The 63,331-nt window shown below is 50.7% G+C and overlaps 2 protein-coding genes across 6 annotated transcripts; both read left to right on the top strand.

The window, feature by feature from the left end:
* The first annotated feature begins 38,441 nt into the window (after nucleotides 1-38,441).
* EPS8L3 (EPS8 signaling adaptor L3) lies at nucleotides 38,442-52,050 on the top strand. Of its 3 annotated transcripts, none has more exons than XM_063624533.1 (19): nucleotides 38,442-38,543; nucleotides 40,586-40,640; nucleotides 40,800-40,864; nucleotides 42,503-42,661; nucleotides 42,953-43,102; nucleotides 43,233-43,288; nucleotides 43,685-43,824; nucleotides 43,917-44,032; nucleotides 44,273-44,387; nucleotides 44,468-44,529; nucleotides 44,776-44,850; nucleotides 45,167-45,315; nucleotides 49,134-49,215; nucleotides 49,612-49,646; nucleotides 50,230-50,338; nucleotides 50,551-50,679; nucleotides 50,984-51,057; nucleotides 51,543-51,675; nucleotides 51,914-52,050. In XM_063624533.1, exons 2-19 carry the CDS (start codon nucleotides 40,610-40,612, stop codon nucleotides 51,923-51,925), a joined length of 1,692 nt encoding a protein of 563 aa, XP_063480603.1. In that variant the 5' UTR covers nucleotides 38,442-38,543; nucleotides 40,586-40,609; the 3' UTR covers nucleotides 51,926-52,050. The 3 variants fall into 3 exon arrangements, with proteins under 3 accessions (XP_063480603.1, XP_063480602.1, XP_063480601.1); XM_063624532.1 differs by having other exon boundaries at nucleotides 50,140-50,338; XM_063624531.1 differs by having other exon boundaries at nucleotides 43,682-43,824; nucleotides 50,140-50,338.
* Nucleotides 52,051-55,041: 2,991 nt separating this feature from the next.
* Nucleotides 55,042-60,107, top strand: GSTM3 (glutathione S-transferase mu 3). Of its 3 annotated transcripts, XM_063624512.1 has the most exons (9): nucleotides 55,042-55,128; nucleotides 55,571-55,842; nucleotides 56,174-56,249; nucleotides 56,589-56,653; nucleotides 58,717-58,798; nucleotides 58,892-58,992; nucleotides 59,332-59,427; nucleotides 59,516-59,626; nucleotides 59,913-60,107. In XM_063624512.1, exons 2-9 carry the CDS (start codon nucleotides 55,795-55,797, stop codon nucleotides 60,009-60,011), a joined length of 678 nt encoding a protein of 225 aa, XP_063480582.1. In that variant the 5' UTR covers nucleotides 55,042-55,128; nucleotides 55,571-55,794; the 3' UTR covers nucleotides 60,012-60,107. The 3 variants fall into 3 exon arrangements, with proteins under 3 accessions (XP_063480582.1, XP_063480583.1, XP_063480584.1); XM_063624513.1 differs by lacking the exon at nucleotides 56,174-56,249; XM_063624514.1 differs by lacking the exons at nucleotides 55,042-55,128; nucleotides 59,516-59,626 and having other exon boundaries at nucleotides 55,687-55,842.
* Nucleotides 60,108-63,331: the final 3,224 nt, after the last annotated feature.

Here is a 63,331-nt window from a genome sequence, read left to right as displayed (position 1 = left end):
GAACAACCGAAGCCCTCAGAACCTCTCCAGGCCCAGCCCCACCTTCTGCCCACCTGTGATATTTATTCCCCTTCAGTGCCCATAACAAAGGCCCCTGGTAAGACCCGCAGCCCTCTGCCCTTTTCTTTATCACTGGCATCACAAGTTCACAGGAAGAGGGTTTTCAAAGCAACAGAGTCAAGATTGCACTGCGGTCAACGTTTTTCAAAAGAAAAGAAACCAAAATGGATCAAAGAACTGCAGGTGCAGCAGATTAAGACCCTGCCTGTGACCTATGCCGGGAAATGGGCCAGGGAAGGGTGTGAATGTCTTGGGGTGGGGGCAGCCCCTTCCACTGATTTACTGCTCTTCCAGCTCTCCAGGGCAAGGCCAGGGGAAGGGGCAGAGAGGTGAAGACCATGGCGGGTGAGAAGACTCAAATGTTTGGGAGCCAAACCATCGGGAGGCATCTTCACTCACCCAAAATGCCCCATGCTATGAAAGGAGGGCCAAGCATACAGGACCAGGGCTCAGTCAGAGGCCCACGGGGAGCACCTGCTTCCCTGGTGGTCAGCTCCTCATCCTTTTCCTTGTTCCGATCCTCTGCCCAGGGAGGCCCTCTGCAATAAATCCGTCCAGTCCCCCTCTCCCCTGGGCTGCCAGAGCTCTCTGTGGCTCTCATCTGCACCCGGAGAAACGGCTCTGAACTGTTCACCCACCTCGGGTTTGCACTGAAATCCAGCCTCCACGCTGGATTGGTAAATTGAGCTTTTCTAAGCAACAATCTGTCTGTTTCTTACAGATTGACCGTAAGCTCCAGGACTAAAGTGCTTCCTAGAGCTTAAAATGAGAAACATGAAGTTCCTATACCTCCTAATAGACAATGATTAAATTTCTCCAGCTGCTTGTAAGAAAGGTACTTGGCCTGGCATGGTGGCTCACACCTGTAATCCCAGCACTTTGGGAAGCTTAGGTGGATAATTTGAGCCCAGGAGTTCAAGGCCAGCCTGGCCAACATGGTGAAATCCCATGTCTACTAAAAATATAAAAATCAGCTGGGTGTGGTGGCACATGCCTGTAATCCCAGCTACTTGGGAGGCTGAGGCAGGAGAATCGCTTGAACCTGGGAGGCGGAGGCACCACTGCACTCCAGCCTGGGCAACAGAATAAGACTAAAATAATTAATTAATTAATTAATTAAAAGGTTATCTAATACATTTAGTATGGGTTATAAAGTTTTTTGTTTTACTGCTCTTATTTTCCTTTTGCTTCATTTTTTTCTGGTTTCTTTTTAATTTACTTTATCTTGTTATGTTGAATGAATTTTTAAACTCTTTTTCTAAGTTGTGAAATGCAACAAATATTTGGAAAAGCATGGGGAATTATAGAATGAACATCTTTGTACCCACCAACCAGCTTTACCAATTCTTTTTTTTTTTTTTTTTCTTGAGACAGGGTCTTGGTCTGTTGCCCAGGCTGGAGTGCAGTGGCACAATCATAGCTCACTGCAGCCTTAAACTCCTGGGTGCAAGCAATCCCTCTACCTCAGCCTCCTGAGTAAACCACACTTGGCTAATTTTTACATTTTTCTGAAAAGGCATGTCTCACCATGTTGCCCAGGCTGGCCTTGAACTCCAGCTCAAGCAATCCTCCTACCTCAGCCTCCCAAAGTGTTGGGACTACAGGTGTGAGCCACTGCACCAGCCCAGCTTTAGCAATTCTTAACATGTTGCCACATTTGCTTCAATTTCTTCTTTTTTTATTGTAGTAAAATATGCTGACATAAAATTGACCATTTTCACCATTGCAATTTCTTTTTGAAACATAATATTGGAAATACAGTTAAAGGGCCCTATAACCTCTGTCTCATTCTCTTCCCTCCTTCCCTTGAGATAATCACTATTCTAAATTTGATTCTCCTATAAAACTGATTAGATGTACATTGTAAAATAACCCATTGTACAGTAAAGAAAGGTATAAAGCACAAAGATAAAATTCTCCTGCTACCCCCAGCATGAAACTCACTCCTCCTGAAGAAACCACTGTCAAAGCTTCCTATAAATCTTTCCAGGTATTATTGTTTTATATTTGTGAATTATATCGACTTGTTTTTTTTCTTAACACAAATGGAATTATGTTATCCATACTGCTCTCCAGCTTGCCTTTTGTTTCCTATTATCAGTGCCCCTTGGACATTTCTCCATATCAATACTACTGAATCTATCTTATTCTTTTGAACAGCTGCATGGAATTCTACTTGATTTAATGTTTCCATGGATGGACATTTAGGTGGTTTCCAGTTACTTTGCTATTTTAAACAAGCGTACACTGAACATTCTTTTTTTTTTTTTTTTTTTTTTTGAGACAGAATCTTGCTCTGTCGCCCAGACTGGAGTGAAGTGGTATGATCTTGGCTCACTGCAACCTCCACCTCCCGAGTTCAAGCAATTCTCCTGCCTCAGCCTCCCAAGTAGCTGGGATTACAGGTGTGTGCCACCACACCCAGCTAATTTTTGTATTTTTCATAGAGATGGTGTTTCACCATGTTGGCAAGGCTAGTCTCGAACTCCTGACCTAAGGTGATCCACCCGCCTCAGCCTCCCAAAGTTCTGGGATTACAGGCATGAGCCACCACACCCGGCCTGAACATTTTTGACAGAGTTTTTGCTCACTTGTGGGAATACTGTGTATCTGTAGAATAAATACCTAGAAGAGGAGTTCCTCGATAAAAAGGTACGGAACATTTGACACCTCAAAAGCTATTACCAAATCTAAAAATGATCAACTTAAACACCTACCGACAATGTCTGAGAGTTCCTGCCTCCCCACATCCTCAAGAACATGTCTTTTCACACCACCACTGGCCTTTTTTTTTTTTTATCTTCTGTGAACTGTCTGCTCCTATGCCTTTCCTCTAGCCTTTCCTGTGTTTATTTTTCACATGTGACTCTTTGATCCATCTGGAATTAATTTGGGATGCAGCATGAGATAGATGTTCTTTTCAATGAACATTTATTCATGTTTCCCACTCTGTAAATGATTGAATTAAGTGCCAAGACAAAGGGAGATGCAGATCTCTCTCCATTCTTAACAGGCCAGAGGCTACCTCATTTTGCCTCCGCACTTAGAACTAGTCCACCCGAGGCTCAAGGTTAAGAAATGGAACATTGGCTGGGTGCGGTGGCTCACGTCTGTAATCCCAGCACTTTGAGAGGCCAAGGTGGGTGGACCACTTGAGGTCAGGAGTTCAAGACAAGCCTGGCCAATGTGGTGAAACCCTATCTCTACTAAAAATGCAAAAATTAGTTAGGCATGATGGCAAGTGCCTGTAATCCCAGCTACTCGGGAGGCTGAGGCAGGAGAATTGCTTGAACCCTGGAGGAAGAGGTTGCAGTGAGCCGACATCACGCCACTGCACACCGGCCTGGGCGACAAAGCAAGACTCTGTCTCAGAAAAAAAGAAAAGAAAAGAAAAAGAAAAAAAGAAAAGAAAAGAAAAGAAAACATTGTCTCTGCCCACCCCATTTTCATAATGGATGGGCTGGACACAGCTGCTCTGCAACATCCAGTCAGTTAGTTGTTCAACAAATATGCAGCAGCAGATCCCATCACTGGGATTTGGTATTTTTTACCCCCTAGGAGAAGTGTATTGCATAGGTGGGGAGTGAGACACATAGAGGTTTGGTGGCCAGAGGAGTGACTGTGGCAGATTGCTAACAGTCTATGAAAATCCATTCTCCTTTCTTCTTCTTCTTTTTTTTTTTTTTTTTGAGGCAGAGTCTTCTTGCTCTGTTGCCCAGGCTGGAGTGCAGTGGCACTACAGCTCACTACAATCTCAACCACCTGGGCTCAAGTGATCCCTCCACCTCAGCCCCCTGAGTTGCTGGGGCCACAGGTGCACCAATGCATCTGGCTAGTTCTTGAAGATATGGGGCCTCGCTATGTTGCTCAGGCTGGTCTCGAACTTCTGGTCTCAAACAATTCTTCCACTTCAGCCTCCCAAAGTGCTGGGATTACAAGCATGAGTCACTGTGCCCAGCCTCTTCTTCCCTTGTAATGCAGTTGAAGCTGTCTAAGTAGGGCCAGCATTTTCCAGCCCTATTGCATTTAGATGACACCATATAACTACACTCTCACAGGTGGAATGTGAGTAAAACTGGCATGTGCCCCTCTGGGCTGTAGTGGTTTATAAATACGGCCACAAATTCTTCGACTCTCTTCCCATCAATAGGTGGGGGTCTATGACACCTCCACTTGAACCTGGGCAGTCTTCTATCAAAGAGTACCATGGGAAGAAATGTGACTTCTGAGGCTTAGGATATAGAAGGTTATGTAGCTTCACCTTGTTCTCTGGGAACACACACTCTTGAGCCCTGAGCCACCATAAAAGAAACCCAACTCCTTTGAGGCCACCATGTTGGAGAGGCCACGTGTTGGTGCTCTGGTGCAGGCTCAGCCAAGCCCAGTCTTCCAGCCACGTGCCAGGTAAGCAAAAATGCCTCCAGACGGTTCAGCCCCCAACCATTTGAGTCTTCCCAGCTGAGGCCCAGACATTGCAGGGCAGAGACAAGCCACCCTCTCTGTGTTCTGTCCAAATTCCCCCAGAATTCCTAGCAGACTCACAGAATCTGTGGAGATAATGAAATGGTTGGTGTTTTACAGCCCTAAATTTGGGGTGGTTTGTTCTTCTGTAATAGACCACCGGAAGGAAGCCAAGACCCAGAAAACCAATTCCCCTTCCTGCTGGCTTCAACCCAAATGTGGCACTGACCCAGCCTCAAGTCCTAGGGATGACAAGCCACTGCGTGGAAGGACCTGAGTCGCTAAATAACCACATGGAGTGCTGCTGCTTGCTAATGTGAAACACTTTGGAAGGTTACATATAAACATCTTTTTTTTTTGAGACAGAGTCTCACTCTGTCACCCAGGCTGGAGTGCAGTAGCATAATCCCAGCTCACTGCAACCTCCGCCTCCTGGATTCAAGTGATTCTCATGTCTCAACCTCCCAAGTAGCTGGGATTACAGGCTCCTGCCACCACACCCGGCTAATTTTTCTATTTTAATATGTTGGCCAGGCTGGTCTCCAACTCTTGACATCAGGTGATCCACCTGCCTTGGCCTCCCAAAGTGTTGGGATTACAGGCGTGAGCCACTGCACCAGCACATACAAACATCTTTATTCCTTAGGCCAAACAAACATAACAAAGATATAGCAGGGACCAAGGCAGACGCAGTCTCTGCTTTCTGTGAGCTTATGCCTGGCTGAGGAGGAAGGTGGAGGGGAGAGGTTGCTACAACAGATCAAACAGTTCAGTTGTTTAATAACAGTTGTAATCAGTTCTAAGCAGAAATATATAAGGAGCTGTAAAAATCATTCACAGAGGCTCTGACCCAAGCTGGGAGAACATGGAAGGTAACCCTGAGGAAGTAATGCTAGCTTGGAGACCAGAAGGGTGAGTAAAAACTAAGTAGGATAGGAGGAAAGGAGAGAGCAAGAATGTTCCGGCATCAGAAAGGGACACAGCATGTACAAAGGCTCTGAGTCAGAAAGGAGATACTGAATTTGAGAAACTGAAACAAAACAAAACAAAACTCAGTGTGGAGCTTGTGGGCTGGGCTGAGGACTCCAAATACAATCCCTAAGAAATGAGGATCCATGGGTCCATGCCAACAGGAGATTGTCGGATCAGATAAGCCTTGGGAGGCTGTGAGGGGAAAAGGCTGGGGTCAGGAGGCTACTGGACACTTTCTCTGGGTTGGGGCTGTGGAGATAGAAGTGCTAACGTTCAAGAGATATTTGGGAGGTGGTTGGTAAAATTTGGAGGGAAAGAGAAACTTGTTAAGAGTCAAGGATGAAACACTAGTGAGCTGATGTCTAGTCTATGAGTAAATTATGATGTCGTGGCCAGAGGAAACCGAGACATGGCCAAATTCAAAGGGAGCTTAGAACATAGAAAAGGGATTAGGTTTGCTAGTAGGTGTCTTTGAGCATGTCATCTTCCACGTCTTTGTCTAGAATGTGAAAATAATCATGGCTCTGTCTATGATACAGGACTCTTTTAAGTATAAGGATGATGGCTGCATTCATTCACCTAAAAAAACTTGTTGAGCAGTGCCTACAATCTACAATAAATAAGATTGGCCAGGCGCGGTGGCTCATGCCTATAATCCCAGCACTTTGGGAGGCCAAGGTGGATGGATCACTTGAGGTCAGGAGATCGAGACCAGCCTGGCCAACATGGCAAAACCCTGTCTCTACTAAAAATATAAAAATTAGCCAGGCATGGTGGCACACGCTTTTAGTCCCAGCTACTCAGGAGGCTGAGGGATGAGAATCGCATGAACCTGGGAGGCAGAGGTTGCAGTGGGCCGAGATCGCGCCACTGCACTCCAACCCAGGTAACAGTGTGAGACACCGTCTCAAAAACAAAACAAAACAAAACAACTATGATAAATAAGGTTAATACATAAAGTATATGTGTATTCATGAAAAGTGCTAAGGAGAAAAAATTAAGTAGTGGTGGCTACAAGGAAGAGTAAATTCTTAGGTAGAATGTTCAAGGTACATACTCACTAGCAGGTTGGATCTAGGTTCTGTGGAAACTGAGTTTTATACAATGAGGGGATGTGAGATGCTCCTTTATAAAAAGAAGATAAAAATATCTAACCTTTGCAAATTTTACAAAGATATGTGACCATCTGAATAGATTTCTAGGGCCTTGGAAGAGGCCCCTGTGAGTGCGGGGCCCCAAAGCACAAAACTGCATATTTCTCCAGGCGCCCACCTTGGCTCAGGAGTAATGGAGCTGCAGGGCAGGGGGTGGGCTGTGAGTATCACAATAAGAACCTGTTTTCAGGCTAGGTGCAGTGGCTCACGCCTGTAATCCCAGCACTTTGGGAGGCCGAGGCAGGTGGATCACGAGGTCAGGAGATCGAGACCATCCTGGCTAACAGGATGAAACCCCATCTCTACTAAAAATACAAAAAAAATTAGCTGGGCATGGTGGCGGGCGCCTGTAGTCCCAGCTCCTCTGGAGGCTGAGGCAGAAGAATGGCGTGAACCCAGGAGGCGGAGCTTGCAGTGAGCCAAGATCACGCCACTGTACTCTAACCTGGGTGACAGCAAGACTCCATCTCAAAAAAAATAAAAAATAAAAAATAAACCTGTTTTCTGTGACTTAGAGCAAATCATGCAACCACTCTGACCCTCAATTTCCTGATCTATAAACAGGGACAACAGTATCACATCTTTACAAGGTTTTAAGGAGTAAATAGTGGTGTGTATGTGCTCAGCTCATAGTAAAAAGTGGTAGCTATGTTTAAAACTTTTAATTGCTACTAAATACAGATGGCAAACTACAGTCTCAATCTCTGGGAGGGACCAGAAAGAACTCATATAAAAAGGGAATTGCAAACTTTGAGAGCAGGCAGGCAGGCCGCAGGCTGCCTGTGAGTGCTGGGCTCAGTGGCGCCAGATGTATACACTGTTTGCGTGGCCTCTGACATGTTGAATGGGTCTGTGGCAATGACCCTCACATGCTCCACTCTGGAACAGAATCTTATGGAGACCAAACATCCAGGAAAGACCCAGCTGTCCCCATAGGCGTGGGTGTTTGCATGGAAACAGCAGAAAGAGCAGAGGCTGTGAACTCGGGAGGACCTGGATCAGAATCCTGCCTCTGCCTCTGCCTCTGCCTCTGCCTCTGCCTCTGCCTCTGCCTCTGCCTCTGCCTCTGCCTCTGCCAGCCTGTGAGCACCTGTGAGCGCAGCCAGTGACTCCCCAGTCTGAGCGGCTATCTCCTCACCTGCAGCCTGGCAAGACAGTCCTAACACTGGTGCACAGGAGGCTGTGAGGATACGATGAGGTGAAGGGCCAGGCACACACAGAGTGAGATAAATCCTCCTTCCTTTCTTCCTCTTCCCCATCAGGCACTCCAGGGTCTGCAGCCAAAAGACCAAGCTGTGACGCCTGGGGCACTCAGTGACTCTGGAAGTTCTCCTCGGGCCCTGGGTGTGTGGCTGCCTTGGCAAATGCTCACTGGCAGATAACAAAGTCAGTTTGACCCACAGCGGGTGCCCATGACGTTCAATGACCTAAAACAATTAAACCCATAATCAGAGAGTGCTTGGACTTGGCTGCTGTGGGTTTGCCTACCCACGAGTCACAATCATCTTGCTGGGCTTATACGTCGGCCGTTGGCCCTCAAAGTCCTGTTGCTAAGAGATTATGAACCAAATGATGTTTCCAAAAAACAACCACTACAGGATGTTCCAGGAGAGAGCCATAATAACAGCCTAAACGGAACGGACCTGCTGTTATTGATAAAACGTTATAGAGTTGAGGATTGGGTAACAGGTAGCCTCGCCATACACATTCTATGTAAATTACTGGTTTGCAAAGGTTTTGAATATAATAAAATGGACTCAGCGATACAACTGTAATGGTTGTAGTCTAATGTCTTCATAATTCCAAAGGTTCTTCAGTCAACCAAGATGCATTTGTTGGTGGTCTATTATTTCGTGCATATTTACGACCATCTCAGCTACATTTAGTTGCAGGCAGTGACTAAGTCCAACATAGCTGTAACCGCCCCCGTTTGGCAGAGTGCCTGTTTGCAATAATTAAGTGATTTAACATAGCCATTCACACCCACCTCCATTATTGCTTTGTTGCTGAGGCAACAGGAACCAGTCAACTAACAGAAGCCAGGTTAGAGTAGGACAGAAGGAAGTCAGCAAACCGGCACTTGCAAAAAAACTGGCTGTTATCTGGCACCTAGAGTTGTTTTGCCCATGGGATTTTCCTGGGAAGATGCAGCCGTTCTGTTCTGTGTCTTCACCAAAGGCTGCTGGGTCACCCTCAGATGATCTCTATCAGGCAGATGAATTGGTGCAAAGTAGCTGTTCCATAATCTGTTATGAAAGGAAATCCTGATCTCTGCTGGCCTCTCTCCAGACCTGGGAGCCTAGTAGTGTGACACCAGCCCCTGACACTCCCTTCCTGCCCCCTGTCCCTGATCTCCTGCCCTCTCAACCCTCGCCACCCACCACTGCTTTCTGTCTGCTCAGGCCCCCTGGCTGCAGCGGACTTAGGGTCTACATTTTATCTCCCTGGGGCAGGTCACAGAGGGAAAGTTTTTGTATTCTTCTCTCCCATTTTATAGGTGAGGGAACCAACGTCCAGGGAGACAAAGCTAAGAGTCAAAGTCACACAGCTAGTAAGTCAGGAGACAGGCTCATGTCTTCTAGCCCCAAATCTCAGGATCTTCACTGCTCACCAGACCCAAGCCTCCCATGATAGTTGCACAGGAAACTGCTGGATGTTGCAATGCCTCCTAGAAAGGGTCAGCGTTTCCATGGGCAGACCCTGGTGACCCTCAGTCACTGCGTGGCACCCAGGGGAGGGGGCAGAGCCACAGGAACTCTACCCTTTTTCCTTCCTCCAAGGGGTAGAGGATCAAGCAGAGCATTTAAGATCCCAGTCTTGGAAATATATTCTGCCACAACCAGAGTGAACTTGGACAAGCTACTTACATTTCTGCAAGGCAGTTTCCTCTGCAGAAAATGAGGGTAATACTGGTACCTATCCACCTGATAAGGCTACCCTGAGGAACACCTGGGATTAAACAGGTAACAGCGGTCAGCAGGATGTGTGGGAAACAATGAACGCTAGCAGCTGCACCCCGACTCTCACAAGATCCGCATTTTCACCACCACCATCATCATCCACTTCTGCTCAGGACCTGAGGTGCAAGTGGGGCGGGAGCCTGTGTCCTGAGGGGCCTCTGGTGACAAGGAGACAGATTTCCCAGGATTCCTGAGATCTTTAATCCTTGGGAAGCTGGGCTGGAAGAAGCAGCTTTATGGGTTCCATGCCCATCTAAACACACGTGCTTCCAGTTGGCTCTCCTGGGCTGGAATTCCCCAGGGCCCCCCCAAGGCCAGCTCCCACCACCGCCCCATGCACCCCTCACCCCATGCTGGACTCCCTTGGCAGGCCTGCGGGGCCTCGAAGGCTGGCTGCCTCCCCTCACCAGTTATCAATTCCAGCCTCAGGGTGCCTCCCAATTCTGTCTGAAAGTTGGTGGAGGGTGCCAGTTCTTGCCACTCTGAGAGTCTTAAAACCCCAGCCCAGAGAACGGCTTCTAAAGGAGGGCTGGGGGAGTAGGAGTGGGGGATGAGGTATGGGAGGGTGGAGATGAAGCTGAGGTGGAGGGGTCATTAATTCAGCAGCTCTGCCACTTGGCACCAGCCCCCAGGGCAGCGGCTCCAGTTGTCCTGTGGGGCCAGGACGCTGTTTCTGCCGAGTCATCCTTTCTTGCCCAGAGGGATCCTGGCCCCAAGCCACATTCCTAGTGGGGTCTGAGTGCTGCAGAGTAGGAAGCTTCCTTTCTCACCAGCCCCCAGCGCTCCAGCCATGCAAACAGGCTGGTCTCTCAGCAGCCTCTGCCGGCAGCAAACATGCTTCTCCAAGTTTGTCTGCATTCCCCCAGCCCCCCAGCCCACCTGGATCCCAAGTTCTGGGAGCTAAAAACACTCCCCAGGGAGGTACAGGAGGCGAGGCTGGACCTAACAGGAGGGGGCCAGAGGGAGATTAAGGAACGATTTTAAATTTCTGCCTTCCTATGAGGAGCCCTCGTGCTGCAGGGGTCCAATAGCCCCACTGAAAAGGGCTGAATCTCAGCCCAAAGGCAGAGGCAGCAACCCCAACCTCTCTGTGTTGTGTGAAATGTCAGCGTCCCCAGACAAGCAAGGTAGCCACACCTGCAGAGCTCATGTATCAGGAACAGGCTAAGAACACCTACTATGTGCTAAGCACTGCTCTGGGCGCTGGCCTTGCAGCAGTGGGCAGGGCAGATGCGGCCCAGTCCCTGGCATTTCTCCCAACCTTTCCAGTCCCACCACCGCTGCCTCCACTCGTGGTCTCCTCCCAGATTGCCCAGGTTCAAATCTTGGCTCCCCACTTCTAGCGACGTGATCTTGAGCAAGTTACTTTACCCCTCTGTGCCTCCATTGCCTCATCTGTAAAATGGGGTGAAGTAATGCCTACCTCATGGGAACGATGAGAGAGGTAAATGAGTTATTTTGTGTAAAATGCTTAGAACAGTTTCTGGCACAAAGCTCAATCCATTCCTGTGTGTTCTGAACTCTGTGCCTGGGTTCAGCCCTCCCTCCTCCTGGAGTGCCCTTCTCCTCTTCTGGAACCCGTAAGTCCAGCCTCTTCACTAGTTTCCAGGTGGGAAGACCAATTAGGGGCAGGCCCACAGTCAGCCCACAGCCTTACTAGGGCCACCAATACTGGCCAAGTGTTTTCCTGTTTGCCAAGGGTTTTAAACAGCCTTGTGAGGTAGATAGGGAAGGGAATTCAGGAAGGGAAAGACGCCCGCCTAAGGTTGCAGAACCAGCGAGTGTTGGATCTGAGAGTGGAACTTGGATCTTCTGACTGGAAGTAGCACTGCCTCTGTCCCACCTGGTGGCGTTGGTCCTAAGAAACCTTCAGACATCCTGGGGCTATCATCAGGGCCTCTGAAGCTAACCCAAGGCTTGGCACCCAGAAAATAGGGCCTTCCTAGCCCTTCGGAGGCCCTGGAGTCAGTTGAGCTTGTCTCAGAGCCAGCTGGGGTCCACAAAGGCCTCAAGACAGGGGGCGCTGGCTAGCAGAGCCCTGAGGAGGGCCCTGCAGGAAGAGCTCAGCGGAAACTCTGAGCAATGCTGGCAGCCACAGGCCCCTGGGCTTCCTGCACCCTCCACACAGGCTGCCCTGTCAACGTCAATGCATTTGTGAAACCCTGCCAGGCAGGCAGTGGGAACTCAAGGGGCCCCAAGGGTTCATAGGCTGTGGTCACCCTGTTCCTTTGCAGCCCAGGAGAAGGTGGCTTTCTAAAGACTGCTGTCCACAGTGTAATGGGATCCAGCTACTGCCGAAGACAGTTACCTGAAGGAGGCCCCACGGTCTCCTTAGGCCTTGGGCCTCCAGATCCCATGGCTTCTCCCTGCAGGTCCATATCTTCTGGGGTCCCCACAGATTCAGGGAACCCCCAGACAGAGCAATAGAGTGGAACTTGTGGTTGAAGGACTTTGGAGTGAAAGACGTGTGGGTTATAAGCCCAATCCACAGCTTTGCTAGCTGTGTGACTTTGGGAAAGTTAGTTAACCTCTCTGTAGAGAGCCTCAGTTTTCTCATCTGTAAAATGGTGACAGAAAGTACCTACCTTGTCATGAAGATTAAATAAAACAATGTAAATGGGAGACCTGGCATACCATAAGCTTCTGATAAATAGGAACTGATATTTTTGTGACCACTGAGTGATAGCAGATATTGGAGGTACAAATACTATTGCATTTCTTCAATTTGTATAATTTCAATTAAAACCATCTAGACCTAATTTACTATACTTGAAAGAAAAACATACCTTCCTCTGGAATCTTCCTCTCCTTTCAAATTGCCCAAGAACCTCCAGGTCTCATGTACTCGAAAAGTGGAGGGGGAGGTGGAGGCTCCAATTTCTGCACCTCGGCCAGGAGAACCAGGACGCTGACCTGTTCCCACTGAGGTGGCACCTGTTGATAACTGCTCCCATGTGATCAGAAGGCTGAGTGTCCTGTGCCAACCAGAGCACCACAGAGGCCATCTTCTGGGGGCTGACTCCAAGGATGGCCGAGGATGGCTGACGGTTTGCTGGGGCTTCTGGGTCCACCCCTTGCGGTCAGAGTCTGAGTCCCTTTTCCTTCCCCAGGATCCACACTGGGGTTGGGGCTCCTTCTTTACAGATCCCAAAACACAAATGGCCTCCTTACTCCTGTGTCTGAAAGTCCCCAGAAAGCTGCTCCCCTCCGCCACCCCCAGACCCACCCTCCATTGTAAACCCCAGTGCTGAGTCACCTGAGGACTACCAAGGTAACTCTTGCACAGAACAGAGGGAAAAAATGGTCTATATGGGGCTTCCTGCCGTATTTTTTTTCTTCTCAGTAACTAGGCAGCAGGGAGAAGCCAAAGTGAAGCGAGCATCCAGCGGTGGAGGCTTTGCCTTTTCTCTTTATGTTCCAGGTGCACCAGAGGTGAGCAGGGGATGGGAGGGTTTCATTTCTGTAGCCCCAGGCGTCAGGCTTCAGAGCCTGAGCTCTCAGCCAGGATGTCTCTACAGCTCAATAAGTGCTTGCTGACTGACTGAGAGCAAAACGATCTCTCTGAGGGGGTGGGATCAGGCAGAGATGCTGGGATGGGCAGAGAAGGGGAAGTAGACCAGGGAAACGGCCAGGGGTGAGGCAGATAGGTCTGCAGATGGGCTGGGAGCAGCCTTGTAGGAGCAGAGGAAAGAGAGTACTGTTCTAGGGTGGCCTGAGAGTAAGGGGCAGTGAGGGAAGTGGCCACCAGGGTTGCTGCAGGATACTAGAGGCATCTCTGGGAAAGCTGTGGAGCCTGCTGAATGCCTCCAGGTGCATGGTGGGGGCCGGGGAGCAGAGGCCTCATGGACGTAGCAGCCCCGAAAGGGCAGGTGCATGGGGGGTGGTTCCCAGGGGTGTTCCCTCTGTGAAGAGACCCCTGGGCATGGTCCAAACTGATTCAACAGCAAGCACACTGCCCTTGACAATGTCCAGAGCCCAGGCCACCACCTAGAGGCCGCGCCAGCACTCTCTGGGCCCATGTTGGTGCCCTATGGCAAGACGCAGGCCCCTGGAGGCACGAGCAGCCTGGAGCTGACCTGGGCTTCCTCAGGCGCAACGGGCACATGGAGTGTCTGAGAGGCGCAGGAGCAACAGCCAGTGCCCCCTGCAGAGGACCACTGGGGTCACGGACTTCAGACCTGATGATCTGGGCTCAGATCCCAGCTCTGCACCTACCAGCCGTGTGACCAGGTGTCCTCTCTGAGCCTCAGTCACACACTGCCTTAACGGTTGGGCCTCCCAACCGTTTGTGAAGCTGTTTGTGAAGGTTAAATGGGAAGACATAAGGCACTTAGCCCAGAGCCAAGGACATGCTGAATAGGATAATGGTGGCCTCCTTTGGCGTTGTGCTAGTGCAGGCGTGCCGAGGAACTGGGCAGGGGTGACAGATACCTCTTCTAACCTAGTTCCTTTCCAAGAACCTAACTGGTGTCTCTCCCTCCCCCAGGCAATTGGAAGGAGGAGGCTGGGCCCCAGCCCCGGAATACGGGAGGTTTCTCACCGTGGTAGGGAAATTGCTGGGTTGGGGGTGTGGGCAGCCACAGTGACCGTCTCTCTGCAGGACGGATGCGGCTTTGCTGACAGAGAGTCTGCGGCCTGGACATGCCAGCGGTGCAGGTCTGAGGTCAGCACTGGGGAGCCAGGCTGGGCCCCACCAGGGTGAGACATCTGCTTTCAATCAGCTGCCCTTCTGCCCGAGAAGGGGGTGGGGGCTGACACCTCCCCCCAGCCCAACTTCTCACCACACAGAATGGACACTGAGGGCAAAGGAGGCAGGAGAAGCTCTAGAGACCCAGGTCAAAGAGATAGAGGTTTATTTTTGTTAAGCCACTTAAACTAAATCCTTCAATAGCTCTCTTTTGCAAGACCGTGCCCAGTCCGGCCAGTCAGCCCCCCAGCCTCCCCCCGCACCACCCCGGCCCATGCTGCCTTATCACAACCCTCTAGCTTGTCCCCTACTCGAGGGCTTTGCACTCACGCCCTGGGGGCCCCTGCCCTGCCCTGCCCTGTGCAGGCTGACCTGTCATCCTTCAGCTGAAATCCCACTTACTCAGGAAAGCCTGTGGACCCATGCTCCATCCCTGTTAACAATCTTGTTGAACACAGTTTGCTTTGTACCTATGTGTTCATCTGCATGGCTATTGAATGTCTGCCCCCCACCCCACTCTAGACTGTAAGCCCCATGCAGGCAGGAGCTAAGGCTGCCTTCCTCAGGACAATATCCCTAAAATTCAGAGCAGGGCCTGCCACAGAGTACGCACTCAATAAATACTTGCTGAATGAATGAATGACTCATGCCTCTAAATATTTATAGTAGTTTCCTTCTGTAATCTTCAATGGTTTGAGTTCCACTAGATCCCTGCAGGATAATCAGTGCTTGCACCCATTTGACAGGCCCAGGTGAGTTAATGACCCTGGCTCCCAATCCATCCTGACTCACAGTATCAGGGCTACCTTTGTCTAGGAGGAGGAGGAGGAGGGATAAACTGGGAGAAGAGAGGCACATGCCACAGAATCGGAGACCAGAGAGGGGGCTGGGTGAGAGGCCAGCAAAGGGTGAGGGCGCTGCTGGGGGGCCACATGCCAGCAGCCAGGCCCATCACCCCCCCATGTCAGCCTGTGTGGAATCACTCCCCATCCTGGAGAAAGTCCAGGAAGATGCCCACTGGGGATGTGCCCCAACAACCACCCCTATCCCTGCCAGTTCTCACATCCTACTCCTGAAATGGCCATGCACTAAGCGGGCTTGCAGTCAACCACCCCAGGGTCAAACCAATGTGCTGCCTCTGATAGCTAAGCAATCTCAGACAGTTTAGTCAACTGTCTGAGCTTCAGTCTCCTCAAATGTGAAATAGTACCATGATAGAGCTGGCCTTAATGAGCGGTGGTGAAGCACCCATGAGCCCGTGAAAGTTAAGCACCCAGCACTAAGAATTGGGTCTCTATATTTCCACGGCTGCCATTGGCTCATGGGGACCATTCATTGGGTATTGAGTGATCTTGCTCTTGGTGGTAGACAGGGCTTATTCCCCTCTACCTGGGAGTGCCTTGAGGACAAGGACCTTTGTATCTCCCAGGGCTCCCAGGCCAGCCCAGACCCAGGTTGGGCTCTCAGCTAGATGCATGAACACATGAGTGTTTGTTTGGATCCAGAGTAAAAGCTCTGTGAATTTCCTGCTGATGTCAGGAGCAGGAGAGCTGAGGGGAGGAGATCTCTTCTGCCACACCCAGGCGCTGAAGGATGGGTGTGCAGAGGGCAGAGCTGTGAGGAGCAATAAACGCCAGAGAAGAAGAGGACAGAGCATGACTGGAGCGGGTGCAAAACCCAGAAAAAAAGGCTGTGTTGGAGTTCAGGAGGCCCTGCAGAGAGCAGATTTGGCCTGGGACCGAGAAGTGTAGCCTCAGAGCCTGGGAAGAAAGGACAGGAGGCCTGGGAAGCCATGGCAGAATTAGCCTGGACCTTGATCTGTGGGTTGGAAAGAGGCTGGGTGTCCCTTAATAGCACCTGCTTAACACGGTGCCTGGCACACAACACGTGCTCAGTAAACATTTGTTAAATGAACGAATGAAGAATGAGATTTTTCCATAACTTCTGTACTGCTCTCTCCACCTCTGCCCACTCTAGCTGTCTGTACAGCCTTCTTCAGAACGCCACCACAGGAAGCAAACTCTAACCCACCCACTCCCGCCTGGAAGCTGTGGGCACATCCCCCACCATCATAGGCAGCGGCCACACACAGGCGCCTGGGCGCCAAATCAGGAACCCAGACCTTTCCTGATGGGCCCGAGCCGTGTGTTTTGTTTCATTATGTATTAAATTTGAATTAATTGCTAACATTTAAAAATAAATGTGCCCATGTAAAAACCCAGATTGCCAGCTTCTCTGTAAGAGTTAGGTGATATATTACTCTGGGTCTGCCCCCCAACCTGGGACAATGACTGAACAGAGGGGACAAGGCCTGCCTTCCCCAGGGCAACCTCTTTCTGCACTGGCATCTTCATGCCTCTCCTCCCACTCTGGTCCCTGCAGACAGCTGAGTTTAGGACCCCTGCCCACAGGCTAAAATCCAAACTCCTCAGTCAGGCCCCCAAGGCCTTGGTGATGTGACCCTCAGGATAAGCTTCTCATCTGTCCCCGCTGTCCTTGTCCCCAAGGGTCTGGCTACCCCGTGCTACGTGTGGTTCTCCAATCACCTGTGTTCTTTCATGCCTCTGGGTGTTTGCACCAGCAGCACCATGGCTTGTGGTGCCTGTCCCCACTGTGGGGACTGCACTGGTGCCAACCTGGTCTTTAGTGCATGTTCAAGCTCTCCTTGGCAGTGGAGCCTCCTGCAGTTCCTCTCTGGGCCACCATAGCCCCCAACCCCACAGCCACACATGCATGGGGCTCCCCACACTCTGCATTGTGCCACGGGACCATGGACTCAGAGGAGCATGGAATCACATCTTATTCTTACTTTATCTCTGGTACCCAGCACAGGGCCAGCCTCTGGACGTAGATAGAGTACAGCCTCCTGGGCCCAGCTCAATACATTCCTTGAAAGAATGAATTAAATAGAAGCCCTTGGTTTTGTGGATGGCAGAGGCATAAAATATCCCTAAATAACCCCAGAGAAATTGAGAAGCCTTTGTTTTATGGCCTTCTCAAGGGCTACATTTTGTCACATCTACCCTCAGCACACACAAACACACACACACACACACACACACATACACACACATGCTCCTGGCGGTCCTAAGACAAACCCTGCTTCAATCCAGCCAGCCCTAGAAAAATGAGAAAACGGGACAAATGTTATTTTGAGAGACTACTTCTCACTTCATACACACACACACACACACACACACAAACACACACACACACACACACCAGGTCAACTACCATCAAGCACCTCCCTCTCTCTCACTCCCAGCAGGAAGCCCATGCCTCTTCCATGTTCCAAGCCTTTTCGGACCCCTCTCCCACCAAGACAACTGTGTCCTGAGTTCTTGGCACAAGCCTACTCCTTGAACCCAGCCTGCAAAATTATTAAGTTGGGCAACCCAGGCCTGAGTCAGTGATCAAACTTCAGAGCTGAAAGGGACTTCGAGACCCAAGTATTTTATGGAGGGGAAAAAAGGTCAGCCAAGTCATATCCAGAGGGGCCTGATGGTCAGGGCTGGCTGGAAGGACCTAGCTCCCAGAGGAGGCGAGAGAAGGGCCTCCAGGAGAGTAAGAGTATAGAGGCTGAGCTGCTCCCGACTGAAGGACCCTGTGGAGCACTCTTACACCTGCTGGGACTTTATCTCCGCAGCAGCCTGAGCAAAGAGGTTCCCACTTACACCTGGGGAACCAGTCCATGAAGTCAGCTCCCGTGTGTGGCCAAGTCTGCCCTTCATCCGCTTGTTCACTACCATGTCCCAAATGTCAGGACTGCTGTCCCCTCAGTCTGGCTGTGATGGTTTTGCCGGGGCCCGGGATAGAGGAAACGGGAGTAATACACCTATTGCATTGCACTGTACATGGGTGGACCTTTCAATTGCATTGTCAAGATAGATTTGTGTATTTAGTGAGATGATTTTCCTGCAGACCAAAGCAGAACATTTGGAAGAATGAGCAGCTCTTTCTCGCTCCCTCCTCAGAGACTCCATTTCTCAGGTGGGGCAAATGGAGCCAATGAAATAAGGTTTCATGGAAGTCAGAGCAGGCACAGTCTATGTCATCTCACCAGCCCTGCTTTAAAGAAAAAGTAACGTAGAAATTAAAGTGAAAAGACCTTTACATGGAGAAGGAATTTGCATGCATAATATAGGAAGGTGTTCCTTAGGTATGTTACAGGATTACTTTCAACCATTTGACTTATGCTCCAAAGTAACTGTAATGTTGGTAGTATAACAAATTCTGATGAATAGCTTTAATTGTATGTTTAAAGGTCTCATCATATGTTCACATGCTTAAATCTGGGTATCAGAATTTAAGTAATTCTTGAAATGTATTGTCTCCTTAATATACTAATTACAAAGCAAAGAAAAAAAGGAAGAAAGAAAAGAAAAAGCTCAGGCATCTCTGGGGAGCCATTTGCCACCGAGGCATATTTCCAGGGGACAGACCCAGGTCTGCCAGCCTCAGCCCTTACGCTTGCTGTGCCCACTCCCAGGCTTGGGTCGCCCCAGTGGGGCAGGAGAGCTGTGACCCGAGGCAAAGAACAGAGCGAATCCTAATGCCCACAGAGCAGCCCAGGAAGGCCGGGGGACATTCATGGGAAGAGAAAGGGGATTTTTCAGAGCTCCAGGTCTCCTTCCCCACCCACCAGGGTCAGCGGGGGTACCAGTCCTCCGACAGGACGCCTGGCCACAGCACTGGGAACCTGGGCTCCCGGGTGTCAACTTGGAGTTCTTGTTGACTTCCTCAGACTCTGCCTCCTGCCAACCCCATTCATCACCTTCACTTGCCAATCCCTTAGGAATGTGGCAGTCTCTTAAAAGTCAGCCCCGGGTTAAAACAACAAACAAACCCGGAAGCCTCTAAGTCAGCTTCAGAGGCTCAGACAGGTCAGGAATCAGGAGCAGGTTTCCCGCCTCTCTTCTTCTCCCACCCCAACACCTGCAAGCTCAGCACTACCACCCTCACCCCACACACAATCCCGAACAAAGTGAAGCTGCCTTTAGATTGGGGGGTGAGTGTCCAGAAGCCTGAAAGCTACCTCCCCTTCCCAGGACACCCCCTCCCCACCACCCATCTATGCCTCTAACTCCTACTTAGGACACACAGGTCCATATTTAGAGAGTGGTGTCCAGCCTTTCACTCTCCAATCTGGGGCTCTGCAAACCCCCTCCCAATCTGCCTGGAGGCCCACACCTACTCTTAAGGGAATAGGACATGGGTCTGGCAACATTTCTTCAAGGAAGTAGGGAGGCTGCAGGATGGGCAGCGGGGGTGGGGGCCAGCTGGGAGGCTCTAAGGGTGAGCCCCATTCTGTCCACCCCACACCGCACTCCTCCATCTCCTCCTTAACCCCCAGTAAAGTCCCACTGGGGCTGGCCTAGGGCAGGTTCAGTGCTGCCTCAGGGACCATCTGCTAAAGGGAAAAGGGACTCACACCTATAAGTGCCTATAAACAAAGGGGAAAATATGCAAACACCCAGCCCATTCACCAGAACAGAAGAATCCACAGCTGGCCAGAGGGGTGCACACAGGTGCTGACCACACTGCTGGCTTGAGTGAGCTGGGCTGGCCCAAGGAAGTGCTAGCTAAAGGGCTAAATCAGAGGCTGTGGCTCCTATCCAGGGCCCCAGGCCTTCAGGGTTCCTTGAACCACTTAAAATATTTCAGAAAACCAATGGATACTCTACATTTAGCCATAGTGAGATTTCTGGGATTAACAAAAATTCCAATGCTTTGCTTTTGGCTGGAATTACATCAACTCAATGCAGAAACATTGGCTATCTGTACAGATAAATATTTGAGGTTAAGTATACATGGGTCAGATGGAGAAAACAGAAAAAGAACTAATAACTCAGCAACTGCTATTTAACAAAACCTTTTCAAACATAGAATTTGTCGTGAAAGAACTAAGAAAATGAATTTTAGACACATCTCCTTAATACACAAAGAGCTTCTACAAATCAATGAGAAAAAGATTAGCCATCTCAAAAAATCCCTCTACACATGGGATTCACAAAAAAGAAAGAAAAAGAAGTTTAAATAGCCAAGATATATTTTTTTAAATGCTCAGCCCTACTTTTAAAGGCACATAAATTTTCAAAATTTTTAAATTTTTACCATTTTTCATCTGTCAAATTAGCAAAGATTTATAAGTTTGATAGTATCTGTGTTGGTGCAAATATAGGGAAATGGGCATCCTCATACACTATTAGTGGGACTATAAATTGTTATAGTGTTTTTGAAAGGCAATCTGGGAACACATGTTCACATTTTAAACACACACATTATTAGTCAGCTGGCAATTAATTTACAAACATAGTTGTTCATCTTAGAACTGTTTGCCTTAGCAAAACCTAAGCAGCATAAATCTCCATTAAAAAAGGAACTGGTCAGTCACATCTTGACAATGAACTTTTTATAGTCACTACAAAAAAAAATGAGTAGATCTACAGATATCAACATGAAAAAGAGGTCCAAGATCTGACATTAAGTGAAAAAAGCAAGCTGCAAAATAACATGGTTACATTATGGTTATGATATGATCCCATTTGTATATATTTTTTACAAAGCACATATAGTGACTTGTAACTATATGTGCTTGTCTACATATATATATATAGAAATATCTTAGGGATAAATAAATTGTTAAGAGTGGTTCATTGGGGAATAAGATGAGGCAAAGGAAAAGCGTGATGGGTAGAAGAACATTTTTAATTTTTACATATCCTTCTCTGCTATTATGGTATTTACTATAATTTTTATTATTTTAAATTGATTTTTTAAAATGATCGCTGGCAAGAAAAAGGTTAGTGTCCCAATTTAAAAGGACTGGATGATTGCTGAGAAGGAGTCAGCTTTGGTGTAAATGTTTGTGTCCTCCTACCCCCAGAATCCATATGTTAAATTCCCAATGCCCAAGATGATGGCATTAGGTGGTGGGGCCTTGGTGAGGTGATTAGTGACCATATAAAAGAGACCTCAGAGTGCTGTCTTGCCCTTTGACCATGTGAGAACACACCAAAAATGTACCATCTATGAACAAGAAAGCATTCCCTCACCAGACACCAAATCTGCCAGTGCCTTAATTGTGGACTTCCTAGCCTCCAGGATTGTGAAATAAATTTCTGTGGTTTGTGAGCTACGTAGTCTATAGCATTTTGTTATAGCAGCCTGAATGGACTAAAACAGAAAATTAGTACCAGGAGTGGGATGCTACTGTAACAAATACCGAAAATGTGGAAGTGGCTTTGGAACTAGACAATGGGTAGAAGCTGAAAGAGTTTGGAAGTGCATCCTAGAAAAAGCCTAACCATTGCCATGAATGGACTGTTAAGAGCAGTTGTGGTGTGGAGAGTTGTAGAGAAAGCCTCAATCTTCTTAGAGGTTACCTAAGTGGTCATGAACAGTCTATTTGTAGAAATATGGATGGTAAAAGCCATTCTGATAAGGTCTCAGAAATGAGGAATGTTTTATTGAAAACTAGAGGAAAGACAATCCTTATTAGAAAGTAGTAAAGAACTTGCTGCATTAAGTTTGTGTCATGGTGTTTTGTGGAAGGTAGAATTTGTAAGTGATGCAATGGGATATTTGAATGAATAAATGACTAAGCAGTGTTGAAGGTGCAGCTTGGCTTCTCTTGAGTGCTTATAGTAACATTTGAGAAGAGAGAGATGATCTGAAGATAGAATTGCTAATCAAAAGGGAAGCAGAATTTAAAATTTTGGAAAATTCTCAACCTATCCATATTGAAAAGAATGAGAAAGTGTGTTCATAGAAAACACCAAGAATGTAGCCCCACAGTGATTTGAGAAATGGATTGGGATGGATAGGCCATCTCGAGGGAAGCCAGGTGCCATTGACGAAGGCAATGGAAGGCTGTCCCCAAAAACATTTTGGAGATTATCAGAATTGCCCCTCCCATCACAGGCCCAGAGTGCAAGGCCTTGGGGGACAGAAAGATTTCAAGGCTCCAATCCCCGCACTTTAGCAGAGTACTCGTTGGCCACCCCACGTATGGCTCCAGTGGGCCTAGGTACAACACAAGCTAAGGTGGCCACCCCTCTGCAGGGCACAGGTGATAAACCTTGGCAGCTCCATGAAGTGCCATCCCTGTCCATGTGCATGAGCTGTGGGGGCGTGGCTACCTTCATCTAGATCCTGAAGATTGGAGCCACTAGGAGCCTCAGTTATGTGACCAGGCAGAGAGTTATGGCAAGGGTGGGACCTCTACAGAGAGTCCCTAACAGGGCAATACCTAATAGAGCCATGGGGGTGGGCCAACACCAAGATCCCAGACCATAGACCCACCAGTGTGCAATTCCAGCCTGAGAGAGCCACAGGCACCCAACTACAACCCGTGAGAGATGGAACATAGGCAGTGCCCACCAAAGCTATGGGGGCAGGGCCACCTGGAGCTCTGAGGGCCCAACCCCCACCCCAGTGTCCAGAGGGCAGACAGTATTCTCCAGCCTTGAGATTTCATGTTGTTTGCCCTGTTGGGTTTTGGACTTGGTTGGGACCTGGTATCCCTTCTTTCCTTCCTATTGCTCCCTTTCAGAATGGGAATGTCTACCCTCCACCTGTCTCCCCCATTGTATTTTGAGTGCACATAACTTGCTTGATTTCACAGGTTCATAGCTGGAGAAAAATTTGCTTCAGGATGAATCATACCTTGAGTCTCACTTATATCTGTTTTATTTGATAGTTACATGAGACTTTGGATTTAAACTTTAAAGTTGATGCTAGAATGAGTTAAGAAATTTGGGACTATTGAAACGAAATCAATATACTTTGCATGTGATAAGGACATAAATTTTGGCGGGTCAGGGCAGAAGGCTATGGTCTGAATGTTTGTGTCTCCCCAAAATTCATATGTTAAAACCTTAACCCCCCATCCTGGCTAACACGGTGAAACCCCGTCTTTATTAGTCGGGTGTGGGCGGGCGCCTGTAGTCCCAGCTACTCGGGAGGCTGAGGCAGGAGAATGGTGGGAATCCATGAGGCGGAGCTTGCAGTGAGCCGAGATCGCACCACTGCACTCCAGCCTGCGCGACAGAGCAAGACTCCGTCTCAAAAAAAACCTTAACCCCAAGGCAATGGTATTAGGGATGGGACCTTTGTGAGGTGAGTAAGTGCTCTGATAAAATGGATTAGTGCCCTTATAAAAGAGATGCCAGAGAGCTCTGTTGCCCTTCTACCATGTGAGGACACAGTGAGAAGGTGCCTTCTATGAACTAGATAGTAGGCCCCCACCAGACTCTAGATCTACAGGTATCTTCATTTTGGACCTCCCAGCCTCCAGAACTGTGAGAAACAAATTTCTGTTGTTTATATACTCCGCAGTCTATGCTATTTCACTATAGCAGCCTGAACAGACTAACGCAGGGACCACTGGAAGATGTGGGAATGGCTTTACTGAGACCAGGAAGGGAGGTGGTTCAGAGGAGGGGAGCCCTGGAGGAGCAGGCCTCTCTTCTATCTGGAAGAGGAAGTTCGTGGCAGGAGGTCTGCCCTCTCAGTTACTCCATCCCACCCAGACAGAGGAGACAAATGGAGACTGGGAAAAGAAGCCAAACTTTGTTTTTATGTATGTATTTGTTTTAGAGACAGGGTCTTTTGCTGTCTCCCAGGCTGGAGTGCAGTGGCATGATCACAGCTCACTGCAGCCTCAAACTCCTGGGCTCAAGCGATCCTCCCACTTCACCCTCCTGAGTAGCTGGGGCTACAAGCATGCGCCACCACATCCAGCTAATTTTTTTTCTTTTTGCAGATACAGGGTCTCACTTTGTTGCCCAGGCTGGTCTCAAACTCTTGACCTCAAACAATCCTCCTGCCTCAGCCTCCCAAAATGCTGGGATTATAGGCATAAGCCATTGCACCTGACCGGAAGCCAACCTTTAAATACCAGCACAAGGCTTGCAAGGGCAGGTTGATGCCCCCTGGGGATCTGGCCCAGCCCCTCCTCCTTTCACCCTATTTCAGGGCCCCTCCTTCTCTGTCTGTGACCCAAGCCCAGACAAAATCTCTGACCCGCAAGAATGAAATTTGCACAAGAACTTCTTCCTAAAAGGAAAAGGAAACGTGAAAAGGCAAATAGCTGTTTGAGAAAAGGTTTCTGACCAGAAGATCTTACAGCCTGGCCAGAGATGCTGGGGCCAAGGGTAGCGTCCCCTGGGAGAGAAGGACTTTGCTGGTCTTTGTGGCACCATCAGCCCTTCCCACCCATCCCTGCCATGCACACTCCTTACCTTCCATCTTACGGAGGCAGAGTGGAGTCACAGGGACCGGGACTAGCATGTCAGCTCCTATGCTCCTTACCGGGGCTCTCATGCCACTTCTCTGACCCTCAGACGCTTTACCTGTAAAGAGGGGATCATAGCACCTTAAGGGTTGATTTGAAAATTGGAAATAATATAAATATCATAGCACAATGTTTGTCATATAACAAGTGGTCATGGAAAAGCATATAGAACTGTATCTGTTCACTGATATTGTCTAAACACAGCCCCACTCCTGTGCCTTTGCTCATGCTGGTTCCTGCATGGAGATGCCCCTTCTTCTTTCCCATCTGGTGAAATCCTACCCATGTTTCAAGGCCTAGATCCAGTAGCAGCTTCTTCAAAGAGTCTGCAACCCTCACTGTGCAGGGGTGTTCCCTCCTCCTCGGGGCGTCCACGGCACTGTGTTCATAGCACCTTCCAGCCATTGCCAGCTGAGTCACGGAGTTGTTTACTCTGTGGGCTGGGGACCCTGAGTGTAATGGTGCCTCGGCCTAATGCACTTCTGTCTTCATGTCCCTGTCCTTAGCACAGGAGCTGCTGAATAATGCTAGTCAAATACCCACATGCATACCTTGTCATCAGCCCGAAAACCTTCCCTCATCCTCTCTAGGGAAGGGAGTGAGCAGAGGAAAGAGACTCTCTTTAGCCACATTCCTGGATTTGGTTTGATTCTAAAGGAGCTGGGGTGCCGGGAGGCCCAATTCAGACACCTCATGGGAACGAGGGTTCTTCTACTGGGAAGGAGGGGCTGGGGAAAGCAAAGGCAAGGGCGCACTGTTGGAAAGCTGCGCTAGCGCCAGGGAGCCTAGGCCCAGGAAGGATGGATGCTCACCCCAGGGCTGTCCAGGTCAGGTCACCAGACCACGCAGCTTCAATGGCCACAGACTAGCCAGCCTCCCCGGGTCCCCCATCTATGCACAGCTGGCCTGTTTCCTCTGTGCCTGGTGCTCCTCCCCACTCTCCAAGGACACCCACTCCAGGTCTCTTCCTGGACACTAAGCCCTGACGGGAAGGCCTGGGCTAAAGGAACGTGAGCTTGTTCTGCCCCCTGCTGGCCAGTGCAGGGAATGGCTCCTTAACTGGAAAGGCAGGGAAGAAGCAGCCAGGGGCTACCTGGCTGGCCCCGTGGGATCCACCCCAGCCTCGCATTTCATCTTTCTGGTTCAAGTTCAAACTCTTTGGCCTAGCAAATTCCTCCAGGACCTGGTTCCGATGCCTCTCTCCAAATTTATTTCCTACAACTTCATCCCAAAGCCTGAGGCCCAGATGAACCAGCTGTTCTTTGTCCCTGTGTGTCCTGACCTCCAGCCTCTACAAAGGCCACGCCTCCTGCCAGCAATGCCCTTGCCTTTCCACTCTGCTTCAAGACCCAGTCCAAATTCCACCTCCCTGCTGACTGTGCAGCCCCGGCATCCTCACCTTTGTCCCCTGGCACTCATTGCCCAGAGCTCAATCCTGCCACCTGTGGCTTGTGCCCGCCCTAGTCTCACCTGAAACTAAGCCAAAGGATGGCATCACATTAGAATGTGCACAAGCTCAGAGTTTCAGCACAGGACCCAGAACACAGTTGGTGCATAATCAGTGCTGGGCGGGAAAGGCGATCGCATTCCAGCACTCATGTTTCCATGCCATCCACCAGCCTTTGGGCAGTCTTCTTGCAGAGGCTGGCAGCGTCCCTTGGGAAGGGAGAAGGATGGTCTCTTTGTGGGTCTCTGACCAGCCTCCAGGCCCCTTGCCCTCCCAGTACTGGTGTCCAGGAGTCACTAGTCTGCCAGGGAGAGGCAGGAAAGAGCGTAGAGTCCCCCTAATGTGTAGCTAGGTAGGAGAGAAATTTGTGACCAAGGGATGCTGACCCCTCCTCCAGGTTTCCAGGCTGCTGTCTCCATTCCCAGCCACTTCTGATATCCTTATTTCTGTTTCCTTTCTACCTTCCTCATTCATTTGTTTACTTGTTCACTCACTCAGCAATCACCTTTTAGGTGCCAGGCACTGGCCTGACTGTGGGCATCACACAAAAAAGACATAAAACTTGCTCAAAGTAACATCATTTAGTGGAAGAGAAAATTAAGGTATTCACCAATGTCTTACATTAAGGTTTTGGGCAGAGATATAAGAAGAGGTGTGCTATCTCAGATCACAATCCCCAAACCAGCTGAGGGGTGAGGGGAGTCCAGGGAGCCTTCTAGAGGCAGAGATGTTTGAAGTGAGATGGCAGGGAAGATGAGGCTTTGGCCAAGCAAAGAAAGCAAGGAGGCCGACACAGCAGCAAGGTGTGGAGAGGCAAAGTGCTGCAGGTGCCCTCAGGGAGCTTTGGGTTGTCTTTGTGTCTGGGTTTGCAGCACAAGGGTGAGACCTGGTAACCAGCAGAGGCAGAGCTCAAATGCCATGTGCAAAGTCAAGGTGTATGATTTTCTTTTAAAGCATGGGAGCAACTGAAGGATTTATAAGCCAGGGAGTGACATGTGCAGATCGGAATTTTAGAAAACTCTGTTGGGCAGAGCTGGAGAGAGATCAGAAGGGAGCATCCCCTGGAAAGGAGATGGCGGGAAAGCCTCGGGAGGGTGTGGGGGAATAAGAAGTAAAGGATTGTGGCGGGGTGGGGGGGTCTGAATTAAAGCAATAACAACAGAGAAGTAAAACTGTCAGCAGATTCTGGAGATTTAAGGAAGAAGAATAGAGGACTCAATGGCTGCATGTGGGGAGTGGATAGTGGGACCAAAGACTGAGATGGGGACACAGGGGAAGCGTGGTATTGTGGAGACAGCAGCCCGTCTGCAGCATGATGCACTTGAAATGTCTCAGGGACACTGGCCAAAGGTGGGCAAGAGATGGTCATGTGGCTGGATTCGAGATGCAGAGACAGGGTGCTGGAGGCATCAACACAGGCATCTTCGGCTCCCAGGCTGTAGCTGAAGCACTTGCTCAGGGGCAGTAGGCAAGGGAGAGAAGGGAGGTCAAGTGAAAGGTCCCATTCTTTTCAGGAGCTCCATGGCTATTTACTGAGGGTACAGAGACAAGAACAGACGAGAGGCAATGCAGTTAGTGAAAAGGCATTCACGTCAGAGGACATGGGTTCATGCCAGCTCTTCTAGATACTTGACCATTTCTTTACATCTGCAAGCCTCAGTTTCCCCGTTCATGAAATGGACCTAATAATACCTACCTTGTAGTATTGTTGAAAAGAGGCCAGGAACAGTGACTCATGCCTGTCATGCCAGCAGTTTGGGAGGCCAAGGCAGGAGGACCGTTTGAGGCCAGGAGTTCAAGACTAGCCTAAGCAATATAGCAAGATCCTGTCTCTACAAAACAGTTTAAAATTAGCTGGGTGTGGTGGTACACCCTTCTAGTCCTAACTACTCAGGAAGCTGAGGTGGAAGGATCACTTGAGCCCAGGAGTTGGAGGCTGCAGTGAGCCGTGATCATGTCACTGCACTCCAGCCTGGGTGACAGAGCAAGATGCCATCTGAAAAAAGAAAAGAAAAATAATAACCATAAAGCACATCACATAGCTCCTAGCAGAGAGCTAGTACCATGAACAGCAAGCATGGAGAAGCTGCAAGTTTCCAGAATCTTCCAAGTCTGCCAGTGTCCCCACTGGAAGTCCCTTTGGACCTCTCTATCCATCAGTCATATTACCAGCTGGATGAGCAAATGCAGGCTGGACCTAGATGTCTGTGCAGCTCCCTTATGCTTCCCTGAGTGGCACCGGCTGGGAGACCCCAGCTCTGTGGGCTCTGTCCTTCTCAGGCATGGTGTGGGTGGGTGGATGCCACAGCCCAGCCCTCCTGACCCCCCCGCCCTCCTGACCTCCTGCCTTGCCCTCAGGACCTTCCCTGGAACTGCAGCTTGCTGGGGGAAGGAAGTGCACAGCTGGAGCCCCTGCCCCTGCCCTGTGCCTGCATCCTGGCCGTGTCCTTCCCACCACTCCACCGAGTAGTCCCAGAGGGATGAGGTGGGCTGGAATGGAAAGTGAGGTTCAGAAGTCAGGGAGCCCATTAGAACCGAACTGCCCAGCTCCTCTCTGCAGCACGTGGTTGGGGGGTGGGAGAGAGTGCCCCAATCTGGGACCTACACAGGCAAACTTCAAAGAGGTCATCCAGTGAGGCGGCCACCCTTGGCCTCAGTTTCCTCATCTGTAAAACACCAGGTTGGGCCAGGTCATCTCTGAGGCCCCTCCCACCCAGAGTGCAGTTCTACGTTGTCCTCTCCCGTCCTGACTGCGATTCACTACTTCCAGCAGAGGGAGCCCACACCTCTCTGCAGACAGCCAGGAACCAGAGCCACTGGTCTGGCCAAGGATCTGGAAGCCTTAATAAACATATATGTGCTAGGCAAGTGACATGCTTAGTGCAATACCTGGCCAGGGCAAGCGTTCCATAAATAGAGGCCATGGTTGTCTCCATTTCATAGATGAGGCAACTGAAGTCCCAAGAGTTTAATTTGAACCCAGGGGCTCTGGCTCTGATGGTCTCTGGGCAGCTCCAGGAGGGCGCGATACCATCTCTAAATATCTGAAGGCCTTGCCATCAGAGAGGGGCACCATTGCAAGGACGCTCCAGGAATGCAGGTCTGAGCTTGGCCTAAGGAAGAATGTTCTAATGGTCAGAACAGTTGAGACAGGGCCTGCCTTGGCTGGCTGTGAGCACCCTGTCTGAGGGATGGCCTCAGGGAGTCGGGAATTGAGGGATGGTGGGTCTCCCTCGGCCCCGTCCAGTCCAGAGGGCCACATTCTGAGAGGACTGAAGGGCCAGACACAGTGGATGCCTGCCTTGAATCACAGAGGTCACCACCCTCCCCATGGTCTCCCAGCTGCCTCGGGGCTGGAGAGGCCTGGCATTTTCTCTGAGGGCCTCTGGATCTCAGATCACTGGTGGAGGGGTGGTCCCCTACCTACTTTTCCACAGCTGCCTACTTCTACTGGGGATGGTTCTGGAATTCTGGGTAGGCCTCTCAGGGCAAGATCTTTGGTGGCCTATGTTCTTCGCAGGGCGGGACCCCTTCAGCCTGATGGGAAGGTCAGCAGAGCCACAGGCCAAGCTCACCAGCTCCTTCTGGGAGCCCTTCGGGCTGTCTGCACAGGTCTCTATATGGACAAATATTCCTGGCACAGAATCCACTGAGGGGCAGAGTTGGGAGGCCAGAGCTCCTGGCTCCAGCTGCTGCCCAATTTCAGGAAGAGCACTGTAGAGCAAGAGTCTCTGGAGTGGCACTGCCTGGCTGTGGCACAGCACACCCCTGGGGCACCCAGGAGGCTGGGTGGGGAGAGCAGGGGCAGCTGGAGGGATGACTTCTCAGGTTCAAGCTGGACGGGTGGCAGCCTGGCACTGGTTCACTTCTGGGTGACACTTAAGGCAGGACATTGCCAACTGGAAGCGGGTAGAGCATGGGCTCCCATTAGAACCTCTGGGAGACTATAAATATTTAGATTCTGGGGCTCCTTCCTGGAACTCCTAAATCAGACTCTCCATGGATAGAGTCTAGAACTTTGCATTCTCAATCAGGCTTCCCAGGCAGTCCCATGGAGCCAGGCATTTGAGAAACTACTCTAGAGAGAAGAAGATGCAGCAAGCCTGGGCAGCCTGCTATCCAGGGTGGCAGAAGAGCTGGGGAAAGCCTGCTTGGGGAAGAGGTGCCTCAGAGGGATCAGATCTATTCTGGGTGGCATCACAGGGATGGCTAGCAGCAGAGGAAGGCTTTACAGGGAGGTCGACTTTCAGGAGCCTGTTTATGGAGCCCTTCCCCTGCTCCAGACATGTGACCAAGTTGTTTTATGTAAACCATGCAGTCATCATCATCCCTTTTGACAAACGATGAACTCGAAGTTCAGAGAACTCAGGTTCCAAGGCCACATGGCTAAGAGCCAGAGATAGGATTCACACCCAGTGTTCCTGACGCTGAACCACTTCCTCTGTGTGATGGAGAGCGCCCTCCATGGCCCACATTGCTGGGGAGGTGATGAGCTTCTGGTCCCTAGCAGGGTTCCTCGGCAGCTGAATCCTGGAGGGGAAGTCTTGCTTTGTGCTGACCTGGGAATACGAGTCGGGTGTGGTGCCAAGAAACCAAGGAGGGGCTCCCAGACTCCTCCATGCCGGCTCTGTGCACATACCTACACACACACCCACGCACACGCACACGCACATGCACCATTTATTTTGTGTGGGGTGACGTGGGAATGGAGATGCACTGATTACAAAAATAACATAACATGTTCTTTGGGGAGCAGTTGGAAAATATAGAAAAGCACAAAGAAAGTAAAACCACAAAGAAGTCCCCTCATCCCAACACAGACACACATCTAAAGATAACTAACATTCTTTCTTCTCGTGTCTCTTCTTCAAGACACTTTTTGTTTAGATTTTCATTACAACTTTTCTTAACAAAATTGAATATTACCAACTTGTAAGAAGCTTTTTTCACCATATACTACATCATGAATGTTTCTATGTTTGGGTATTTACATAATTGCAATGTTTCCTGTTTAGATGTCTATGATTACAGGTTTCATTTAGATTTTTCTGTTTCAATTTAAATGATTTCAATTTACCTATTTGTTTGTGTGTTTGCTTGTTTCACAAAACTAAGATCTACATTTTGTAACTTGTCTTTTTCGTCTAAGGCTAATGGGGAGATTTCCCACATCACTGAATATCCCTTCACCACATGGATCTGAATGGCCGCACTGTGTTGGTCTTGGGCAGTGGTTTAAAGTGGGGGCAGGAGCAGAAGTGTCTGAGGGAGCGGGCAGCGTTGGTCAGGCCCTCTCCCCTCCATACCCGTGGCTGCTGGCCAGGCCCGGCCCAGGAAGAAGCCTCAGTGCCACCAGCTCCTGGAAGGGGGCCCAGGGCATGGTCCTGCATGGTGATAGGACCGCCTCTCCCTGTCTCTCCCCACCTGCCACATAGACTGAGCTGGGCCCAACCAAGCTCCTCCCCTGAGATCTCCGAGGGCTTGCCTTTCCTGGAGGCTGCTCTTTCCTCAGCAGCCACCTCCCAGCCTGGCCCTGGGTTCCTCTTGTCCTCTCCAGCCCAGCTCTCCTGAGAAGCCTGTTCTTAAGTCCAGTCCAAGGCTGGCCTCTGATGAAGGGCTTTCCAGATGCCCCTGAGGTCCCTTCCTCCAGGGCTGTCAGGGCGGTGGGGCGGGGGTAATCCAGGCTCCTGGGACTGCCTACCTGATTGGGATGGGATGCAGAAGAGAGGGAAAGGAGGGGGCATGTGTAGGAGTCACCCAGGGCATCCAGGGCTGGGGAGGTGCAGAACCAAGGCCCAGAATTGGGAACTGAGAAACATCTGGATCGACATCAGCTGCCAGGGCAATGAGGAAAAGGCAGGAGAATTCATAGCCCCGAGCACTGGCCTCAGATTTGGGGTTTAAAAAAATGGAGGCACCCAGGAGAGCTAGGAAAATGGGGGCGGGTCTGAGATCCCAACCCCAGTCCATCCCCGGACAGAGCAGCTTCTGGAAGCACGTCAGGCCTGGCCTTCTTTCCTGAAAACTCAAGCCACTGGGCCTCTTGTAATTGTGGGGCTACAAATCACCCACCTGCCTTCAAATCACGCACTCGCCCTTTGTCTGCCTTTATCGCGGAGGGCAGGCAGGTGGATGGGTGGGCAGCATGGCAGAGTCTAGCCCAGGCCTGACCAGAGGCTCCAGAGACAAGCCCACCTTCTCCCCTACCCTCTCACAGAGACCACCCTCCTGTCATGTGCCCAGGATCTCTATTGTCTCGTCTGTCTCTGCAGTAGCGTGTTCCCACTAGCCATTATGCCAAGTCTTCCACCCTGAACACATCTGAACAAGTTTCTGGTATCTCATCCCTGGCCCACCATCCCAGCCCCAGCAAAGCCTCCCATGCCCACTGTCTACACTCGGCGACTCACTCACAGCCCACCTCCTCACCCTCACACTCTTCAGCCGTCCCCAGCTGGCTCCAGCCCCCACCACAAACACACAGATGGTAGCCTTTCCTCCACCTCCCAGCAGCACCTGGCCCAGGTGTCCACCCCTCCTTCCTGAAACACTCTCTTTTCCCAGCTCTCCTTGCTGCTCACTGGCAGCCCCTTAGTCTCCCCTCATCCTTCCCAATCTCTTAATGTTGGAGCGCCTGGGTTGAGTCGCGAGCCCACTTCTCTTTATCTATACACTTTCCCCCATGTGGTCTCGTGAGTCTTAGGTCTCTGAATGTTATTCGTGTATTTACAGCTGCCAAGTATCTACCGTTTTCTACACTGCAAACGTTCCCCGCATCATTGAATCATCTTTCTCCACATGCTTCTGAATGCCTGCATGTGGTCATCCTGCTCTGCTGAGCTTCTGACTCACACCTGCCCCTGCCTTCCTGCTACTTCCACCCAGAGGCTCAAAACACCTCTCAAACTGAGGCCATCCAGAATGGAACAGAAACTCTTCATCTCCCCCCGCCTCCCAATCCCTCTTCTCTTCGGTTTCCCCATCTCACCAGATGTCACCATAACCCACCCAGTTGTCCAAGCCAAAAACCTGAGTCCTAATAGGTCCTCTTTCCCCTCTCAACCCCCATTCTAATCCATAGCATGTCCCATCCGTTCCACCTGCAGCCTAAGTCTCCATCCTCACTCCCCTGCCTTGTCCAGGCCTCACCGCCCTCCCTGCAGCAGCTGCTTGTGGTCTCCCTGAGTCCACCCCCACTCCCACCACAGCCCATTCTCCCCACCCCAGCCAGAGTTGTGACTAGAACACAAATCCAATCATGCCACTCCTCCGTGTCTTCCAACTGCCCTTGGAATAAAAGCCAGGCTCCTGGCCATGGTCTACGGAGCCCTGTGTGTTCTGGCCCCTGTCCACCCCATCTCGGTCACCTCTCTGCCAGCTTGTTCCTTCCCAGCTGCAAGCCTTTCACATTGCTGGCCCCCTCTCCCAGGCTCCTTCCCATCCCTGGCTTAGCTTGAAGCTCCCCTCCTCAGAGAAGCCTTCTCCAACGTCATGCTTCCAAACACCCTCCCACCCCCATGCCATCATCCACTTCACTCTCTTTATTTCTCTCTTGTCACTTGTCAGGATCTTGATTATCTTCAGATGCATTTGTTTCTTCTACCTTGGCAGGTTAGCTCCGAGGCAGGGACATCATCTCTCTTGTTTATGTCTCCACCTGGCTCGTAGAAGCCACTTACCCCTGTGCCAGGGCTGGGGAAAGCAGGGGCAGGGATGGGGGCTGTCTCTGTGACTCCCCAGCAGCCCCAGGGCCAGGTGTCAGCCCCTGGACAGGACCACCATGACTCAGGGAATGCAAGGGCTGGCCCTTAAAGGACACACAGGAGTTCAGCCAAGGGGTGAAGTGGGCAGGGAATTGCAGGCAGAGGGATTGCAGTCCTACTGGATGAAGTGGCCTGGGGAGAAGAGGAGTTGTCAATCACCCCTGATTGACATTGAGGTTGCGCCTCATCCACGCAGTCCACCAGTAAGAGGTGGCTGGCTGGACCCTGCTCTGAGGTCTGGTTCTGAAGGTGAGGCGGCACCCATTCACCTCTGAATGCCAGGGCCCTGCCCTACCTCCTGCATGGCCATCCATGAACACGGAGCTCTTTTCCCAAGAGCCCTCCAGAGTTTCCCAGTTCTGACCAGGGCCTGCTCTGGAGCTGCCAAAGAACCCACCCTGCTTCCTGGCCCAGGCCAGGGTGGTGGGAGGGGCTCCTTGGCCCCTTAGCCTAAAGCCTGTGCACCTGGGTCTCTTTATATGCTGAGAACCAGCAAGCGGCAGGGTCTTCTAGAAGACAGAAGACCCAGCAGCCTTCTTGTTGCATCTCCATGAAAAACCATTCAATGGCTCTACTCACCACCAGGTGATGACGGCACACATATGCTGTCATCTGCCACCACCTCCCTGCCACACACACAGGCACACGCACACACACGCGTGCACACACACAGTTCACGCCATACCCATCTTCTCCCCAGGCTGCTTCATCCAATAGGACTGCAATCCCTCTGCCTGCAGTTCCCTGCCCACTTCACCTCTCGGCTGAACTCCTGTGTGTCCTTGAAGGGTCAGCCCTTGCATTCCCTCGTCTGAGAAGTCCTCCCTGACACCCCCCAAGCCGAGTAGAGTTCTTCATGCCCGCATACTACAGTGCATTTGTTTACAAGGCCTTCTCTCCTCTAGACAGCGGCAGAAAACAATCTGGGTCCTCAGGGACCTGAAGGGGGCCTGCCCCTCCACACCTGTGGGTATTTCTCGTCAGGTGGGATGAGAGACTGAGAAAAGAAATAAGACACAGAGACCAAGTATAGAGAAAGAACAATGGGCCCAGGGGACCGGCACACTCAGCATGCGAGGACCTGCACCGGCGCCCGTCTCCGAGTTTCCTCAGTATTTACTGATTACTATTTTCACTATCTTGGCAAGGGGAGTGCGACAGGAGAACAGGTGAACAGGGTGATGATGGGGAGAAGGTTAGCAGGAAAACATGTGAGTAAAAGAATCTGTTCATAAGTAAGTTCAAGGGAGGGTACTGTGCCCAGATGTGCACGTAGGCTAGATTTGTTTCTCTTTACCCAAATATCTCAGTGTAGCAAAGAGTAACGGAGCAGTATTGCTGCCAGCATATCTCGCCTCCAGCCACAGGGCGGTTTTCTCCTATCTCAGAATAGAATGAATAGTCGGCTTTACACCGAGACATTCTGTTCCCAGGGACATGCGGGAAACAGAGGCCTTCCTCATCTCAACTGCAAAGAGGCCTTCCTCTTTCACTAATCCTCCTCAGCACAGACCCTTTACGGGTGTTGGGCTGACGGATGGTTAGGTCCTTCCCTTCCCACGAGGCCATATCTCAGGCTCTCTCAGTGGGGGGAAACCTTGGACAATACCCAGGCTTTCTTGGGCAGAGGTCCCTGCAGCTTTCCGCAGTGCATCGTGCCCCTGGTTAACAGAGAATGGAGAATGGCGATGACTTTTACCAAGCAAACTGCCTGTAAACATACTGTTAACAAGGCACATCCTGCACACCCCTAAATCCCTTAAACCTTGATTCAATACAGCACATGTTTCTGTGAGCACAGGGTTGGGGCTAAAGTTACAGATTAACAGCATCTCAAAGCAGAACAATTTTTCTTTGTACAGATCAAAATGGAGTTTCTTTTGTCTTCCTTTTCTACATAGACACAGTAACAGTCTGATCTCTCTTTCTTTTCCCCACAGGGACCCTAGTCATGAGGGTATCCCCCTCAATGTGATACATGCAGTCACAGAGGGACACATGTACGAGGTATCTGGAAGCCACGGGCCAGAGCCCCACCAGCCCTGGGCAGTGGGAAGGCTTCTGAAGGAGGAGACATAAAGCCATAGTGTTTCCACGGGGAATTCCAGACAGAGAACAGCAGCCAGCCTGGTACCAGGGCGTGACTCTTCAAGGAATTACAAGCCATGCCTCAAGCTGAGTATGAAGTACAAGGGGCAAGGAGTTGGGGGGAAGATAAGGCCAGACTCAGAAGCAGGAGACTTGAGTTCATCAAGGACTTCAACTGCCCTGAGAAGGAGTTTGGGTTTTGTCCCATGAGCAGCGGGAAGTCAGTGAGGGGTTTTAGGCAGAGGAGTGGACAATCAAATCTCCAGTTAAGAAAGCTTCCCTACCAGCAACCAGTAAGGATCAATGAGAACAAGAGTGAGGTGAGGGCGTGGGTGAGGAGACGGCCGCAGGGTCAAAGACAGAAGGTGTGATGGGGTCTGAGGAAGACAGTCGCAGTGGGGTGGAGAGGAGGGGGGACCCTTAGGACTTGCCACAGAGCTGGGACTTCAGGAAGGGTAGTCCATCAGGTGTGAGGATTGAGGGAGGACTCAGGGAGGACTCCCCTCCCTGCTGGAACACACGGTTGGGGGCTGATGCCTTCCCTGAGATGGGAGCATGAGAGGTGAGATGGTTTGCTGAGAAATAATGAACTCAGCTTGAATTCCAAGGGGTCTTTAAGCCTTCCAGAGGGATCCTAGCACCTCTCACAGTGCCTAGCAGGCAGGAAGCCCTCAATTCTACAGGAAGCTGGGGAATGAATGAATGAATGTGGTCCCACAGCCTTTTAACCCCACGGTTTCAAGAAGATGCCCTTCAAGTCCTGCTTCCTTCCCCTCCAACCTAAGTCCCAGCTCCTGGTGCCTCAGCCGAACTCCTTTGCAGAAGAACTGCTGTGGCACCCGGAGCTTTGTGCAGAAGCTTCAGTTATGGCCCCAAGTCCCCAGGTATGGGAAGCTTGGCCTCTCCCTCTTTCCTGATGTCCCTCTTCCCTGAGGGGGCTCCACAGAAGCAGATGTCCCAATACTTGGCCCCAGGCCCCAGACCCACCCAGGCCACAAAGGCTTTATGTCTGAGGAGACCCACACTACTCCCAGGGGCACCCCTAAAGGGCGCTGCAGAGGGCTAGGTGCTGTGAATGCCACTCATTGTTTCTCTGCCCCTGCCCACCTTGCCCCAGAGCCCCCCGGGAGTCCCTGCTGTGCTCACACTGACTTGGGGAGGGTCCTGTGGGAAGGACGGGCCTGGCCTGAGCTGGGCAGAAATGAGGTGTTGCCTGAGGCCCAAGCCAGGGCTGGGGTGAAATATGACTGTGGCCTTCATGGAGTTGGGGGAGGCAATGAGGGGACAGGCTGTGCTATCCCAAAAGAAGCTGAAGGGCCACAAGATGGAGACCCAGGGAACAGAACCCCAGAACTTCTTCCCATGGGGCTGTGGTTGGGTGCTGGCCTCACAGGCACCTGATCCCTGGGCCCCAGCACCTGGCTGCCCACTGGACTCTCCCAGGGACACACACAGCCCAGACAGGGAAGGCACCTCCCTAGGATCTGACTCGTGGACTCCAGGCCATCCAGGGCAGCGTTGGTTGGGTGGTGATGGGAGAGAAGGCTGAGATATCCTGGGATAGTTCCAGGGAAGCTAAAGATGGGAGTGCTTCAGCCCTCAGACTCCACAGGACACTCCATCACAGGGCCCAGCACCTGGGCCCTGCACTCTGCCCATGAGGGTCCGAGGCTCACTGGCACTCCCCCGCCCCCGCCTCCCCTCCTGCCCTGCTCCCTGGTTTCTGTTTATACCTGGCCTCGCTGGTTAGACTGTGAGTTCCCAGAGGGCAGGGGAGCCTGGCCCACTCTGAGTGCCAAGAAAGATTTTTCGATATCATAGAGTGCGGGAAGTGGGTAGGTTTACAACTAGAGATAGATGCAGGCCTCCATTTCCCATCTTTGCTGAAGCTGGCCAGGCATCCACCAGGGGTCTGGGCACAAGATGGGGTACAGAAGGAAAGTGAGTGGAAGAGTGAGAATGGGCCGGTAAAGGGGTTCCTGCTGGAAGGGACAGCAGTAGGGACAGAATGAGGGCCCTGCCAGAGGGAATCTCAGCGTTCCATGTAATGCCCCATGTGGCTCTGTGCCTCAGTCCCCATCTTCTCTGACAAGATCCATGTCCTGCTCACAGGCACCACCCAGGCACACAGGATCACACACCTATGGGTGCCACCCACACGCAGGCATGGCACAAACGCCAGCCCACAGCTTCTCCCAAGCCTGGAGTCCACCTCCAGCCGACCTGTGCCCTCACCACAGAACCAAGACTCTGGGCCATGCGTGCTGTCTCCTTCTGGTCCCAGCCCTGTGCCTGATGCTGACCTGTTCCCCAGAGTAGGCACCTAAAAGGCAGAGGGAAGAGGGGGCCACACCCCAAGGCTAGCAGTGGGGGAAACAGGGAAGCAGGGGCCTCTAGCTAAGCTGGGGACGCCTGTCAGCACAGACACTGCCGCAGGTCCAGGTTGATGTTGAGCGGTTAGTGGCCAGGAGGCCTCCCCACCCACCAGAGTCCAAAGAGCACAGGCGTGGCTGCCTCTGTAACCTCATCTAAGGCAGGCTCTGCCTGTGGCCACTAGCAGAGAAGCCGCTGTCCTTCCACCACCAGCACCGGACCACCTGCTCCAAGACCAGCCCCCTGGAGGGACCAGGTACCCGGCCTTCACTGGCACCCAGGTAAGGGCCTGGCCCCCAGGGAAGATCAGGGCCCAGCCCAGTCACAGGGGATCCCAGGGCAGGTAGGGGCAACTCAGTGGCTTCCCAGGCCAGGTCTCCAGCCTGTTCCCAGCTGCAGCCCAGGGGATCAAGCCCAAGGAGGGGATTGGGACTCAGCAGCTGGCTGGTGGGCTGGAAAGCAGAGCGAGGTCCAGGCTCCGGAAGGGCCTCTGGGATGCTTGCCCCAGGGTCTGTGAGGTGATGGCCTTCCCTGCTCCAAACCCCTACATCTAGGGCTTAAAGGGGGAAACTAGGCTGTCACAGCTCCCCTACCCCTAAGGGGCAAGGCAGGCCAAGCCAGCCCCCTTCCTGGGGTAGGGAATCTTTGGTGGCAGCTGTTTCCCCACCTTGACCTACCTACCCAGAGGGCCCTACAGGGCCCGCCCGGGTGTTGAGGGAGTGGGGAGTGGGGCTGACCAGGGGCAGACCTCACTTCCTCTTCCACATGGAGAACATGGAGAAGCAGGAAGTGTTACAATGGGGGTTGGGGGAGGCTGGGGAAGGGGAACAGGCTTCTAGCTCCGCCTTACCCCTGGAGAGAAAAGGGGTCCTCCCAAACAAGGAAACCAGAGATCCAGCCATCCCTTCCACATCCCCTTAATTGTTCACTGGCAGTTTATTTCCTTCCACACTGAGTCATCTTATCAGATCCTATGTCATTTTCACAACAGTCCTAATAAAAAAGGGTGTGGGTTGCTCTCTCACATGTTACCCCGGATAGTCCAGTATTTCTGCACAACTGAGGTGTACCACGTAGACATGTGGATACCTACAAACCTCATTCGGATAACACACACTCTTGACCCGCACAGACTAACACCACCCCCACCCGGCACACACACCACATTTATTTCCACTCCATTTCAACATGTATGTTCTCTAGACTCCCTCTGTGACTGCACACAGCCCAGTGGCAGAGACATGTTTATAAACCATTAAAACATGAAGCTTGCAATCGGACAGATCTGGGTTGCTCTCTATTAAGCACTCACTTGTGACCTCAGGCCTGTTACCGTCTTTGAGCCTCAGAGTCCTCATATGGTAAATGGGGACAATACCAGTACCTGCCTTGTGATGTTGTTTTGAGGATTAGAGTGACTGAAGGTAACGCCGTTAGAACAGTGCTAGGCACATGGCGCCAAGTAAGTACAAGTGGACGGCAGTGAGGAGGAACTGATAGGATGTTGGTAAGGGGCTCAGCACCAGGCTCACAGCACTGTGGTGGCTGTTTTGACTATTGTTGCTGGAGAGAAATGTACATGGTCCAGTGTAGCATTAGGAGGGTACCCTGGGCAGGGTGGGGTTAGATGGTCCAGGAGGGCTTCACCAAGAGGGTGATCTTTGAGCTGGAATTTAAAGGGTTGGGGTCAGGAGGGGACCTGGGCAAAAGATACAGAGTACAAAAAGCAAAGAGCCAGGAGGCCTGGGGAGACACTCGGGGAGGTCAGCTCACTGGCGAGTCCGGCAGTGCCACCATAAGTATACACACACACACATGCATGCAGTCTTCCCAGAGGGTCTACAGCTGAAGAGCCAGCATCAGCATCCTCTCAGTTTGCAGAACTGAAACAGGGTTGAACAAGAGGGCCTCCGCTGGTGGGGTCGGCTACAGAACCCTCTGCTCATCCAGCATCTTTCATACCCAGGCCCAAGACAGGATCTGAACGCAGGTCCCTGTCCATCCAGGTTTCCTGGGCTCCTTGGCATGAGTTTTATTGGCCAAACAATGGGAGGCCTAGAGCCTTCCCTGAGGCCCAGCCATGCTGTGGCCTCCCTGACCCTCCCTTCCCTCAGTCTGGGGCCTCCAGGCCCAGCCAACATGGAGGGCTCCTCAGTGGAGGACGCTGGCTGCAGATCGCTCTGGAAAGGGCCCCTGGAGCCAGGGGCTTTGGGTCTGGTCCCAGAGGCCCCCAGTCAGAGCAATAGCAACTGTCCTGCCCTGCTATGCCTGGTACCCCTTTCCCCAGCTCTGATGGTTGCCTCTGGTTCACTTTAGGTTCTAGGGAGCCGTCCTCAGCAGCGTCAACATGTCAAGGCCCAGCAGCAGAGCCATTTACTGTAAGCTCCTGGCAGGCCCCTCTCCCGTGCCCTCCCACTGAGCCCCCTGAATATCCCATCCTCCACTCCCCCTTCCTCACACCAACTGCCCCCAGCAGTTGCCTGAGTCTCACCTCGCTCTTCTGCCCACCTCCCGCCCCTTGCTCTGTGCCCCTGTAGTGCATCGGAAGGAGTACTCCCAGAACCTCACCTCAGAGCCCACCCTCCTGCAGCACAGGGTGGAGGTGAGTACCTCTGCAGCCTCAGGCAGTGTCCAACTAAACCCAAGTGTTCCCATGTGCCCACCGCCCTGCCAGAACATGGACACCTCACACAAGTCCCTGCCCCGGAAGCCAACAGCCTGTCCCAACCATGTCCCATGGACTCAGATCCAACAAGCCTGCCAGAGCATCTGCTCAATGTCAGGGAGGAGGTGGGGTGGTCAGATTGAGCAGAGCAGGCTTGGCTGGAGGTTGAGCGGGTGAGTGTCCTGTCCCCAGACAGGAAAAAGCAGCAGCGGGATGGGATAAGAAGCACCTGCAACCACCCACCCACCTACCCTCGCCTGTCTCCCAACCCCCTACTGCCCGAGTCCCCAGGGCACTGCCCCATTGCCAAGAGGCGGGAGTATGTGGGGTCTTTGGGCCCTGTGGGGGATTGAGAGGGCCACTGTTGGAGAGGGGAAGCACCCAGGCCCAAGCCTCCAGGGTGAGTGTGAGCAGCTCCAAGGCTGCTCCAAGGCGAGAATGGAGTCTCTGGCTCTGCCAGGGAGGATGACGCAGGCACTGCAAGATTTAGGTGCCTGAAGGGCTGTCGACACCAAGGTGAAGGCGAAGCACAGGCTACAAGTGCGTGGTGGGGAGAGCAGGCACAGGGTCAGGCTGGAGCTCTAGGGTAGAAGCCATCCTGTCCTGGCCACCACTTGTTAGGGCTCCAATGGAGAACAAGCAGGGAGGGAGCTGGGTCGATGGTCTCAGGTCCCACAGGGCAGCAGGTCCCACAGGGCAGCAGAGGCAGGGCTCCCCCAGCCAGCCGAGGAAAGGCCAGGAGGACTCAGCTTCTCTGTAGGGTGGAGGCTAGGAACAGGCTTCTTTTAGGCCCAGCAGGCAGAGCAAGAGGAGACATGTTCAGGAGGATGGAGTTTGCTCATGATGCCAGGGTCCCCTGAACATGCTGGCAGTGCGAACACAGGGAGAAGAGCTGGGCCCTGGGCAGGGGGGTGGGGTCAAGGGGCAGGAGGCAGGCTGCATCTCCCTACCACAAGAAGCCTGGGTGGAAGGGGCCTTGTGAAGGTAGTGTTTGGCTGGGAGAAGCGAGGGGGCTCCTGAAGGAGAGTGGATAACAGCAAAAAACTCCTGAATGGTCAGCCTAGCAGTAGGCAAAGACTTGAGCAGAGACTGAGATCACGATGGGTATCTCCAGGCGTGAACCAGGGAGGAGACAGGAATGCTGGGTGAGTGAGAAGGAAGACTGGGCTGGGACTGAGTTCCCAAAGGGAACAAAGGAAGCCAGGGACAGAATCCGAGGGTCCTGTATCCCCTCCAGAGGAGTTATTTGTTGGGTGGCTGGAGCCCACATCGGCCACCACCCAGCTGCCTCACCTGGCCTGGACTAGTAAAGGCCATGCCTGTCCTTCCTCCAGAGTCCTCAAACCCCTCCGGCAGCCCCTCAGACTCAGACTCAGAGCCCCTATCCCTGGCCCCAGTGCTTCGACACCGTCCCTCACATTGGCCCTGGAAAGTTGCTTTATCTGAGGCCTGGAACCTCCCACCTCAAGGGGGCCGAGGACACGTCTTCTTCCTCTTCTGCTTTTCTCTACCCAGCACACCTGTGGACCCCTCTCCGAGCTTTCTCCCAGTCCTAGGACTCCCCTCTCCCTGCAGCACTTGATGACATGCAAGCAGGGGAGTCAGAGAGTCCAGGAGCCCAAGGATGCCTTGCAGAAGCTGTTGGAGATGGATGCGCAGGGCCGGGTGTGGAGCCAAGACTTGATCCTGCAGGTCAGGGACGGCTGGCTGCAGCTGCTGGACATTGAGACCAAGGTCAGCCTTCCTAGCAAACCCAGCGATAGCCAGCCTGGGCTGTGGGGAAGCAAGCACCAGCTCTTGAACTCCACCCTCCATGCCCCAAAGGGCAGCCACTCTCCCCACATACAACACACACCCAGGCCTAGGAAGAGATAGGGGACAGAGGCTGGAGACAGAGGCACAAGAGTCAGGTAGATGACACCACAGCCCCAGGCCACCAAAGGGCTAGGACGAGCTGGTCAGGAGCTCCCAGAAGCCACACCTGGCTCTTGGTGGCCTCACAGTTGACCTCTCCACCTGACCCAGGAGGAGCTGGACTCTTACCGCCTGGACAGCATCCAGGCCATGAATGTGGCGCTCAACACATGTTCCTACAACTCCATCCTGTCCATCACCGTGCAGGAGCCGGGCCTGCCAGACACTAGCACTCTGCTCTTCCAGTGCCAGGAAGTGGGGGTGAGTGGTCAGGGGTGATTGGTCAGGGGTGGGGTTCATCAATCATCACCCCACCGCACACGTGCGCGCGCGCGCACACACACACACACACACACACACACACTTAGCCTGCCTGACTGCTGCTTCCCAGGCAGAGCGACTGAGGACCAGCCTGCAGAAGGCTCTGGAGGAAGAGCTGGATCAAAGGTAGGCAGCCTCTGCCCAGCCCACCTATGGGGCCTCCCAGCTCAGCCTTGGGGGCCAGACCCTGACCCCATATCTTGGGGAACCCAGGAGGTTGTGGCCCAACCAACCTGGGCCTGGACTGAGGAGGAGCCGGGACAGAGGTGGGCATAGGCAAGGGGCTGGGCCCGGGGGGCACTAGAGACCATCCTCAGAGACTGAGATGGGACCCAAGGGGCCCAGAGGGTAGGCAGATGAGGCAGGGTGGAGTCAGGGGTGGGTCCAGAAGGAGACCAGGGAGCAGGGGCTGGGACTCCTGGAGAGAGGTGGTGGTGCCCCTGGGTCCTGGAGCAGAAGTGTGGGGAGGGCCTCTCTCCCAAAACCTTGTCAAAGATGTGGCCCCTACCATGTCCTCAGTAGACCTCAACTTGGAGGCCTTCAGCCAGGCCAGGACAGATGGAGGGGGCCTTCTATGGAAAGGCCGCTCCCCATGGAGCAGGCACTCTATCTGAAGCGGGGGCTCCCTCCAGAACAGCCCCACCAGAGGACCCTAGAGCATAGTAAGTTTGGGGCATGGGGGCAGGTGGAGGAGAGGGTTTCGATGAAAAGTCAAAGATCTAAGATCTAGGTCCATGGTCCCCTTACATTGCAGGCCTCCCGCCATCCCCAAGGCCCCTGCCACGCCACCCCAGTGCCCGAGAACCAAATGCCTTTACTCTGCCTCCTCCAAGACGGTCCTCTTCCCCCGAGGACCCAGAGAGGGACGAGGTAACTGCCGATGGTCTTGAGCTTGCTGAGGCTTTCTGGGCCTGGGAAAAGGAAGGACACCAACCCTCCCTCTTTTTCTAGGAGGCCAGGGTCTCAGGATGGCCAGGGCCTAGGCTTGTTTATACTCCAGGCTGGGCCTGAGGCTGGGGCTTGTGGAGGGGAGGGGTGCAGGGGGCAGCGTGGGGAGTTCTAGGGTGAGCCCAACTGCCCATTCAAGGCCATGGGTTGTTTGGGGCCCAGGAAGTGCTGAACCATGTCCTAAGGGACATTGAGCTGTTCATGGGAAAGCTGGAGAAGGCCCAGGCAAAGACCAGCAGGAAGAAGAAATTTGGGAAAAAAAACAAGGACCAGGGAGGTGAGTACTGAGGGCCAGGGAAGGGGAGTAGGGGTGTCTCGGGGTGATCTCTGGTCTACCGCCTTGGCCCCTTCTCCCAGGTCTCACCCAGGCACAGTATATTGACTGCTTCCAGAAGATCAAGTATAGCTTCAACCTCCTGGTACGTGGCTCCCCACAAGTTCACCAGGCCTCTCCTCTTCCCCTTCCTCCCCAGTAATCCTCTGCTATCTGGACTCAACCATCCCAAGCCTTTTTCTTCTCCATCTACTCCCCCTAGAACCTCCCCTCCCCTCTTGGGACTTTTGGGAAGTGCCAGCCTTCCAGCCAAGGCATAAAACAATTATGGTGCCCTGATGAAGATGGGGTGGGGTGAAGGGTGGTGACAGGCATTGCCCTGTGTCCCCAGGGAAGGCTGGCTGCCTGGCTGCAGGAGACAAGTGCCCCTGAGCTCGTGCACATGCTCTTCAAGTCCCTGAACTTCGTGAGTCAAGGGATGACAGGGTGGTGAAGAGGGACAGGCTGAAGTCAAGAAGGAGTAGAGGGAGGAAAGAAGGCTGGTGGAGAGGGACGGGGGAGCAGGGGCCAGGGTGGAACCAGATGAGCTGGGGTCACAGCCAAGGACACCAAGGCTCCAAGGCAGACAGGAAGGAGCAGCAGGCCTGAGGCAGATGGGGCCACTTGCAGGAGGTAACATCCTACCATTGCAAAAGTGGGAAGCCAGGGACTCTGGGCCTTTCCCACCCTCACTGGGCCCTGTGGGAGCCTAGGCTTCCTGACACCTTCCATCTCTCCCCTAGATCTTGGCCAGATGCCCTGAGGCTGGCCTAGCAGCCCAAGTGATCTCACCCCTCCTCACCCCTAAAGCCATCAACCTGCTACAGTCCTGTCTAAGCCCACCTGAGAGCAACCTTTGGATGGGGTTGGGCCCGGCCTGGACCACTAGCCGGTGAGTGAAGACAAGGCCTGAACTGAATCGGGGGGTGAGGGGCATGGAGGCATCAGGCAGGACATCAGAGGTGGCCAGGCTCTATGTTGTCACAAACCAGAAATATTTCAGAGCTACTTGGGGGACTCTACAGAGAGTTCCCAACTTTTTATTTGGCTAAGTGCAAACAGTTTATTAACAAAAGAAAAGTGCACACTTGCCATTACCCACTACTGAAACATGTTATCTCAGAAAAAAGAACAGTTTTTCCCAAGAAAAGGGAGATGGCAACCTTCTACTAAAATATTTTCTCATTTTTGTCAAGGACAAAGTGAAAACTTTGTCTCAATCCAGCCCCAAATTTAAGAATTACTGACGTAAGAGATGCTGCAAATGTAATATCAGTAAGACTTGGCAACCAATGAGCCTGGGGTAAGAGAGAAAGAGATACTCCCTGCAGGGGTAACTGTGAGATGGGCAGCTGGACAAAAAAAACCTAACGGGGCCAGTGCGGTGGCTCATGCCTGTAATCCCAGCACTCTGGGAGGCCGAGGTGGGCGATTCACCTGAGGTCAGGAGCTCAAGACCATCCTGGCAAACATGGTGAAACCCTGTCTCTTCTAAATATACAAAATTAGCTGGGTATAGTGGTGCATGCCTGTAAACCCAGCTACTTGGGATGCTGAGGCAGGGGAATCACTTGAACCTGGGAGGCGGAGGTTGTAGTGAGCTGAGATCGCCCCACTGCACTCCAGTGTGTGCAACAGGAGCAAAACTCCATCTCAAAAAACAAAACAAAACAAAAAAGCAAACGGATGAGAGCCAGGGGAGTGGGAGGAACCAGCTTGGGCACGCTGAGCTGAGGCATCCTTGGAACATTCCGCAGAGGCCTGGTGGCCGGGCAGCTGAGAGGGGATGCCCGGAAGTGATGGCTAGAGGCACAGCTACTGGGGAGCACTCCAGAGGGAGCCCCTGAACGTACCTTGACAAGCACAGTTTGCTCTATTCCATGAAAGAAGAGGCAAGGGCCTTGGCAAACTTCTACATGGCAAATGCAAAAAGGGTTAAGAAAACAGAGAATAATTCCAGAGAGTTAAGGAGAACCTGAAGAGCAGAGGGATGAAAACCAAGAGAGAAGGCTTTAGAAAAGCAGAAAAGCCAACAGGGAAATGAGTCTTTTCTTGGAGTTACTTGCCTAATAACCACTTTTGTTTTGTTTGAGACAAGGTCTCGCTCTGGCACTCAGGCTGGAGTGCACTGGCGTGATGATCTCACCTCATTGCAGCCTCCACCTCCTGGCTCCAGCGATCCTCTTACCTCACCTTCTCGAATAGCTGGGACCACAGGTGTGCCACCTGTGTACCACCACCATGTCTGGCTATTTTTTGTATTTTTTTTTTTTGTAGAGATGGGGTTTCACCATGTTGCCCAGGCTGGTCTTGAACTCCTGAGCTGATGGGATCTGCCCAGCTCGGCTTCCCAAAGTGCTGAGATTACAGGCATGAGATGCCGCACCCTGCCATGACCAGTTCTTTTCAATTCAGCCCCATTTAGAAAATGTTGTGTCCAGTTTGTCTGAAGACATGAATTATAGTTCAAAACTATCTATTTTTTATTATGGTATAATATACATAGCATGAAATTAACCATTTTTATCATTTTAAGTGTATAATTCATTGGCAATACGTTCATTAACAATGTGTGCCACCAACACCATTATATACAGTATTTCAAGAACTTTTTCATCATCCCAAACAGAAATTCTGTACCCATTAAACAATAATTCCCCATTACCCATTCCTCAACCCTTGGAAACCTCTATTCTACTTTCTATCTCTATGAGAATATGTTGCCTGTTCTAGAAATCTCATATAAGTGAAATCATACAATATTCGTCCTGTCATATGTGGCTTGTTTCACTTAAAATAATGCCTTCATGATTCATCCATGTTGTACTATCAGAACTGCCTTCCTTTTTATAGCTGGATAATATTCCATTGTTACGGGTATGACATATTTTGTTTATTTATTCATCTGTTGATGGACAGGTGGGTTGTTTCCACCCATAACAATCTATTTTTATGCACTCTCTGTGCAGTCACTAAAATGAAATTACTTATCAGTTTTGGACCTCCCATGTCATACCAGTGTTCCCTTGTCCAAAACCCTGGGACTAAAAGTACCTGAATAAGCCAGTCTCACAGCTCTTAGGGCTGTGCTGGGCTCCCACTGTCTATGGGAGTAGCTCTGGTATCTGTCTAGCACTAGCAGGAGAGGAAAACAGAGGTTCTACAATAGACTCAAACAAGAGGGCCTCAAATTCTTTCATTCAGCCACTTTAACATTGAATAACCATGTCGAATACACCATTTTGTGTTTCAAAACCCAGCCTTGCTTCTACAATTTGAGTCCTTAGAAAAACAGATTAGCACATATCATTTTTTAAATACCCATGAAGATGCAAAACAACTTCAGTATTCATAAAATGATGTGCAATTGATAAATACTTTTAAATGTAATATTGTCAGATGTGCCCTTAGATGTTTTTTAATTTCTTAACATAACCAGAAATAAATGAAAGACAGAAACACAGAAAATAGAATACCTAAAGAAATGTAAAAACCCTCAAAAGAGTTGAATTTCAGGCAAATTGTATTCAGATAACTTGATTTTTGGCAAATTGACCCGAAGCTATCAGTAACACTAAATGTTGTGGTCATCCAGAAGGACAGAGACCATACAAGGCCATTGGATTTGGCAACCAGGATTTTAAATGGACTAGTTTCAATAAAGTAATGGCAGAGGTAGAAACCAGGTTGCAGAAATAATGAAGGAAAAAGAGACAAGAATATACAGGCAGAGGATATAGGCACATTCTCAAGAAATTTGGTAAGAAGAAAGTAATAGGATGACAGCTTATACAGAGTAGTATTAGGGTCAAGACCCAAGCATGTTTCTAAGGCACAGAAGGAAACAATTAAGAAGATTGAGAAGAGGGAATCATTCCTTTGTTCCCATTGAATAGACACTTAACAGCTGCCTCCTACGTATCAGCCACTGTACTAGGGATACAGCCCCCAAGGAAATCTATATATAGTAAGAAACAAAGAGCTAAGAATCATGAGCAATGCAGTGTGAGAAGAGCAATACCCAGGGATGTACCAAGTTCAGCAGAATATTTACTTCTGCCCCAGTGAAGCAAGGAGGGGAATGTCTTCAAGGAAATGAATGGGCATCCCCTGGGCAGACAAGTGGAAAATATTCCAAGCAGGGCAAGCCTGAAGGCCACAAACAGCATGGTCCTCCTGGGCCCTGTGCAATGGGCGAGAGGGAGGCTGAGAGGCAAGGACCAGCCCATCCCAGAGTCAACGAGAGCAGCTCAGCTGCCGTCTACTTCACCAGGTGGAAATCCACAGACAATTTAGCTAGAAAGAAAAGGATCTGCTGCTGGGAAACTAAAAACAGCCTAGAAAAATACTGCACAAGACCCCTGGGGTGTTGTCCAGCCCAAAAGCTCTTGTAGTTCTACTACTTTAATCCAAACGCCCAATCAGGGCAATGAAGTGTCCATCATGTTCTTATGGAGGTGGTGTATCTTTACCTCATGGGCAGAGGTGAGGCTGGCCCCCAGACACCTGCACCGTGGGACGTGTCCAGGCTTAACTGCTTGCTCCTTTGTGGGTGTCCTGGGGCCTTTCATCTGTGCACGTTGACCATGTCACCTATTAGCCAAAAGATTCCTGAGGCTAGGCCCTGTCGTCCCCTCCCTCTCCGCATCCCACAGGCTGGCATCAGAGTTCACGGAGTGGATGTGAACTCAGCTTTGTTTCTCTTTTCAGGGCCGACTGGACAGGTGATGAGCCCCTGCCCTACCAACCCACATTCTCGGATGACTGGCAACTTCCAGAGCCCTCCAGCCAAGTAAGGGGAGCTTGGCACACAGCCCCACCCACAGCCCTAGTCCCTGGCTAGTTTCTACCCTCCCCATCCAAACCATGGTCACACAACTAGTGTGACCTAACACTGGCAAGCCAGCAAATTCCATGGAAACCCAAAAGTCACCACCAGACTGCAAACAGGAGATATTTTGGGGGACTCTCAGGGTTGGGACATAGGCTCAATTTCTGAGGCCCCATCTCCAAGTAGTGGGTGGGTAGGTTCATGTGGGTACCTGTATCTGTAAACTGGGGGAGGCAGGAAAGGGGATAGGAGGCAGCTGTGTGTGAGCTGCTTATGCCTGTGGTCGGATACCCCAGCTCCCTCCCACCATGCTGGCTGCCTCCTGCTCTTACTCACTCTCTGTTCTGTCCCTTACAGGCACCCTTAGGATACCAGGACCCTGTTTCCCTTCGGTATGCTCTGGGCTTAATAGGGACCGCGTGGTCCTGGGGAGGGAGGGACAGGGCAGTTCCTTTGGATCTCTGGCTCTCTACATCTTAAGAGAGCCAAGAGGGTCTCTTTTACCCAGACAAACATGTACGAGGACATCCCTCTCCTACCTTGGGTGAAAAACAGTGTTCTACCCTCCTAGGCTCCCATTGCTTCTTCTCATGATACTACCCACACATGCTTCTGATTTCCCATACTCAAGTATAAAGTGCTTAGGGCAGAGCTCAGATGTAGAAAATTCCACTCCCGGAAATGTCTTCAGAAATCAATGACATTTCAGACCCCTCCTGCCTGCAGAAAGCCCCACCTAACACTGACCTGCCAGCAAACTCTAAAGAAACCCAAAAGTCACCATCAGACTGCAGGCCAGAGATACCTGGGGGGACTCTCAGGGCTGGGACATAGGCTCAATTTCTGAGGCCCCATTCTCCAGCCATTCCTGACTCTGTTTCTTAGGGGGGGAAGTCATAGGTTAGGAAGCACCTCACACTTTCCTCAGGAGAAGACACACAACCATGACCCTCAGCCTGGGGACCCCAACTCCAGGCCCTCCAGCCCCAAACCTCTCCAGCCAGCCCTGAAAATGCAAGTCTTGTACGAGTTTGAAGCTAGGAACCCACGGGAACTGACAGTGGTCCAGGGAGAGAAGCTGGAGGTGAGGCTTGGGCCACAGGCTAGAAAAGGAGGTGGTGGTTGGTGGGAGCTACAGGCAGCCAAGGATGGATGGTCCAGGGATGGGGCTGCCAAGGTGGGTGGCCTAGAGAGGGAGAAGGAGGGTAGGAAAGAGCTAGAGGGAGAAAGCCTTGTGTCGGGAGGGAAGGCTGGCTGGACAGAGGCTCAGGGGACTGAGGTGGTGACTCTTGGCAGGTTCTGGACCACAGCAAGCGGTGGTGGCTGGTAAAGAACGAGGCAGGACAGAGCGGCTACATTCCGAGCAACATCCTGGAGCCCCTACAGCCGGGGACCCCTGGGACGCAGGGCCAGTCACCCTCTCGGGTACTACCCAGCCTGGACTATCCAGAGCCCTAAGTCTTGAGTTGGAGGTGGGGGTGGGGAGGATTCAGTGGCAAGCAGAGGAGATAGTCTTGGTTTGATTCGGACCATATTACTACATGCTTAGTGTGTGCCAACTTTATCATGGTGCCAGAGCAGAGAACAAGATCAGCTCCTTGCCAGACCAGAAAGCCACAGAGTAAGAGAAGTGATTTGATGGGAACCTGGAGAAGGGACCCAGATGTTAGGGACTGTGGTTGGCTGTGAGACGAGATGGACTCTGACCTCTGGTTCCCCCTGATTCTAGGTTCCAATGCTTCGACTTAGCTCGAGGCCTGAAGAGGTCACAGACTGGCTGCAGGCAGAGAACTTCTCCACTGCGTGAGTGCCTGGCCCTACAGGATGCGGAGGGAGAAACTTTGTAAAGGGCTAACCAAGGAAACCCAGAGACTCAGAACATACAACCTGGCCTACATTGTACATGACCCCGATCCAGCACTGTCTCTGCTGAGTTAGAGGACAGAGCAGAGGCGTGTCCAAGCCTAGATTAGAGATTAAGTGGGGAGCCCTGCTGTGGCAAAGGCAGCAAGGATCAAGGGAGTGGACTCGGGAAGAACCCCAGCTGCCAGCTTAGCCACCCCTCCCCAGCCAGAAGATTCTCTCCCAGAGCACTTCTTTCAAACCTAGAAGTTCTGAAATTGGCTGAAGCCAAAAGCTGACTTTACTCCTTCACTCTCAGATAGCCTACTCCATGAATTTTTCTGTAACCCCAACCTCCGAGCCCAAAGAGCCCCGTCTCTACCCAAATGCTCAGGCCCAGGGTCCTTCCAGCCCACCACAGATGGCTTTTGCTGTTTTGTTCACAGCACCGTGAGGACACTTGGGTCCCTGACAGGGAGCCAGCTACTTCGCATAAGACCTGGGGAGCTACAGATACTATGTCCACAGGAGGCCCCACGAATCCTGTCCCGGCTGGAGGCTGTCAGAAGGATGCTGGGGGTGAGGACAACCTGGGGATGTCTGGTGCTCCTGGGTGAGAGAGAGTGCCAGTTGGAAAGTCTGCAGGCCCAGCCCTGGGGCAGAACTGAGTGTGGCGGGTGCTGGGCACAGGATATTCCCCCAGGGGCTTAGCTTCATGCATTCAGGCTTACCTTGAGGTTCCAAGCTTATTGGTGGCATAAGCTCTGCAGATCCCTCACCTGCCACCAGCCTCATCTGAATCTTTTTCTTTCTTCAGATAAGCCCTTAGGCACCAGCTTAGACACCTCCAAGAACCAGGCCCCGCTGATGCAAGATGGCAGATCTTATACCCATTAGAGCCCCGAGAATTCCTCTTCTGGATCCCAGTTTGCAGCAAACCCCACACCCCAGCTCACACAGCAAAAACAATGGACAGGCCCAGAGGCTGAAGCAAACAGTGCCCCTTCTGGCCGTGCTGGGGCCTCCCCAGTAACCACCTATTTATTTTATCTCTTTCCCAAACCTGGAGCATTTATGCCTAGGCTTGTCAAGAATCTGTTCAGTCCCTCTTCTTCTCAATAAAAGCATCTTCAAGCTTGTCATGTGCCTCCCTCGCAGCTTCTTCTGGGCCTGAGGGAGACCAAAGGCAGGGAGGCAGGAAGGGCTGGGACACTTGGCATGAAAACAGCAACAAGCCTACATCCATCACTGAGCCAGATTGTTTGAATGTGAGTAGACATTCACACAGCAACCTGGAGCTGGGAATCAGAATTTGAGAATTAAGGTCCAAGCTCTCCTGACTCTCTTTCTAAACAAACTCCAAAATGAAGCTATGCTCACCATCTTTTTCGCACACACGTCTCTCAGTATATTCCAAGGCACCCAGCACAGCTGCAGGCACACCACTTCACAGTAGCAAAGAGCACCAGGACCGACAGCTGTAGGCTTTGGTCAGTTGCACCAGTCGGCTGGGTGAACTCCAGCAAGTCATTGCACTCTTTGGGTCCCTGTTTTCTCAAGGGTTAAGCAAAGAGTTGGAACTGTCCATAGCTTCTTATATTTTTTAGTAAAAGTAGCTTTCTTTAATCTCAATGGAGTTCCCTCTCTACATACCAGTAGCTATACTTTTATTGATTTAGTCAACAGATAAGGCCCAATGTACTTATGGATTTGAGGGTTCTTAAGATGTTCCCTTAAATCTCTCTTAGCTGAATGTGTCCATGACCCTAACATTGTCTGGGCCCCAGACTGCCCTATTTTTAGATGGCCTATGTCATTCCCTTAAGTTCCTGGCCTCAGAAAATCATCTCTCATAGCTGTTAACAGAATAGGAAAGCAACAATTTTCCCTCACAAAAGAGAGAAAAGGTGAGACCCTTTCTGGGTGTGACTTGTCAAGGGCAAAAGTTACCCAGAAAAGTTAATTTCTTGGGATGGGGGAGGAGGTATTAACCCATCACCCTCTGTTGCCTCCCAGAGCTAAAGGAGCCTAGAAGCAGGGAAACCGTCCAGGATCCGAAAAAACTGTTTTCACCTGGTGTTCCCCAGACTTCCCAAGAAGACTGCCATGTGGCGAGAGGCTGTTCAGATGGCCAAGTGCAGGGAAACCAGCACCAACTGCGTTATTGACAGATCTAGGTTTGAATCCCAGACCATCTGTGGGACCTCAAGCTTAGAGGAGCAACTCCCCTAACTGCTCCAGGCCTGTTTCTTCTTCTAGAAAATGGGCATAACACCTACTTCCTAAAGTTGTTGTGAAGCTTAAATTGGAATAAATTAGCTAACATACGTAAACACTTAGATATTGCCTGGCATATGATAGGTGCTCAATAAATGCTAATCTTATACCTCAGGTGAATCTGTGACTGGCCTTTTGCTTTCTTGGGAGGAGAGACACAGGCATTATAAATTTCACCTGTCCATGTGGTTTGTACTCTTTGCCTTTCTTCTGTTTAGCAAAATGCCCTTTTAAAAAGTCCCAACCTTGCTTCAGTTGAACTGATGGGCAAATGTGATTTCCCACACCTGAGCTAGGGGATCTAGGCACTCAGACTGCCCTGAGGGCTGTGCTGTGGACGCCTGACCAGAACCCTCAGAGCAACTCAGGACTCCTTCCTCTGTCGCTCCTCCACAGTCAACTAGAATCCTATCTCTCCCGAGTTAACCTTGTTGCAAATCTGTGCCCCTTTTCATTTGCATGGGCCCTGCCGAAATTCAGAAGCTTAGTTCTTCCCATGACTACAGGGGCCTCCTGCAGGTCTCTTGCTCTGTCAAGGTCAAAACTCCTACTTTCCTAAATTCAACCATTGATTCTCCATCTTCATCTTACTTGATTAGCCACACCTGACACAGTTGATCACTTCTCCCTTTAAACATCTTCACATGGCTTCCAGAATCCTTTGTTTTCCTCCTACCTCCCTGGCCACTCCTTTTCAGACTACTTTGCTGGTTCACTCTCATTTTTCCCTAACCTTTACATGTTGATATGCCAGAGCACCTCAAACCCTTAGACCTCATCTCTGCTACTCACGCTCCCATAGTGATCTCATCTAGTCTCTGGTTTCAAACACAGTCTACAGAGTGATCACTCCTGTACTTGCTGTTTCCCTTTTCCTGGAGTTCTCCCTGCCTCCTGCAGGTAGGAAGTGATTTGAGATGAGAGGGAGAGAACTCTTCTGGCCAGGATAGAGGGTGATTCTGAGAGGGCTTCAAGGAAGAAGTGAGCATTTGAGCAAAGCTACTTGAGGAAGGATAGGCTATGGACATTAGGGTGCAGGCAGGAGCAGAGCAAACATGCTTGTAAAAGGAACAGCAATTATTCTGTTTTATATATATCTGCCCATGGTGGCCCCCACAGCAGAGTGGCTTGATCTCTCACCTCCTTCAGGTCTTTGTTTAAAGATTAACTTCTCCGTGAGGCCTTCTATGAACATATCCTTTAAAAACACAAATCCCCTTCCTACTGGGACTCCCCCAGTTCCCACTCTGAGACCCCCTATCTCTCTTCTCTATTTTCTCTCCATAGGATGTGTATCACCATCTGACTTACTAGATATTTACTATATATTAGTTTATTTCTTCCCCATTAGAATGTAAACTTCCTGAGGGCAGGGATTTTGACTGTTGAGTTCAATTCTGTATCCCCAGCACCTAAAACAGTGCCTGTCCATAACAGGCATGTTAAACATTGTTGGACAGATGAATGAGTGAATGAAAAATGGTAGTACCTTTCCTCCTCCAGTCCACCCTACACAAAGAGGCAAGATTAGTTTCCCTAAATGCGTGAGCATTAGGAAGTGGGAGGGGTTGGAGGAGGAAATTATAATAAGGAATCCATAAATTACTTAAGCCCATAAAACAAAGGTAGGAAACATTCAAGATAAAAGACCTCTTCTGGCCAGGATAGAGGTTGGTTCTGAGAAGGCTTCAAAGAGAAGGGAGACATTTCAGCAAGGCTGCTGAGGAAGGATAGGCTGTGGAAATTAGGATGCAGGCAGGAGGATCACAGAGCAAACACTCCAAGGTGGGAAACGCAAGTGTGTGTAGAAGGAACAGCAAGTATTGTTGGGTTGGGCTGGCTTATGAAGTTGTGACGGGCTGAGGGAGAGATAGGACTGGAAAAGCATGTTGGGGTCAGGTTTTAGAGGTCCTTGACTGACAGAGAGGGGAGCTTGGTCTGTGGGGAATCTTCTGCTCTGTGTGGTCAGAGGCTGGTCCGACTCTCCGGCCTTGCCCCAATCTCCCTATCCCTCATTCCAGCCCCGGCTGACTCGGTAAAAACGGCGCGAATCTCGCTCTCCCTGGGTAACTAGGGTCCCCACTGCCTGGCTAGTGGTGCTTTTCGCGTCTTCACCGGTACCATTAATGAATGAAGTCTGGCTCCCACACGCGGGGAAGGGAGGAGCCTCAACCTCGGGTCCCTTGCTCGCCTGCAGCGCTCCTGCCTGGGTCCCGCCTTGGGGTCGCCAGGCCCTGAACCCCAACGCCGGCAGAAGTCGCGCCTGCGCACGGCCCTGTGGAGCCGCGGAGGGAGGGGACGGAGAACGGGGCGGAGGCGGAGTCAGGGCGCCCCCGCGTGGGCCCCGCCCCCTTATGTCGGGTATAAAGCCCCTCCCGCTCACAGTTTCCCCAGTCCTCGAAGGCTCGGAGGCCCGTCACCATGTCGTGCGAGTCGTCTATGGTTCTCGGGTACTGGGATATTCGTGGGGTGAGTGCCGTCTCAACGGTAGAGCCGCTCGGTCAAAGAGACTGACGCGGAGAGGGCGGGTCTCTGCGTCCGCGATCTCCAGCAGGAGCAGCTCTACCCGGGAGCCTTTTCGAGCTGCCGAGCCACGGATGTCGACCCCTGCCCAGCCTCTGGGATCGCGGGCCCTGTGGGGAGGGGCGGAGGAGACCACGCCGGAGCCGGGCCTGGGGGCCAATTAACCACCGCCCCGGCAGGATGCAGGGGCTCGGCAGCCCCGGGCCGGGGGACGTTAGCGGGCGGGGGTTGGGAATGGTTGGGAGCTGCGCAGTCGCTGAACCGCTGTCTTCCCCAGCTGGCGCACGCCATCCGCCTGCTCCTGGAGTTCACGGATACCTCCTACGAGGAGAAACGGTACACGTGCGGGGAAGGTAATGCCGCTCCGCGTGCCCGCGCAGCCAAGCTGGCTCTCCACCTGCCCTGGTCTTCTTACGCCCAGAAGATGGTGGCGTCGCGCCAAGGCCGGGTGGGACGTCTGCCCCAATCTGGATGAATAGAGACACATCCTTTATCTGGAACTGGGGGCTCTCTCTTTAACACAGCCCAAACCCGTCTTAATGCTTAACCAAACAGGGCTCAGAGGCTCGATGGTTATGCTTTTGGGGCCTGAGAATTTGAGGTATTGGGACCAAGTCATTTCTTTAGATCTTTCGCTCTTGTCAGGTGGGGTATTAAGGAAGTTGGGTCCCACTTAATTCTGTCTCTTACAGCTCCTGACTATGATCGAAGCCAATGGCTGGATGTGAAATTCAAGCTAGACCTGGACTTTCCTAATGTAAGTGGCTTTAGTAGAGGTAGCAGGCAGAAGGGAAAGCCTTCAAGTATATCCATCCTTGCCTCTCTCCTGCCTGGTACAGAAGGATGCAAAATAGGGGATCTTAACCTGGATAGAATAAATAGAATTCAGGAGTCCTTGAACTGGATGGATATGTATTTTCATTCCCATTAACCACTAGCAAAAGTTATTTCCTTTTATTGTGAAGAGAGACAATAAGTGACACTGGTTATTAGCCATGTCTGTCACTTTGTCACTAGTAGAAATCAGGTATTTTCTTTTTTGTGTGTTTCTTGTTCTCTTGTTTTGAGACAGGGTCTCACTCTCTCACTCAGGCTGGAGTGCAGTGGCGCAATCACAGCTCACTGCAGCCTCAACCTCCCAGGCTCAACCAGTCCTCCCACCTCAGCCTCCCAAGGAGCTGGGACTACAGGCACACACCACTATGCCCAGCTAATTTTTGTATTTTTGTTAGAGACGGGGTTTTGCCATGTTACCCAGGCCGATCCTGAACTTCTGGGCTCAAACAATCCTCCCACCTCGGCCTTCCAAAGTGTTGGGATTACAGGCATGAGCCACTATGCCCAGCCTGAAATCAGGTAGTTTCATATTCTATTACATGCGTTGCAGATATTTTAAGTGATACTTATATGCATGTAAGTAAATATATACATATTGTAGGGTCCAGCCCCACAGGGTTGGTGGGTCTCTCCCCGTGTGTGGCGACAAGAGAGTGTAGAAATAAAGACACAAGACAAAGAGTTAAAAGACAGCTGGGCCCGGGGGACCACTACCACCAAGACGCGGAGACCGGTAGTGGCCCCGAATGTCTGGCTGCGCTGTTATTTATTGGATACAAAGCAAAAGGGGCAGGGTAAAGAGTGTGAGTCATCTCCAATGATAGGTAAGGTCACGTGGGTCACGTGTCCACTGGACAGGGGGCCCTTCCCTGCCTGGCAGCCGAGGCAGAGAGGAGACAAAGAGAAAGACAGCTTACGCCATTATTTCTGCATATCAGAGACTTTTAGTACTTTCACTAATTTTCTACTGCTATCTAGAAGGCAGAGCCAGGTATACAGGATGGAACATGAAGGCGGACTAGGAGCATGACCACTGAAGCACAGCATCACAGGGAGACGGTTAGGCCTCCAGATAACTGCGGGCAAGCCTGACTGATGTCAGGCCCTCCACAAGAGGTGGAGGAGCAGAGTCTTCTCTAAACTCCCCCGGGGAAAAGGAGACTCCCTTTCCAGGTCTGCTAAGTAGCAGGTGTTGTTCCTTGACACTTTTCGCTACCGCTAGACCACGGTCCGCCTGGTAACGGGCATCTTCCCAGACGCTGGCGTCACTGCTAGACCAAGGAGCCCTTCTGGTGGCCCTATCTGGGCATAACAGAAGGCTCACACTCTTGTCTTCTGGTCACACCTCACTATGTCCCCTCTGCTCCTATCTCTGTATGGCCTGGTTTTTCCTAGGTTATGATTATAGAGCAAGCATTATTATAATATTGGAATAAAGAGTAATTGCTACAAACTAATGATTAATGATATTCATATATAATCATATCTAAGATCTATATCTGGTATAACTATCCTTGTTTTATATTTTATTATACTGGAACAGCTCATGTCCTCGGTCTCTTGCCTCGGCACCTGGGTGGCTTGCCGCCCACACATATAATGTTATTTACTTTGAGATTATGTTAGTCATTACATCTGCTTGCTATTTAATGCACTAATAGGCACATGTTATTCTATTTGAATTTTTAAAAATATTTTTTGATTGTGTAAGTTATCTATTTTGCTTCATGCATTTAACAACTTTATTCTGAGAAAAGGTCCATGGCATGCACATACACCCACACATACACACACCAATTTAAGAACCCCTGTCTAGAATCTTGTGGACCCAGTTGCTACCTTCTACTTATTTTCTTTTTTCTCCTAACACAGCATCTTCTCTCTCTCGTTCACTGCCCTGCAAGTGTTCTTTTCCCCAAGAGAGAGAGGTAGGGAATCGAGAGAGAGGTAGGTTGTTCATTTGTCCTGTCCGTTTCTTTTCAGCTGCCCTACCTCCTGGATGGGAAGAACAAGATCACCCAGAGCAATGCTATCTTGCGCTACATCGCTCGCAAGCACAACATGTGTGAGTGGGGTAGGGCTGGTGAGGGACCCCAGGCTGGTAGTTTGTCTGAGAATGGATAATGCCAAGGGTGATTTGTTGTCATTTGGCCTACAGGTGGTGAGACTGAAGAAGAAAAGATTCGAGTGGACATCATAGAGAACCAAGTAATGGATTTCCGCACACAACTGATAAGGCTCTGTTACAGCTCTGACCACGTGAGTTTTCTTAGCACACATCTGCTGAATGGAGTATCAAAAAAAGGGGTATTTAGGAACCCAAGGGTTATGTCTGTTCCATTCTGCTGCTGCTACCTTCCCACCAACCCAGATTGTTAGAATAAGAAACAGAACTTATATTTTTTGGTTTGTTTTGTCATGTAATTCTGGTGCTGGTGCCTCTTCTTTCCAAACTCCTCCTTCCCCCCCCTGCCATCCTCAAGTGAAGGCAATGAGAACCCACCTAGAGAAGGGGCTACTAAATGTCCATCACTGGCCTGTGCCCTGATTAACTACAAAGATGATCACCACTATTCTCATTCTGTTTTTTCCTCTCAGGAAAAACTGAAGCCTCAGTACTTGGAAGAGCTACCTGGACAACTGAAACAATTCTCCATGTTTCTGGGGAAATTCTCATGGTTTGCCGGGGAAAAGGTAGGAGGAAGGGAAAAGAAGAGGATATCTCTCTGTCTCTGCAGGCTACTACTCCTCAGACCTAAGCATCTTATTGCTTTTCTTCTAGCTCACCTTTGTGGATTTTCTCACCTATGACATCTTGGATCAGAACCGTATATTTGACCCCAAGTGCCTGGATGAGTTCCCAAACCTGAAGGCTTTCATGTGCCGTTTTGAGGTGACGTTTCCTGCACCTTTCTCTTATAAAAACACTCACAGGCTCCCCTGGGACCTGCAGGATCCCATTGTGGAGGATTCTTCCTCGGCTTTTGCCTAAAGGGATCAATGGTTGGACACCTCTAGACCTTTAAGTCTTGGGAAGAGCCTGACTTCTATACCTTGAAGGCACTGTCTACAAAAAATGGAGGAGGAAGACGCAGGCAACACGTGAATGTTGCTGTTCTGGTATGCATCTGTTGGACTGGGTTGGGGTCTTTATAAGATTTGGTGTATTTTCCTTTCAGGCTTTGGAGAAAATCGCTGCCTACATACAGTCTGATCAGTTCTTCAAGATGCCCATCAACAACAAGATGGCCCAGTGGGGCAACAAGCCTATATGCTGAGCAGGAGGCAGACTTGCAGAGCTTGTTTTGTTTCATCCTGTCCCTAAGGGGTCAGCACTCTTTCTTTGCTCTTTTCAATAAATAGCACTTACGTTACTGGTGTCCAGCTGAATTTCTCTTGGGTATAAAGGCTAAAAGGGAAAAAGAATATGTGGAGAATCATCAAGATATGAATTGAACCACTGCGATGCTGGCATTTCCCTACTCCCCAACTGAGTTCAAGGGCTGTAGGTTCATGCCCAAGCCCTGAGAGTGGTTACTAGAAAAAAAGAGATTGCACAGTTGGAGAGAGCAGGTGTGTTAAATGGGACTGGAGTCCCTGTGAAGACTGGGTGAGGATAACACAAGTAAAACTGTGGTACTGATGGACTTAACTGGAGTTCAGAAACCGTCCTGTGTACACCTGGGAGTTTAGTGTGATAAAGGCAGTATTTCAGACTGGTGGGCTAGCCAATAGAGTTGGGACAATTGCTTACTCATTAAAAATAATAGAGCCCCACTTGACACTATTCACTAAAATTAATCTGGAATTTAAGGCCCAACATTAAACACAAAGCTGTTGAAATATTGATGAAAATGTAAGAATTTTTGTGACCACGGGATAGGAGAAGTTTCTTTAAAGATGTAAAAAGAAAAAACCATAGGCTGTTCTGCCTGTGGAGTAGCCATTCTTTATTCTTTTACTTTTTTAAATTATAACAGAATCACAAAGGAAAGATTTACCAATTGAATAGGATCAAATTCTACAACTTTTCCTAAGGCACCCACAAATAACAAGTGAGACAAAAAGCACTAGTATAAAGATTATATAAAGACCTATAAATCATTAAGACAACTGAGTTTTTAAAAATGGACAAAATCGATGAACAATTTATAAAATAGAAATATGGCCAAAAATGTCTAAAAGATGTTTATAATGTAAGGAATTATAAATTACAACAGTGAGAAACCATATTTCCTTCTATCCGATGAGTAAAAAGTATCTAAAGTGTTGGCAAGGCTTAGGAAAGTGATATGCATTTCCTGCTGGTCAACTTGTAAATTAGTATAGCTACTTTGGAGGACAATTCTAAAATTTAAATCATATCCTATGACCCAGCAATTCCATGCTATAAAAACTCATCCATGGCCGGGTTTGGTGGCTCACGCCTGTAATCCCAGCACTTTGGGAGGCTGAGGTGGGCAGATCACAAGGTCAAGAGATTGAGACCATCCTGGCCAACATGATGAAACCCCGTTTCTACTAAAAATACAAAAATTAGCTGGGCATGGTGGCATGTGCCTATAGTCCCAGCTACTCAGGAGGCTGAGGCAGGAGAATTGCTTGAACCTGGGAGGCAGAGGTTGCAGTGAGCCGAGATCACGCCACTGCACTCCAGCCTGGCTACAGGGCAAGACTCTGTTCTGTCTCAAAAAAAAAAAAAAAAAAAAAAAAAAAAAACCCATTCAAAGAGGCATATACTAAGATGTTCACTGTGGCATTGTTTGTAATGACAAATAAGTGGAAACCATGTAAACACCTGTCAATACTATGGAGTACCACATGGTAACAGAAGAATGAGACTGAACTGTGTGAGCTAACATGCAAAGATCCCCAAAACAGGCCAGGTGTGGTTGCTCACAGCTGTAATAACAACACCTTCAGAGGCTGAGGTGAGAGGGTCAGTTGAGGCCAGGAGTTTAAGACCAGCCTGGGCAACATAGGGAGACCCCTGTCTCCCCCAAAAAATTTTTTAATTAGCTGGGCACAGTTGCTCATGCATAGTCCCAGCTACCCAGGAGGCTGAGGTGGGAGGATCACTTGAGCCCAGGAATTTGAAGCTGCAGTGAGCTGTGTTCTTGCCACTGCACTCCAACCTGGGTGACTGAGCAAGACCCTGTCTCTTAAAAAAATAAAAAAGATCTCCAAGCATAGAGAAGAGTCTGGAGGGAAACACCAAACTCATAACAGGCTTACTGCAGGCAAGTGGGATAAAGGCCCAGACTCCATGGTGGAAGTTAAAGGGCATTTCCAAGTTAAGGCTAAGACTTGCTTTTCTAACTAAGAGAATGTACTCATGCATTGCTTGTGTAGTAGAAACTAGTTTTTAGAAAAGAAAGCAAACTTAAGAAACACTGACTCCTGTGAAGATGACTTGGCACCACTCTCCTTTCACAGAGCAGAGTCTGAAAAGTCTTCAGAGACAGGCCTGTGGGCCAGATTGCCATCCCCTATGGACCAGAAGCCAAGGATCTCTCTAGTGATGGTCAGAGGGCCCAAATGGCAGGGATACCCGGTGATGTCAGGAGGAGTGGTACAGACAGAAGGTGCTAAGCAGACAATTCAACTGCCATGTTTTGCCAACCCCTGTGAGCAGGGATTAGGTGTTCAGGCCAGTATCTTGGGCATGGGGAGCCTTTGGCCAGAAGAGGTATAAAGCTCAGAAGTTTTTCAGTCTGATAACTATTGATATAATTTCCATAGTGTGGGGGAGCGGTATGCTCTACCCTTGTGTATTTAAGTCAGGCCAGAGAAATTGAGGATGCCCCTGGGGCTAGATCGATGATATGACCAGAAATCAAAAAGGGAATGCATTATTTATTGCTGTGTAACACTATTGAGAGAGGAGGTAGTTAAGGGATGGATAGGCACATAGAGAGGGAGGGTCTCAGGAGAAGGGATAGAAAGGAACGATGTTCACAAGAACAACGGCAAGACAGCGCCTATACTGCCTCTACAGTTAATAGGAAAAACGTAAGAAGTTATCCTTAAGCTAGGATGTTGCTCAGAAGTGACCATCCCCACTTTGGTGCAGACACAATAAATCAGCCTAAATGTCCCTAATTTAACCCAGCTCATTATAATGTCATTAAACATGACATTAGCATTGTGGTTTTAGCACCCCCATGGGTTTTGCTTAGGCACTCATGGGTAATAACCAAGATGGAGTCCCTTTGGCAAAACTTAGGCATGCACAGCTGTAGTACCCCAAGAAGAAAATGTTACTTCTCTCATCTGGGCAAAACCCACAGAAGACTTCCCAGCCTCTGCCACATAAAAGACACAGAACACAGATGCCTTACTGGCAACCTGCTTTCAAGACCCCTGTCTTTGCTGAGAGCTTTCCTTTTTCCCAATAAATTCTACTCTGCCCTACTCACTCTCCATGTCCCTGTGCCTAATTTTTCATGGTCATGGGACAACAGCCTGAACCTTGCCATACTCCAGGGGCAAAGGAAGACTTCTACACTATTCCCACAAATTTAGCAGCCTAAAACAATACATGTTTATGGTCTCAAAGTTTTGTGGATTAGGAGTCTGGGCACAGCTGAACTGGGTC

The sequence above is a fragment of the Symphalangus syndactylus genome, chromosome 12 (genome assembly GCF_028878055.3).
Source record: "Symphalangus syndactylus isolate Jambi chromosome 12, NHGRI_mSymSyn1-v2.1_pri, whole genome shotgun sequence".
In the NCBI taxonomy this organism is placed as follows: Eukaryota; Metazoa; Chordata; class Mammalia; order Primates; family Hylobatidae; genus Symphalangus; species Symphalangus syndactylus.
Note: the sequence above shows the minus strand (reverse complement) of the source record. Positions and strands in the feature narration are given on the sequence as shown.

What these genes read in the sequence shown, in the direction of transcription:
- EPS8L3 (XM_063624531.1), top strand. Translation starts at nt 40,610, where the DNA reads ATGTCAAGGCCCAGCAGCAGAGCCATTTACT. An exon ending in TCCAGTGCCAGGAAGTGGGG is followed by an intron (nt 43,103 to 43,232) that starts GTGAGTGGTCAG and finishes GCTGCTTCCCAG; the next exon opens with GCAGAGCGACTGAGGACCAG. An exon ending in GAGGAAGAGCTGGATCAAAG is followed by an intron (nt 43,289 to 43,681) that starts GTAGGCAGCCTC and finishes CCATGTCCTCAG; the next exon opens with TAGACCTCAACTTGGAGGCC.
- GSTM3 (XM_063624512.1), top strand. Translation starts at nt 55,795, where the DNA reads ATGTCGTGCGAGTCGTCTATGGTTCTCGGGTACTGGGATATTCGTGGG. An exon ending in ACGGTACACGTGCGGGGAAG is followed by an intron (nt 56,250 to 56,588) that starts GTAATGCCGCTC and finishes TGTCTCTTACAG; the next exon opens with CTCCTGACTATGATCGAAGC. An exon ending in CGCTCGCAAGCACAACATGT is followed by an intron (nt 58,799 to 58,891) that starts GTGAGTGGGGTA and finishes TTTGGCCTACAG; the next exon opens with GTGGTGAGACTGAAGAAGAA.